At 46.1% G+C, this 72,089-nt stretch overlaps 3 protein-coding genes across 3 annotated transcripts; 2 read left to right on the forward strand and 1 right to left on the reverse strand.

Annotated features, from left to right (window-relative positions):
• Positions 1-35,635: 35,635 nt before the first annotated feature.
• LOC127303180 (uncharacterized) lies at positions 35,636-36,971 on the forward strand. The gene is made up of 5 exons (XM_071820696.1): positions 35,636-35,743; positions 35,835-36,047; positions 36,127-36,303; positions 36,388-36,750; positions 36,837-36,971. Exons 1-5 carry the CDS (start codon positions 35,636-35,638, stop codon positions 36,969-36,971), a joined length of 996 nt encoding a protein of 331 aa, XP_071676797.1.
• An 11,842-nt stretch (positions 36,972-48,813) lies between these two features.
• On the reverse strand, positions 48,814-50,738 carry LOC127303179 (uncharacterized). The gene is made up of 2 exons (XM_051333942.1): positions 50,671-50,738; positions 48,814-49,300 (listed from the first exon to the last, which is right to left on the reverse strand). Exons 1-2 carry the CDS (start codon positions 50,736-50,738, stop codon positions 48,814-48,816), a joined length of 555 nt encoding a protein of 184 aa, XP_051189902.1.
• Positions 50,739-65,465: 14,727 nt separating this feature from the next.
• On the forward strand, positions 65,466-66,845 carry LOC127298802 (auxin-responsive protein IAA31). The gene is made up of 2 exons (XM_051328657.2): positions 65,466-66,151; positions 66,277-66,845. The coding sequence occupies exons 1-2, from the start codon at positions 65,601-65,603 to the stop codon at positions 66,353-66,355; spliced, it is 630 nt and encodes a 209-aa protein (XP_051184617.1). The 5' UTR covers positions 65,466-65,600; the 3' UTR covers positions 66,356-66,845.
• Positions 66,846-72,089: the final 5,244 nt, after the last annotated feature.

A 72,089-nucleotide genomic window follows, 5' to 3' on the forward strand; every position in this document is an offset into this window, starting at 1 on the left:
CTTTTCGTCCGAAAACCCCTCGTTCGACACATGTCCACCATGGGGACACCAAGCCACCAACTCCCAAATATCAAAACCCATAGCAACCAAGGTGTCATATCACAATGTGCACAAGGGTGCCAAATCATGCCCCAGATCCATGGTGGTTTGGTGAGTTTTTGGCGATTTCCCCTCTTTTCGTCCGAAAACCCCTCGTTCGACACATGTCCACCATGGGGACACCAAGCCACCAACTCCCAAATATCAAAACCCATAGCAACCAAGGTGTCATATCACAATGTGCACAAGGGTGCCAAATCATGCCCCAGATCCATGGTGGTTTGGTCGGTTTTTGGCGATTCCCCCTCTTTTCGTCCGAAAACTCCTCGTTCGACACATGTCCACCATGGGGACACCAAGCCACCAACTCCCAAATATCAAAACCCATAGCAACCAAGGTTTCATATCACAATGTGCACAAGGGTGCCAAATCATGCCCCAGATCCATGGTGGTTTGGTGAGTTTTTGGCGATTTCCCCTCTTTTCGTCCGAAAACCCCTCGTTCGACACATGTCCACCATGGGGACACCAAGCCACCAACTCCCAAATATCAAAACCCATAGCAACCAAGGTGTCATATCACAATGTGCACAAGGGTGCCAAATCATGCCCCAGATCCATGGTGGTTTGGTCTGTTTTTGGCGATTTCCCCCTCTTTTCGTCCGAAAACCCCTCGTTCGACACATGTCCACCATGGGGACACCAAGCCACCAACTCCCAAATATCAAAACCCATAGCAACCAAGGTTTCATATCACAATGTGCACAAGGGTGCCAAATCATGCCCCAGATCCATGGTGGTTTGGTGAGTTTTTGGCGATTTCCCCTCTTTTCGTCCGAAAACCCCTCGTTCGACACATGTCCACCATGGGGACACCAAGCCACCAACTCCCAAATATCAAAACCCATAGCAACCAAGGTGTCATATCACAATGTGCACAAGGGTGCCAAATCATGCCCCAGATCCATGGTGGTTTGGTGTGTTTTTGGCGATTTCCCCCTCTTTTCGTCCGAAAACCCCTCGTTCGACACATGTCCACCATGGGGACACCAAGCCACCAACTCCCAAATATCAAAACCCATAGCAACCAAGGTTTCATATCACAATGTGCACAAGGGTGCCAAATCATGCCCCAGATCCATGGTGGTTTGGTGAGTTTTTGGCGATTTCCCCTAGTTTGGTCCCGAAACCCCTCGTTCGACACATTTACAACATGGGGACACCAAGCCACCAACTCCCAAATATCAAAACCCATAGCAACCAAGGTGTCATATCACAATGTGCACAAGGGTGCCAAATCATGCCCCAGATCCATGGTGGTTTGGCCGCTTTTGGCGATTTCCCCTCTTTTCGTCCAAAAACCCCTCGTTCGACACATGTCCACCATGGGGACACCAAGCCACCAACTCCCAAATATCAAAACCCATAGCAACCAAGGTGTCATATCACAATGTGCACAAGGGTGCCAAATCATGCCCCAGATCCATGGTGGTTTGGTCGCTTTTTGGCGATTTCCCTCTTTCGTCCTAAAACCCCTCGTTCGACACATGTCCACCATGGGGACACCAAGCCACCAACTCCCAAATATCAAAACCCATAGCAACCAAGGTGTCATATCACAATGTGCACAAGGGTGCCAAATCATGCCCCAGATCCATGGTGGTTTGGTCAGTTTTTGGCGATTTCCCCCTCTTTTCGTCCGAAAACCCCTCGTTCGACACATGTCCACCATGGGGACACCATATTATGTTATTGTTCACCACTTTGAGATTTTTTCGATGAAAAATTTCAGATAAATGAGTAAAAGTCATAAAGAAAATTTGAATCACAATTTTTGGTGAAATTTACGTCTGGTATGTTTTGATTTTTGGTGATTTTTACGTCTGAACATTTAGTTTACTAGCACTTTCAAGTACTAGGATGTACACAACATAAAATTGAAACCTCCCAAGACAATTGTTAACATATCATGGCAAAATATTTACAGTTTCAAAAGAACGGACTACTAGCCAAAAGCACCTCACGCAGGAGGGAGACCAAACCAAAAGATCAGGGGGTCATGCAGCAGAAGAGATGATCAATCCACCATCAGCAGGACTTTGTCCACCACGATCTTGCGGTAGAGCTCGTACGAGACCCAAGCATCAATGGCTGCATAATCGATGTTCATATTTGGAAGTGGGAAGTCCCCCACAACCAGTGCCGATGGTGGTGGAACTTCTTCTTCATATCACCGAACCATGAATCTATGAGTCTTGCTGCCATGGTAGCCATGCCAGCCCTCGCATGACCAGTGTACTTGAAGTACTCGTCCTGGAGATCGACGTAGTACTCAGAAGGAATCTCCATGTGCCATGTCCTCCACAGAACTCTCTTGTCACCACGGATGTCAACACTCGCAAACGTAGCGCCTTCTCGAAAGAAATCGCAGATTGCCGGAGACTCCCACCAGTTAGCACTGCAGTAAACAAAATAATGTACTAGTCACAGATCAGTTACAAATATGCAAGAACCTACAGAGGAGACGAAGATGAAACAAATTAATAAATCGGGAACAATGTGTAGCAGATTTAGATCGGGAATGTACCGCTTTCGGAACAATGTGTAGCAGATTTAGATCGGGAATGTACTGATTTTCGGGAACAATGTCTAACGAAAATCAAAGAGAGACAGAACGGCGGCAAGTAAAAAACCCCAATCGAAAGATTAAAAAAGGGGATTAGTTCTTACGCTGCGTAGTGGAACACCAGCACATGTCGACGCATGCAGAGTTGAACCACGGCGATCTTCTTCTCGTCCTCGGCTCGATGGTTGGTGTACTCAAGTCGAGGCCGACGAACTTGTGCTCGTCCTCCATGAGCCACTCCGTGTACATGTCGAGGACGCGGCGCACTTCCCAGGGGTCGTTGGTGTAGACCACCTCCAGGTCCTCCTCGTCGTGGATGTGGACTGCGCGCGTGCTAGTCCGCTTGTACACTTGCTGCTCATCCATGTCCATGGCGGCGCAACGGCGGGAGACGAAGATAATGAGGGAGAGGAGACGACGAGAAGTGTGCAAAGTGGAAACCAGGATGCGGTGCGAATATTGAGACGGTACGGGAGGGGAAGGGGATAAATATAATCCCCATTAATTACTCCGTCCCATTATTGAGACGGCAGACGAAGAGAAATCGACGCGGGTCTAGTCCAATCGACGCGCAGCCGACCGTGTTGTCACGTCCAAACCCAGCACCGCCCATTTGCACTCCTATTGACCTACCGAAATTTACTCCACGATATAACTTGCCATCATATCACGACCTCCTTCACCGCCGCCAGATCTCGCCACGTCTCTCGCCGCCGCATCTCGCCACGTCTCTCGCCGCCACAGCTCGCCACGTCTCGCCGGCGAGACTTGTAAGACTCGCGCTCCGCGTCGAGACCAACGATGGCGCCTACTAGTGGAGTACGTAAATAACATGTACGTCTCGCGATCGATCGTTGTTTCCGATTTGTAATCTTTCTTCATATTTTTTGCAAGGTCCAGCTTTGCTTTGACAAGAAGGGGATGTGCGGCGAGGGGGAGTCGCGTTAGGTTTTTTCGTCCAAACACTACAAGAGGGTTTTGAGGAGAAGACGGTACATGCACTTACAAGTTTAAAATTCATTCAGATGTTTTATTAATTCGCCGCCACATCAAAGTTTAACACGTGATCCTAGTAGTTATTGCTAGTTTAGTACTATTATTCAGATGTGTGTAATAATTGTTGGTCACCATATGTATTAACCGCTTATTTATGGTTGAGTTTTACGATAGTTGTGATAACTTTTACGTTCATACCAGTTTTACGATAGTTGTAGCTGTTAGAGATAGAGGTATCGGTAGTTCAGTCCTATACCGATAGAAGTTCAGATATGTGCTGATAGAAGTTCAGATATGTGCTGATAGAAGTTCAGATATGTGCTGATAGAAGTCCAAGATCTGAGACTCGGTGATTATCCGAGTAGACGCATATTTAACTTACTTTTGTATTAACTCTACTGAATTTAGGTCATCCCTTGCTACTATAGACCGTATTTCCTTAAGAAGTATGGTGTCCAGACCTCCCACAGACAACTTTTGAAGCTGCACTCAAAACCAAAGATGGCCATGCATTTGTTGTTAATGTTACCAACAGAGTGGCAGAACCTATATCAACGGAAGATTTTGGAACGAATTTGCTAGAGTGTACAATTTTAAGGTTGGCATGGAGTTAATTTTCAGAGTTAACTCATCTGCTCAGATACTCTTGTAATAACTGGAACTGAACCACTAATCCATCCAGGTAATTTTCCACCTTTGCACACAATGATTGATCATATTAATTATTCCATCTTATGTCAGTTATTTTAATTATGCAGCTTACTACCAGTTGTCCCGTACGAAGCGTGACATTGTTGACTCGCTCAGTAGTACTGATGGAACAATGATAAATTGGAGGATGATGCATACCGTCATTCTTGAGGTGGACAACTTGGACTACCTTGTTGACTACCACAATGCTGGAGATTATGATCAAGGAGCACTAGTTGTCCCAATGCTTGCATACTCTGAATTGGACAAACAACGAAAATTACAACAAACACGTGGTAAGCAGTAGATCATATCATTTCATTAAGTTTGCGACCTACATTACGTACAAGTGTTAACTAAACTATGTCCCTACTGTTGGAACAGAAAATCCCTAGCCGTTTGGTTCCTAAAGATATGGAACAATATGGTGCAATCAGTATTGTGTGCCATCCCGATTTCTTGGTGCATGCGTCCTACGCAATTTCTTGAACGATGGTCGTCTGCGTCGGTGGGTGGAAGGAGTTCATGGACAAGGAAAAGCACCTTCGGATGGGTGACAAGATGCTGTTCTTGCTTTACCTCGGGAAATGCAGGGTTTACTTGTTTGCTACCCATGGGCCCGAAATCGATCAGGAGTAGCTAGTCCGTGATTCATGGTGCCCGTGTGTCCAACTATGCAGCCCCTTTAGGTTTAAATTAAGTTGTAAGACTCTTTATGCGATTGTCGATTTTGCTTGTGTTAAAACAATAGTTAGTCATATCGTGCTGCTGGTTGTAATCGTGTCAAGTGTCGATTAATTAAAACCATTGTCAAAGTTATGTTACCGAATTGTTGGCTTTCTTATATTTGTCCATATTTTTGCTTATATTAATTTGCTCTTAAACCCTTCGGATAATTCAATGACAAGTTCGAGATCGTAAACATCTAAATAAGAACATTTAAAATGTTTGGAACAAAACATATAGTTGTATGCATTAAATGTTTCTATCAATCTAAATCACTATCTTCTTCTGAATTTTTTCCCTCGTCATCATGTATGTTCTCTTCCAAAATGACACTATCTTCCTGATTCTCTAGTTCATCTTCGCTCATATCCATGTCAACATTGGGACTATCTTCCTCATTCTCTAGTTCGCGGATTGTACGAGCATCATGAATACGTACAACTTCAAGAAGACGATGATCATCCTCCTCTGCTTCCACCTCTGCTTCCTCGTCTAGGTCGACAACATCATGAAATGTATGGTCGATCGAACCTTCATCCTCCTGGTATGCGTCTTCATTCCGTACAAATGCATCATCGTTACCATCTTCTAATTCTGGAACGTCGTACACATGTCTATGGCTGAACTTCTGCACCACTTTCCACGGATCACCAAACTTTGTATCCTCCAAATAGAAGCATGTTTCAGCTTGATCGGCCAATATGAATGGTGAATTCTTGAACCATAGGATAGAAGTGTTAACGCTTTTAAAAAAACCATCATCTTTAATCTTGGAACCCTTGCTCGCAAGGTCGAACCGCCGCAACGAAACAAGTACACGGACTGTCACCGTGTTTGTTAGTCCCGTATCGCGGTTCAAGAACTTCTTGCGAGAACACCATAGTAGTCGGTCTCATCTCGCATCACCAAAAGATCCCTTAGTCGCTACGCCCGAATTTTGAGTCTTCGTGTCTTTATCCCGACTAAGCGTGCGAAACCTCGCACCCTTTACGTTGCAACCAGCGTATACTACTACACGCCGGTCCGGCCCAAGAGCCGAGACTTCAAATCTTCTGATGCATTGTCCAACTGTCTCACATGGTTTGCAAACCAACCTGCAAACTCTCTCTGAACCGTCTCCTCGATGTCACGCACACCCCTACCTCCCAATTCTTGTCGGAATTCACTGAAACATAGAAAAAACACATATGAAATACAGGACAATTATGTCTGCAACATTGAGAAGTAGTTATTAAAGTGAAGCTAACTACTTACTTGATATAACGTTCTACATCGTCACAGCTTGTTCAGCACATACCAAACCATGTTGTCAAATTCCTTGTCAAAATGTTTCAAAATGGATTTCCCAAGACCTTTAGCTCCAACTGAAAATACTTCCATCTCGTCAGATCAGGTTTTCTCCGAATGTCTTGGTTCCTATCATCTTTGTTAAATCTTGTTTCTGCCATCCTTGAAAAATCTAGAGCAAAAAATCAAACACTCATCAACAATGTAGCTCTCTGCGATAGAACCTTCTAGCCTTGCTTTGTTACGGACCGTAGACTTTAGATAACCTAATCTTCTCTCAACTGGATACATCCAACCATAATGAACAGGACCCCTCGAAAGAGCCTCCTCAGGAAGATGAATAGCTAAGTGCACCATTACATCAAAAAAAGCTGGGGGGAAGAGCTTCTCAAGTTTGCATAGGATCACAACAATTTCAACCTTCAATCGATTCAGCACATCAACTTTCGTGGTTTTGGCACACAGCTCCCTAAAAATCTTCCTAGCTCGCAATAGCCACATACATTTCCTTAGATGCAATTCCCTTGAGCCCAGCCGGCAACACTCAGCTGCAGAAGTATGTGGCAATCATGCGTCTTCATACCGGTAACCTTACAACCATCAATATTCACACATCTTCCCCGGTTGCGCAATAACCATCCTGGAACCTAGTGTTTGCCAAATACCTACACAAATGTCTCTTCTGTTCCTTCGAAAGCGTCCATGGTGCAGGGGCTTCGCATAAGTTACCGCCGCATCATCATCATCCTTCACAATTTTCTTCAACCAATACTTCTTCCACATTTTGAATTTCTTCAAATCAATTCTAGCACTAACAGTGTCCTTATTCCTGCCCTCAAGTTCAAGTAGTGTACCAACAATATTGTCACATATGTTCTTCTCAATATGCATCACATCTAAGTTGTGAGCTATCTTAAGTTCGCCAAGACGGTAGATGATGTAAGCTGACTTTCGTGTGCCATGTTGGTTCACCGGTACATGCTTGCACGCTTCCGCTTTCTACATATTGGATTTTTCCCATGTTCAAAATCCTTAACCATTTCTACCTTCGCAGCTACCTCTTTGGGTGTGTACTTCCTTGGTGGATCTCTAGTCTCGGTTGTACCATTGAAAAGTCTGCATTGCTCCTGTATGGGTGATTTTTATCAAGAAATCGCCGATGCCCAATATATCCAATTTTGTTTTTCAAAGGTTCAGCGCAAGGATTCTCATCGCAATGCACACACGCATGAAATCCTCTTGTGCTTCGGCTGACATAGTGGCATATCCAGGATAATCATGAATAGACCAAAGAAACGCAGCATGCAATGGGAAATATTCCTCTCGTGCATGCATCAAATGTCTCCACACCACTCCATAGCTGCATCATATCTTTTATCGGTGGCTGCATAAATACATGAAAATCTTTCCCCGGGGAATACTTTCCTGGGATTAGCAATGCCATCATGTAATTCGATTGATCCATGCACATCCATGGTGGGAAGTTGTAAGGAATCACAAAAACAGGCCACATACCGTAAGGATTACTCATACTTCCAAAAGGACTGAAGCCGTCTGTGGCAAAACCTAGTCTTATGTTACGAGGATCTTTAGCAAACCAATCAAACTTGCCATCAAAGTGCTTCCATGCCTCACCATCAGCAGGTGCCTCGGTACATTGGGCTCAACAACCCTCTTCTCTTTGTGCCATCTAGTATGTGTCGACATTTCCTTTTTAACAAATAGTCTCTCGCAACCTTTTAATTATAGGAAAGTACCTTAACACCTTGTGAGGGATTTTCTTTTTCCAAAGAGGGTCTCTATATCTTGATAATCCACAAACATGGCAGTTCGTATCGTCCTTGTGATCTCCCCAAAATAAAGAACAATCAAACTTGCATGCATGAATTGTCTCATAACCAAGCCCAACATCGTAAAGAACACTCTTAGCATCGGCCATATGATTTGGGAAAGTCCACATCTGCAAAGCTGTACGTAAAAGCTGAAGTAAGAGATCAAATCCTCTCGTTTGTTATCCGGCTGTATGATTTGACATGAAGGAGCTTAATGATGAACGACAACCTAGTGAAAGAGGTGCATCCCTCATAAAGTTCTTTTTTCGCTGACTCAATTAGATTAGCATACAGATTTGGCAGGTCAGGACCTTTATTTCCAGACTTCGCAGTTCATAGATCATACTAGACGAATCATCAACATAACAATCACCATTGTCTTCCTCTTCATCGTTGTCACTATCATACGCACCATCATCGTTTCTATCCCGCCCTTCGTCATCACTAAAATCTTCCCCATGTCTAGTCCATCTTGTATACGTCATGGACATACCTGAACAATTGCGTTGATCCTCGATCGTTTTTATATCCCGACGTATCAGATTTAGGCAGTCCTTGCAAGGGCACAAGATTGGTTCATCTCGTATTGTCCAAGTGTTCTCGCGCAAACTTGATGAAATCCCTAACACCTGCCATGTACTTTGCTGTGAACTTCTTGGTGCCATCAGTTATCCAACTTCGATCCATTGCCTACAATTCAGTTAAGAACATGCCAACGTTCTTCAGAACAGATCTTGACAACTGATTAAAAAATCTAGACCTAACGAACAATCAGGAGAACTCACCGATGATGCGTCTCGCCGCCACCACAATGGAGCCTTCACGGAATTCTTCTCACCTCGACGAGAACCCTAGTCGATTCGACTGTTAGCAAGAGCACCTATATAGGCCGTGTCTGCTAGCGGCGCGACTTAAACGAGGCACCCTCGGCCGACATAAATATTAATAAGGGAATTATTATGTCGTAACATCTAGATCACACCATTGAAATAAATATGTAGAATAGACTACTTACGGATCCAGATCAAAATTCCATATCTACCTTAGCGGTAAGACTCCGCGTCGGTCACGCCGAAGCCCTTGTTCGATTCTTCCAAACCACAATTTTTACTTAATTAAATATGTTCCTGACAAGTGGGTCACGCATGATATATAAAACTAATAACATTTAATAAAGTAACTTAGTATTATTTCGTCACCTCGATCTTTGATTTCGTCACCTATTAACAGACACGATGGAAGCCCTTCCCGCTTGGGTAATGGGTGACGATTTTTTCTTGACGAGAAATCATACCGTCAAGCATTACCTTAAATGCTTGACGAAAGATGAATTCGTCACCTATAAGGACACATCCATGACGGTATGCATTTTTGTCACCAGGGTTTTCGTCAACAAATCCCCCATCTCTTGTAGTGCATGCACACATGCTGTGTGTGTGCAGCCTGTGTGTGTGAGTGTACAAGCTTGGGACTTGGGCTGGTGAGATGGATCAGCTCGGCAGATCCTTGATCATATCCTCTCATCACAATTTATTTGCTAACCTGCCAAGTGGCAATGCCACTTAGCATAATGCTCTGATTGTTGTGTGTGTGTGCAGGGACAATGGAATGATCAAGATGAAGATCAAGATCTTCTTGAGCAAGAATTACATGATGATCAACAATGTAGTTTAGGACATTTAATTGACTTGTAATTTTCCTTTTTCTTTTTCTATTTCTTCAATTCTTGTAATGTGTTGTAAGTTCATATATCTATTCTGGATATTGTAATGACATTGTATTATGTGTGTGATTATCAATAAAGCTCAAGTTTTCCTTAATGAGCTTTATGTAATTGTTGTATTACCTATAATCTTGATTAATGATAATTGTTTATTAAATTATCTCAAGTTTTGAATTATGTGATAACCATTTGATGTTTGAATTTGAAATTCAAATTCAAATTTGGTTTGAATTCAATCATACAACTTAACTTGTAATTCAATCATGTAACTTAGCATTGTGATGCAATATCTCTCCCCTCTTCTCAAAACCCTAATCTAGTTAAGTAAGAACAAGTTCATCGCACTCTCGAAACCCTAACCCTGTAGGATGTCGAGAGAGAAACCTGTCCCCCTTCGATGCAGTTTTGTTTTAAAAGCGCGAAATTTCCCCGTAATTTACCATGCAATGCACATCCCTTCCTAAAATCTACCCCTCGATCGCCTCTAAACCTGGGACATTACAAGCAGCAGGAGCAACAGCAACAAGAGCCACGGCAGCGGACGAAGAGGATGGCCGTCCGGAAGCAGCCCGCGAGGACGGCATGTCGAGGACGACACTAGGATGTGCGTCGTGTTGTTGTGAACTCTTCATAAGTATCGAATTGTGAACCCTACGTTATTTCGAACAATGTCTGTAATGGTACTTGTTGTTTGAATCTACGTGCTACAATGTGACCTATGAAGTGTTATATGTGTACGTTATGAAATTGCTACCATATTGTGTCTAATGTTGTACTCAAAACTGTTGGAGTATGGTAGGATTTTTCATGGTTTTAACACAAGTCAATGTGTGGCGCCAGTGTGGAGGGCGCCACACTGCACTGTGTGGCGCCCATGGCATCGGCGCCACACATGCCAAGTTATATCAAGTTCTGGCTCGAAAACATCCAGGGGCTCCGGACGATAAGTCCTTAGCCGTTTTCGCGAGCCTCTTTGTGTGGCGCCCGTGGCATCGGCGCCACACGTGCTAGTGTGGCGCCCGTGGCGTCGGCGCCACACATAGAGCCTCGCAAAACGGCTAAGTTCCAGATGAATTGTCTCACAGTATGTTTTGGGCAATTACAAGTGCATGTGTGGCGCCGTTGGGAGGGGCGCCACACATGCTGCCACGTCGGATGGGCGCACCAGCTCAGCGTCGAGGGCGCCACGTCGGCTGGGAGGGTGGCGCCGACAGGAGGGGCGCCACACTGGCATGTGTGGCGCCGGTTAGAGGGGCGCCACACAAAAGGGTTAGATTGGTGAAATAGTTTCGCCAGAAGGTCAGTCTGTGCTTTTCTTTCACTTTTGGGTTATTTTTGTGCAAATCGCCCCCTTTTCCCCTTACAAAACCGATCAAACTTACACCCGTGACCTTTTGGCTCCTGTTTGGTTCGCCTCTAAATTTTCAGCTAGCCCGTCCAGTACATCCATTTTGTATGTCACATGCAATTAGGATTACATAATCTTTAGGGAAGGAATCCACCACTACGATATTGCCCACGGACTGCACTTCATCTCACATACCAAAGATTATGTAACCTAAAGATTATGCCCAAAGTCGCACCATGTTGCCGTCGCCGTGATCAAAGTCGAGGGTTTTCACCCGGTGCCCTAACGCAAAGAAGGTACCCAAGTGACCAGAGAACTCGACGATCACCATGGTCGCGCTGCCCACCGAAAATACACCGAAACGAGCCACCTTCGGAGGCCGCCGCCCCAACATCCCTGAACTCGAGCCCATCACACAACCAACAACACACAACAATGCCAATGGATCAGGCGAGTTAGAATAGCACTAGAACCTGCAACCATCGGGGCACACAACAACCAAAGGTGGGGGAACTTCCCTCCACCGCCCAAGACGGTCATTGTTTGGACAAAGTAACAGCCTAACAGGGCCGGTCAAGCCGTAAACTAGGCCCAATTAGCCCCGTTGTCGCGATGTTGCGCCCAGGTTGCCGGCGCATTCCACCTACAGCCTGGTATCCCACCATGCCGTCACCTCAAGTACCCCGCCGCCATGCATTGTCGTCCTCCACAATGTGCCATATCGTTGCCGCCACAGCGCCGCCACCGGTCGATCTAAGACACAACCCTAAGAAACAGTGCATTGTGGTGGTTGTTTCATAGGCTGGTCATAGTGTGGAGTAACTTAGACTAGTAATATATGTCATGTTACTAGTCTAAGTTATTACCTTCATAGTGGGTAGTAACTTATAACATGTGGTTTCATGCATTATGTCATTTATTATGTTGTAACTCATCTTTCTTTGGGGTGTGTGATGTTATGATAACATAGCTAGTTACCACCTCACTCTCTTTCTTAATTTATTAGCATGCCATGTCGCAAAAACATCTTGAAGTATGTGATATTACTTCCACTATAAGTAGTCTTAGATATCTCTATGGCATAGGATAACGCACTAAGAGACAATGCATTGTGAAAGACCTTAGACTTGTCACAATAGGAAGTATCATAAACTAGTATCATGCACATGATACTAGTTTATGATACCACCCCAACAATTCATAGTATCATATGTTAGTATCATAATATCATCATATTTAATGTTTTGTACAATCTCAATACAAATGTGTGTACATGATGTATTTCCCATTAACTTTTTTAGTTTTACGTACTATGATACATTATTATCATATTATGATATCACTCTCATCTCTCAGCTCATTAATTAGTATGCCACCTTTTTTTTTTGCTAACATAGCATTCATGATACTACTTATGATACTTCCATTGTGGCTAGTCTTAGGCTAATTAAACTTGTTGCGTGTGATGTCACTTTCTTTATGGGGACATGCAATGTTCAAATTAATGAGCACCATCCAAAGAGGTAAAAATCTATTCAATTTTTCTCCATTGGTGCTAATGGCCTTATATAGATGCAAAATATAGTTTTCATACACTACAAGAAAACACCATCTACAGAAACGCACCAATATGTATCTAAATGTCCATATAGGCGTTGCTAGCGACTTTACCAACGGATAAAAATGCGTTGCGTTTTTGGGTGTTGCAAGGTACAATGCAACACATATACATGCGTTGGTAACCAATGGGATAGGCGTTGCAAAATTGCTACAGAATCAAGGCAACAATTGCAAGCGTTGTTAGATGCATTTCTATATTGCATGAATATTTGCTTTCACGTAAATCCAATATTTAGGACTCGTTGGTTTGATCCCTGTGGAGGATGGCAGGATTTTTCTCTCACTGTGAGAAGATAGTTCATATGAGACATACCACAACAGATACATTTCATATAATATGAACTCATTCCATCACAAATAATTAAATATTTATTCATGGAACACCATTCGATACATGAGAATTATCTCAAGAGTAGACAATTTACAATCTTTCATCAAAATATGATATTCTACCTATTCCTATTACATTTCTTTTTGGAACACCATTCTGTGTATGAAAATTGCATAGAGAGTAGACAATTTACAATTTTGCAACAAAAATATGATATTCTGCTAAGTATATATGTCCTTTCTAATATTTGGCCGCCTAACATATGAGAGCTGACATCCAAATAGCAAGTCTCGCTGATGTATGGGACCTGCAAATAAAAATTTCGTTTTTCAGTATCAAAGTGGGAAAAGGAGTGTGAACAGTATGATAAATTCTACCAGGTACTTGCTTAAAAAATTGTACGTATACTCACCTAGGTGGCATGCCAAATCTAAGTAACCATGCAATACATGTTTTCTAATATATGTACATTTGATATAGCTCATCGGACCCAAATGGAAGTAGAGACGGAAATCTACATAAGAAATAATTACGATAGGATCTGAACTAACTAATAAAACAAGAATTCAAAATCCTTTAATTAACTACATTGTCCATCTGACAACAGATCAAAAATCTTAACTAACTAATCTGTAGAGTGGTCAATCACAGTATCACAAAGTAGAACTGATTGTGCTATAAATCGCTAAAAGTGGATGAATTAATACCTGCTAGCTGTCCGCCTAGTGGTTGTTGCTGCTGGTGCATGCCCGCTTGCACTTTCTTGCTGCAGTATCTCATGCGGCTAGCACTGGCAGCGCTGCTGCCACTGTATCTCCAGTGGCATCACAAATGTCTAGCGTGACATAACAAGAGTAGCCGAAGGTCAAAATCATTGAATAAATCGAAGTTCATTGACAAAATGCAGTTTGCATCAAGAGAAACAGTCATAACATTTGGAGGAAAAGAGTACTTATGGTATTGGTGGTCCGGTCGGTGCACTAAGAATATTTTGAGACAAAGACATATTCCCTAAAGTGCTTAGGTATTACTTATGCTAAAGAGATCCCCGAGGAAACAAACTCTTAATATTAGGGGAAATACACTATTTCTACTATTCCATATGAGCGACTTAAGGAGGAGCGAAGCGACTGTACTTTTATAAAAGAGAAAGAGGTAGTACCTTAAATCCAAAATGCAATGGATTACGTTCTTTGATCTCCTTTGCTAGAGTGATGTGGCATTCTCTATTTCTTGCCAAGTGACGTGAGGCATCAAGATAACCATATTTTGAAGATTTAGATCAAAAGGGTCTCTGACCAAAGTCAAGACTCCTGCCCCTAGTACGACCTATTAATAATTGTTTAATTTCCCAGCTGACATAAGAGGACGGAATCATGGTAAGATGTGAATAAAATAATACCATGCTTATATGTTTCAGATACTATTGCAGAAACTAGAACAGCTAGATGAAATCATCTCGCTGGTACTGTTCGATGTTCCACTGAAACATGTTCCATCCTTGAGATCATCGGCATCTAACCAATCTAAATAGGAAATAATGACTGCCGATGATGCAGGAATGGGCTGGGATGCACAAAACTCCTAGAAAAGGGAACACGGGTAAGGGAATGGAAAATGACAGGAAAATCGCACCTCTAGTACAAACATCTGACGTGACATCGCTCGGGCGCCCCCCAGTACTATACTGGCCACCACCGCTCTTCAAGATACATCCGCACCATGGAGGAGCCCAAATCCAACTTGGATGTGGAATCAACCATTGGGGAAGTCCTCGCTCCTAGTCATAACAATAGGAGGCGATTAGTGGCCTAGTGGAGTGCGTGAGCCGCGCCACCGGCCACCACCGGTCGCCCGAGAGGGAGGCACCGCATGTAGGTACCCTTTGGCGGTGGAGGGAGGCGGCTAGGTTTTCGGGAGGGGAGGGAAGTGGGACTGCAGGGTTGTGCGTGTGTTGGTTCCTGGCTAGAGGGTTAAAAGCAAATCGTTCTTAGTGGGCTGGGCTCTCTGCAATCTCTATTGGAACAACGGATCTGGCCTGCAACGAATACATGTGTATCTATGTAAAAAAATTGCAACGAATATTGAAGTCGTTGCTAGGTATGTATTGCTTTAAGGGGGTTCTTCTTGTAGTGATAATTGCCTTATATGTAAGTGATACGTCTCCAACGTATCTATAATTTCTGATGTTCCATGCTTGTTTTATGACAATACCGACATGTTTTGTTCACACTTTATGTCATTATTATGCGTTTTCCGGAACTAACCTATTGACGAGATGCCGAAAGGCCAGTTGCTGTTTTCTGCTGTTTTTGGTTCCAGAAAGGCTGTTCGGGCAATATTCTCGGAATTGGACGAAATCAACGCCAAACCTCCTATTTTTCCCGGAAGGCTCCAGAACACCGAAGAAGAGTCGGAGAGGGGCCAGAGGGCCACCACACCATAAGGCGGCGCGGCCTGGCCTGGGCCCGCGCCAGCCTATGGTGAGGAGCCCCCAGGCGCCCCCTTGCGCCGCCTCTTCGCCTATAAAACCCCTTTCGACCTAAAAACGCAGTACCAATTGACGAAACTCCAGAAAGACCTGTGGGCGCCGCCACCGTCGCGAAACTCCAATTCGGGATAGAACTCTCTGCTCCGGCACCCTGCCGGGCGGGAATTGCCCCCGAGCCATCTCCACCGCCGTCTTCACCGCCATCTTCACCGCCATCGCTGCCTCCATGATGAGGAGGGAGTAATCCACCCCCGAGGCTGAGGGCTCCGCTGTAGCTATGTGGTTCATCTCTCTCCCATGTACCTCAATACAATAATCTCATGAGCTGCTTTACATGATTGAGATTCATATGAGTTTTGTATCACTATTCATCTATGTGCTACTCTAGTGATGTTATTAAAGTAGTTTTATTCCTCCTGCACGGTGTAATGGTGACAGTGTGTGCATCCGTGTTAGTACTTGGCGTATGCTATGATTATGATCTCTTGTAGATTATGAAGTTAACTATTGCTATGATGGTATTGATGTGATCTATTCCTCCTACATAGTGTGAAGGTGACAGTGTGCATGCTATGTTAGTACTTGGTTTAGTCGTGTTGATCTTTCATGCACTCTAAGGTTATTTAAATATGAACATTGAATTGTGGAGCTTGTTAACTCCGGCATTGAGGGTTCGTGTAATCCTACGCAATGGTGTTCATCATCCAACAAGAGTGTAGAGTATGCATTTATCTATTCTGTTATGTGATCAATGTTGAGAGTGTCCACTAGTGAAAGTATGATCCCTAGGCCTTGTTCCTAAATACTGCTATCGCTGCTTGTTTACTGTTTCACTGCGTTACTACTGCTGCGTTACTATTGCTTGTTTACTGTCCTGGGCAAAGCACTTTTCTGGTGCCGTTGCTACTACTTATTTATACCACCTGTATTTCACTATCTCTTCGCCGAACTAGTGCACCTATTAGGTGTGTTGGGGACACAAGAGACTTCTTGCTTTGTGGTTGCAGGGTTGCATGAGAGGGATATCTTTGACCTCTTCCTCCCTGAGTTCGATAAACCTTGGGTGATCCACTTAAGGGAAACTTGCTGCTGTCCTACAAACCTCTGCTCTTGGAGGCCCAACACTGTCTACAGGAAAAGGAGGGGGCGTAGACATCAAGCTATTTTCTGGCGCCGTTGCCAGGGAGGAAAGGTAAAACGTACTCACACTCCGGATCTCGGCTACTAAGCTATTTTCCAGCGCCTTTGTAAGTACTCGAAGCTATTTCCTTTAGATCCTGCAATTGCATCTTTTTGTTTCTTGTTTACACTAGTTTGGCATAGTGGACAACAATGAGCTTCTTATTCTATTTCCTGATTTAAGACATGGATGGTTTGATCCGAAAATTAAAAAACCCATGGAACATATTAATATGAATGCTTTGAACACTATTGTTGCTAATGCTATGGAAAATTCTAAGCTTGGGGAAGCTGGTTTTGATGAGCATGATCTTTTTAGTCCCCCGGGCATGGAGGAGAAAATTTACTTTGATGATACTTTGCCTCCTATTTATGATGATTATAATGATAGTAGCCTTTTGGTGCCGCCTACTATGGAGAGTAAATTTGATTATGATTACAATATGCCTCCTATATTTGATAGCTACTTTGTTAAATTTGCTCCCACTACAACTAATAAAATTGATTATGCTTATGTGGAGAGTAATAATTTTATGCATGAGACTCATGATAAGAATGCTTTATGTGATAGTTATATTGTTGAGTTTGCTCATGATGCTACTGAAAGTTACTATGAGAGAGGAAAATATGGTTGTAGAAATTGTCATGTTACTAAAACACCTCTCTATGTGCTGAAATTTTTGAAGCTGCACTTGTTCTATCTTCCTATGCTTGTTACTTTGCTCTTCATGAACTTGTTTATTTACAAGATTCCTATGCATAGGAAACATGTTAGACTTAAATGTGTTTTGAATTTGCCTCTTGATGCTCTCTTTTTGCTTCAAATACTATTTCTTGCGAGTGCATCATCAAAACTGCTGAGCCCATCTTAATGGCTATAAAGAAAGAACTTCTTGGGAGATAACCCATGTGTTATTTTGCTACAGTACTTTGTTTTATATTTGTGTCTTGGAAGTTGTTTACTACTGTAGCAACCTCTCCTTATCTTAGTTTTGTGTTTTGTTGTGCCAAGTAAAGTCGTTGATAGTAAGGTTCATACTAGATTTGGATTACTGCGCAGAAACAGATTTCTTTGCTGTCACGAATCTGGGCAAAATTCTCTGTAGGTAACTCAGAAAATTATGCCAATTTACGTGAGTGATCCTAAGATATGTACGCAACTTTCATTCAATTTGAGCATTTTCATTTGAGCAAGTCTGGTGCCTCAATAAAATTCGTCTTTACGGACTGTTCTGTTTTGACAGATTCTGCCTTTTATTTCGCATTGCCTCTTTTGCTATGTGGGATGGATTTCTTTGTTCCATTAACTTCCAGTAGCTTTGGGCAATGTCCAGAAGTGTTAAGAATGATTGTGTCACCTCTGAACATGTGAGTTTTTGATTACGCACTAACCCTCTAATGAGTTTGTTTTGAGTTTGGTGTGGAGGAAGTTTTCAAGGGTCAAGAGAGGAGGATGATATACTATGATCAAGGAGAGTGAAAGCTCTAAGCTTGGGGATGCCCCGGTGGTTCATCCCTGCATATATCAAGAAGACTCAAGCGTCTAAGCTTGGGGATGCCCAAGGCATCCCCTTCTTCATCGACAACATTATCAGGTTCCTCCCCTGAAACTATATTTTTATTCCGTCACATCTTATGTATTTTACTTGGAGCATCTGTTTGCTTTTGTTTTTTGTTTTTGTTTGAATAAATGATTGTGTGGGAGAGAGACACGCTCCGCTGGTTCATATGAACACATGTGTTCTTAGCTTTTAATTTTCATGGCGAAGGTTGAAACTGCTTCGTTTAATTGTTATATGGTTGGAAACGGAAAATGCTACATGTAGTAATTGGTAAAATGTCTTGGATAATGTGATACTTGGCAATTGTTGTGCTCATGTTTAAGCTCTTGCATCATATACTTTGCACCTACTAGTGAAGAATACATAGAGCTTGCTAAAATTTGGTTTGCATAATTGGTCTCTCTAAGGTCTAGATAATTTCTAGTATTGAGTTTGAACAACAAGGAAGACGGTGTAGAGTCTTATAATGTTTACAATATGTCTTTTATGTGAGTTTTGCTGCACCAGTTCATCCTTGTGTTTGTTTCAAATAAACCTTGCTAGCCTAAACCTTGTATCGAGAGGGAATACTTCTCATGCATCCAAATACTTGAGCCAACCACTATGCCATTTGTGTCCATCATACCTACCTACTACATGGTATTTCTCCGCCATTCCAAAGTAAATTGCTTGAGTGCTACCTTTAAATAATTCAAAATTTATTACCTCTGATTTGTGTCAATGTTTTATAGCTCATGAGGAAGTATATGGTGTTTATCTTTCAATCTTGTTGGGCAACTTTCACCAATGGACTAGTGGCTTCATCCGCTTATCCAATAATTTTGCAAAAAGAGCTGGCAATGGGATTCCCAGTCCCAAATTAATTAACAAAAATAGACACTTCTCCATGGTATGTGATTGATTGGACGGCACCCGAAGGATTCGGTTAGCCATGGCTTGAGAAAACAAAGGTGGGGAGGAGTGTCATCATAATAAAACTAAAATAAAAAGGCACTCCTTCATGGTATGAGATTGTTGGCAGGCACCCGAAGGATTCGGTTAGCCATGGTTTGTGAAAGAAAGGTTGGAAGGAGTGCCACACAAAAATAAATAAAATGGGAGCCGCTCTTTGAAGGTTTGTCTGGCAAGGGGGTTAGAGTGCCCACTACCATTCGTTGACAACAACAATACACCTCTCAAAATTTTACTTTTATGCTCTCTTATTGTTTTCAAAACCAAAGCTCTAGAACAAATATAGCAATCGATGCTTTCCTCTTTGAAGGGCCATTCTTTTACTTTTAATGTTGAGTCAGTTCACCTATCTCTCTCCATCTCAAGAAGCAAACACTTGTGTGAACTGTGCATTGATTCTTACATACTTGCATATTGCACTTGTTATATTGCTTTGCGTTGACAACTATCCATGAGATATACATGTTACAAGTTGAAAGCAACCGCTGAAACTTAATCTTCCTTTATGTTGCTTCAATGCCTTTACTTTGAATTATTGCTTTATGAGTTAACTCTTATGCAAGACTTATTGATGCTTGTCTTGAAGTACTATTCATGAAAAGTCTTTGCTTTATGATTCACTTGTTTACTCATGTCATTACCATTGTTTTGATCGCTGCATTCATTACATATGTTTACAATCTGATCAAGTTTATGGTAGCATGTCACCTCAGAAATTATCTTTTATCGTTTACCTACTCGAGGACGAGTAGGAACTAAGCTTGGGGATGCTGATACGTCTCCAACGTATCTATAATTTCTGATGTTCCATGCTTGTTTTATGACAATACCGACATGTTTTGTTCACACTTTATGTCATTATTATGCGTTTTCCGGAACTAACCTATTGACGAGATGCCGAAAGGCCAGTTGCTGTTTTCTGCTGTTTTTGGTTTCAGAAAGGCTGTTCGGGCAATATTCTCGGAATTGGACGAAATCAACGCCAAACCTCCTATTTTTCCCGGAAGGCTCCAGAACACCGAAGAAGAGTCGGAGAGGGGCCAGAGGGCCACCACACCATAAGGCGGCGCGGCCTGGCCTGGGCCCACGCCAGCCTATGGTGAGGAGCCCCCAGGCGCCCCCTTGCGCCGCCTCTTCGCCTATAAAACCCCTTTCGACCTAAAAACGCAGTACCAATTGACGAAACTCCAGAAAGACTCCAGGGGCGCCGCCACCGTCGCGAAACTCCAATTCGGGGGACAGAACTCTCTGTTCTGGCACCCTGCCGGGGCGGGGAATTGCCCCCGGAGCCATCTCCACCGCCGTCTTCACCGCCATCTTCACCGCCATCGCTGCCTCCATGATGAGGAGGGAGTAATCCACCCCCGAGGCTGAGGGCTCCGCTGTAGCTATGTGGTTCATCTCTCTCCCATGTACCTCAATACAATAATCTCATGAGCTGCTTTACATGATTGAGATTCATATGAGTTTTGTATCACTATTCATCTATGTGCTACTCTAGTGATGTTATTAAAGTAGTTTTATTCCTCCTGCACGGTGTAATGGTGACAGTGTGTGCATCCGTGTTAGTACTTGGCGTATGCTATGATTATGATCTCTTGTAGATTATGAAGTTAACTATTGCTATGATGGTATTGATGTGATCTATTCCTCCTACATAGTGTGAAGGTGACAGTGTGCATGCTATGTTAGTACTTGGTTTAGTCGTGTTGATCTTTCATGCACTCTAAGGTTATTTAAATCTGAACATTGAATTGTGGAGCTTGTTAACTCCGGCATTGAGGGTTCGTGTAATCCTACGCAATGGTGTTCATCATCCAACAAGAGTGTAGAGTATGCATTTATCTATTCTGTTATGTGATCAATGTTGAGAGTGTCCACTAGTGAAAGTATGATCCCTAGGCCTTGTTCCTAAATACTGCTATCGCTGCTTGTTTCATCGTTTCACTGCGTTACTACTGCTGCGTTACTACTGCTTGTTTACTGTCCTGGGCAAAGCACTTTTCTGGTGCCGTTGCTACTACTTATTTATACCACCTGTATTTCACTATCTCTTCGCCGAACTAGTGCACCTATTAGGTGTGTTGGGGACACAAGTGACTTCTTGCTTTGTGGTTGCAGGGTTGCATGAGAGGGATATCTTTGACCTCTTCCTCCCTGAGTTCGATAAACCTTGGGTGATCCACTTAAGGGAAACTTGCTGCTGTCCTACAAACCTCTGCTCTTGGAGGCCCAACACTGTCTACAGGAAAAGGAGGGGGGCGTAGACATCAGTAAGATATAATAACATAAAAATAGATATAACATCATAGGGAGTAGGGTAAATGGAAGATATCTATAAACCAAAAGAGAAAGGGGGTTTGGAAATTTAAAACCTATGAAAAATCAATACAAGTATTTTAAGCAAATGTTGGTGGAAACTAGAGAGTAGTGGAGGCTTGTGGCAAGATTTGATTCAACAAAAATATGTTCATAACAAACCAACAACTTTAGTGGATCATAGGCAATTAGATTCCACTGGTTTAACATCTTAAAAGTAATGCAAATATATATGGATAACATAAGGATTGGAAATGAAATGCATCCAGACAAGCTTTTGGGATGATGCTTGCTGCACATCTGCTTCCCCAGCTTCTTTGAAATATGTAGTGAACAAGGAACTTTTGTGGATAATGCTTTTACTTTGAACTGCGAGTTTACTTAGAGAAGTTGGTTGGATGAAGAGCACCACGATCAGTTGAGAAGAATGACAGATAAAGTTATGACTTCCCTCTTGGTGAGGGGAGTAATAAAGCTATTTTAAAATTGAAATAATATAGGACCTTTTCTATAAACTCTTTAATTATATAAAAATTTGCTTGTGAATTTGGTGAAGAGAAATTTCAAGCATCGAGTTCCACCTTAAATAAAAATCTGGTTGCGATCGATTTGATATAATACCACCATTACTAAAGATAATATGAAAAAATGTTCAGTGGGGGATTTTTAAGTATAGAATTTGTAATGAGTTGAAAACAATTTATAATCTCCTTCTTTTTACATGTTTCGCTGCAAAATATATGTGAAGTGTAGTGAGCAAGTCTATTGTGGCCTTTTATAGACTGACAAATTTAATTAATATTTTAGTTGGATTGCAAGAATATTTTATGGAAAAATAAACCTTGCATGTTATTGGAGTTTCAGCTTTTGAACTAAGAAACATTACGTGTGATTTCAAATTTAGTAAATTTACCCGCTGAGATTATTTTTTATGCAATGCTTGTTTTTTGAGATATTGGAGACTTTAGCTACATGGTGACAAGAATGATATTTTTAACAGGTGTCAAAGCTATTCAGGCGACGCCGCCTTCCCTTCATGCTTCAACTTCCCATAACAGGACTCTCCGAATTGCTGATCATTAGAGTTCGTAAGAGGAAGAAGACCCGACAGATTAGTACTTATCACAGCAGTCTTCCGTTCGTTGTACTCCCTCTGGCCCATCAAAGATATCTTAACTTTCTTTACATTTGCATGTATTTAGCTATAGGTGCATCCAAATTTAGACAAAGTTATGACATGTTTTATGGGACGGAGGATGTCTTCTGCATTGGTTTTATGGAGATGTTTGTCTTGGAGTCTTCGTTTAGTAGATTCTTTTTTGGTTAATGCCTGGGTTGAGCAGGTGTGTCCCAGAGACGATGGTTGCCTCGATTTAGGTTTGTTGGGTGCGTGAGACAAGCATCGTGGAATACCTTGTTACATTGTCTGAATTCTATCCATTTGACGCAAGGATCCAGTGTTTTTCGTTTGAATCTTGGTGGGAATGGAATTTTCTCAGTAGCTTTTTGTAATGCTTTAATTCAACCTGATATTCTACTTGATAATAATGAGAAAATTTAAAATATGAAGATCCCGCTTAAAACTAAGATGTTTGTAACTCTCACCAAAGACAACCTTGCAAAACACAATTGGTAGGAAAGGCAAACTCGTGTGTCTTTTGTCATCATGACGAGACTATAAAACACCTATGCTTTCAGTGTAAATTTGCTAGATCTAAATGGTCACCTATCTAGATAGGTTTACCTTATACCCAGCTTATATCGTTACAAATATATTCGGCAACTGACTTAAAGGTGTGGCCCTAGGTTTAAGCTACTTATTAGGGTGGGAGAGATTGTCGTTATTTGTTTGCTTTGGCTACGTAGAAATAACAAGATTTTCAATAATAATTAAAAATACTTCTCTTATATAGGTTATCTATATAATATAGGTTATCTATCGGTGTACAACTACGCTCTATTTGTGACCGCCTCTATAATATGTGGAATATCGCAACCTGTTTAGGAAGATGTCTACACGGTTGAAGAATATAACGAGGGATATTTTACCAACGTGGATTGCAGCGCGATCTTTGGATTGGACCTCCTTGGTCTTAGACATTCTCTTTTTTCCCTCTTATGTGTTCGTCAAGAACAATCATGTGGAGCCGGAATGTTATGCTTAATTTCTAAGTAATAAAATGCCAATTATCGAAAAGGAAAGAAGGAAGGTTACAATAGTGCTCATTTTACCGAGAATATAGTTAACACGATACGGAATTCTAATTGAAGCGGAGGCGGCCGAGCTGATGGATCTAGGCCACCCGCTGACCATAAATGCACGGTCGAACGATGTACATGCAGAATAGCTTCGCCTACAGGCTACAGTGTGCAATGTATCTAATCAAGGCCTCAAGCATACTTGCATATAGACATAGTTAAGTAGAGTTTATGCGAAAGAAAATAAAGAAAGCGTGTGGCTGACTTGGAGCATTCACGAATAATGTCTTCATGTCCGTCTCATTGGCGACCGATGCAAAGTTAGCTCTCACCATCAGAAACCTCAATCCATTGAGATCTCCGTCTTAACTTGTTCATCTAGCCACTACAGGAATGGGAGAAGACGCCGACGGCCAAACTGTACGCCGACGGCTTTTTATCGGGGCCGTCGGCGTACGACCTCGCCGGGGCAGCTCAGGAAGCCGACCGTCGGCGTACAAATACCGTCGGCGTAGAGGAGGCTACGCCGAGGGCAGCCGTCGGCGTCACCTTGGCCCTCGGCGTAGCACCGGCATCGTCTCTGGTCCAGCCCGCGCCGTCGTCGCCCGCTCACGGCGTCAGTCAGACGCCGACGGCCACCCTCGGCATAGGGCATGGGCACCCTATGCCGACGGCCACCCTCGGCATATAGGTTTTTTTTTATTTTTTTTCCCTCTCTCATATTACTTTATAATATGTTTCTATTATTTATTTACTAGTATGAATTATGTAAAAAATGGTTCTATTTTTTAAGAATTCGTAGATGCCATATCTAGGTCCCATGGGTGACGCTCTTCGCAGACGGGTCAACCGGAGCCACTAGGCCCAACATTTGCTATCGATGTACATATGGGTAGATCCGCGGGGTCCCCGCCCTACGGTTTCCCGAACCCTAACCCTAACTGTAACCCTAACTCTAACCCTAACTCTAACCCTAACCGTAACCCTAACTCTAGCCCTAACCCTAACCCTAGGGTTTCCACATACATTGCTAACTCTAACCCTAACCCTAACCCTAACTCTAACCCTAACCCTAGGGTTTCCACATACATTGCTAACTCTAACCCTAACCCTAACCCTAACTCTAACCCTAACCCTAGGGTTTCCACATACATTGCTAACCCTAACTATAACCCTAACAGATCACTTGGTAAAACCCTAACCCTAGGGGTCCCGCCCTAGGGTTTCCCAAGAAACAGATCACCGGAGCGTCAGAATTGTTGGAAAACTTGCTTCTGCCCCTAACATACATGTACAAGTGTGATGTAAGGTTTGGCTAACCTTGGATGTACCCGGCGTTGACGATTTCCGCATAATGGGCTACCAGTTGGTAAAATCCAGGATCTGTATGTGGAAACCCCCGCCATGGCTCGAACGGAGCCTATTTTATGGTAAAGTATGCCCAACCTATGGTTTCCATGTACATATGTCCTAAACAAAGCAAAATAAATAAAAAAGTCCACTGGTAAACCCTCGCACGGAGAAAGCTATAGGGGTAGATGTGTGGGGTCCCCGCCCTAGGGTTTTCCAAGTTACAGACCACCGGAGCGTCGGAATCGCTGGAAAACTTGTGTGTGCCCACATGGCATGCACAAAAGTGATTTGAGATGGTTTTATATCCAAGGATACCCCCCAAGGTGTGTCCGGCTTCTCGGACAGGGGGTTCCTACACTTAGGCAGATTCTGGATGTATAGGGGGGAACTCCCTCGGAGGTGAACTGGAGAGAAAAGTGATACATTTAAGAACTTAAGACCCAGACACGATACAAAACACTTAAATAACTAGACCCACACACATACCAAAGCGCTTAAAGTACTAGACCCACACACGAACTGAAACACTTAAAGAACTACACCCACACACAGGAACCAACACACTTAAAGAACTACACCCACACAGGAACCAAAACACTTAAAGAACTAGACGCACACACAAACCAAAACATTTAAAGAACTACACCCACACACGAATAAAGCACTTAACGCTAGACACACGGACTCAACACACACACATATTAATCAGAGAAGTTGAAATCTTCGTCCTCGCCGGGGGTGTCCTCTGAAGCGGTGGTTGTGAAGATCCACGACCACCGTTCATCATCCTCCCCCCATGTCGACGCCTCTCCTTTGGCGTACTCTGCTTCAACCGCAGCCTTCCTCTGCCGCTTTCCCGCCCTCCTCTCTCTCCTGTACGTCTGCTTGTCCTTCCAGAATGCGCGCTCTGCCTCGACGGCTCCGGGATGGTCTCTGCGCCACTGTGCCATGAACTGCTCGTCCGCCTCGGTGGTATCAATCCGCCGCTGGCCAGACCTGTACCGCCGCGCTTCACCCTGTGAGCGAAGTAGCGGCTCAGTAGAGAGACTCTGAGCTTCCGTCAGAGACCTGACCTCCGGGAAGTTCATTTCGTGGCGCGGCCGGCCAAACCTCCAAGCCGCAACGTCGTATGCGCGGGCAGCAGCCTCCTTCGTGTAGAAGGTGCCGAGCCACACACGCGTACCACCGGCGGTGATTTCAGCCGCGAAATGTCCCGCAGGCCGCAGGCGAATGCCGATGAAGCCCGTGTTGCTACGGCAACGAGGAGCCATCTCAGCGGCAGCTCAGCTCAGAGGATTTTGTGGTGCTGTTGGATGAGAGAAGTGATGAGGGGAGAAATGTTGCTGGTGCTGTTAGTGGAGAAGACATGGCTATATATAGGCCGACGAGGGGCTGAAACGGCGGGAAAACTTGGCGGGAGAGAATGGGCGGGAAAACTTGGCGGGAGAGAATGAGCGGGAAAGGGTGGGCGGGAAAACTTGGCGGGAAATTATGGCGGGAAAAAAGGGCGGGGGAGAAGCAGCGGGAAAGGGTGAGCGGGAAAAAAGGGCGGGAGAGAAGTAGCAGGGCGGAGGGAATGGCCCCAAAACTTGTGTGTGTCCACATGGAATGCACAAAAGTGATTTGAGATGGTTTTATATCCAAGGCTACCCCCCCAGGTGTGTCCGGCTTCTCGGACAGGGGGTTACTACACTTAGGCAGATTCTGCATGTATAGGGGGGAACTCCCTCGGAGGTGAACCGGAGAGAAACTTGAGATCATATGTGATGATCCTTGTTTCCACATGTACCTATGACCTAACCAAGCTCAAATGGAGGCATATGCCCACCGGGGGACCCCCGATGGGATGCAGTCAAAGGGGTAGACCGCGCGGTCAACAGAACTAGGGTTTCGTCGGAAATCGAGCATCGGATGTAGGGAATGGCCCCAAAACTTGTGTGTGTCCACATGGAATGCACAAAAGTGATTTGAGATGGTTTTATATCCAAGGCTACCCCCCAGTGTGTCCGGCTTCTCGGACAGGGGGTTCCTACACTTAGGCAGATTCTGCATGTATAGGGGGGAACTCCCTCGGAGTTGAACCGGAGAGAAACTTGAGATCATATGGGATGATCCTTGTTTCCACATGTACCTATGACCTAACCAAGCTCAAATGGAGGCATATGCCCACCGGGGGAGCCCCGATGGGATGCAGTCAAAGGGGTAGACCGCGCGGTCAACAGAACTAGGGTTTCGTCGGAAATCGAGCATCAGATGTAGGGAATGGCCCCAAAACTTGTGTGTGTCCACATGGAATGCACAAAAGTGATTTGAGATGGTTCTATATCCAAGGCTACCCCCCAGGTGTGTCCGGCTTCTCGGACAGGGGGTTCCTACACTTAGGCAGATTCTGCATGTATAGGGGGGAACTCCCTCGGAGGTGAACCGGAGAGAAACTTGAGATCATATGTGATGATCCTTGTTTCCAAATGTACCTATGACCTAACCAAGCTCAAATGGAGGCATATTCCCACCGGGGGACCCCCGATGGGATGCAGTCAAAGGGGTAGACCGCGCGGTCAACAGAACTAGGGTTTCGTCGGAAATCGAGCATCGGATGTAGGGAATGGCCCCAAAACTTGTGTGTGTCCACATGGAATGCACAAAAGTGATTTGAGATGGTTTTATATCCAAGGCTACCCCCCAGGTGTTTCCGGCTTCTCGGACAGGGGGTTCCTACACTTAGGCAGATTCTGCATGTATAGGGGGGAACTCCCTCGGAGTTGAACCGGAGAGAAACTTGAGATCATATGGGATGATCCTTGTTTCCACATGTACCTATGACCTAACCAAGCTCAAATGGAGGCATATGCCCACCGGGGGAGCCCCGATGGGATGCAGTCAAAGGGGTAGACCGCGCGGTCAACAGAACTAGGGTTTCATCGGAAATCGAGCATCGGATCTAGGGAATGGCCCCAAAACTTGTGTGTGTCCACATGGAATGCACAAAAGTGATTTGAGATGGTTCTATATCCAAGGCTACCCCCCCAGGTGTGTCCGGCTTCTCGGACAGGGGGTTCCTACACTTAGGCAGATTCTGCATGTATAGGGGGGAACTCCCTCGGAGGTGAACCGGAGAGAAACTTGAGATCATATGTGATGATCCTTATTTCCAAATGTACCTATGACCTAACCAAGCTCAAATGGAGGCATATGCCCACCGGGGGAGCCCCGATGGGATGCAGTCAAAGGGGTAGATCGCGCGGTCAACAGAACTAGGGTTTCGTCGGAAATCGAGCATCAGATGTAGGGAATGGCCCCAAAACTTGTGTGTGTCCACATGGAATGCACAAAAGTGATTTGAGATGGTTTTATATCCAAGGCTACCCCCCAGGTGTGTCCGGCTTCTCGGACAGGGGGTTACTACACTTAGGCAGATTCTGCATGTATAGGGGGGAACTCCCTCGGAGGTGAACCGGAGAGAAACTTGAGATCATATGTGATGATCCTTGTTTCCACATGTACCTATGACCTAACCAAGCTCAAATGGAGGCATATGCCCACCGGGGGACCCCCGATGGGATGCAGTCAAAGGGGTAGACCGCGCGGTCAACAGAACTAGGGTTTCATCGGAAATCGAGCATCAGATCTAGGGAATGGCCCCAAAACTTGTGTGTGTCCACATGGAATGCACAAAAGTGATTTGAGATGGTTCTATATCCAAGGCTACCCCCCAGGTGTGTCCGGCTTCTCGGACAGGGGGTTCCTACACTTAGGTAGATTCTGCATGTATAGGGGGGAACTCCCTCGGAGTTGAACCGGAGAGAAACTTGGGATCATATGGGATGATCCTTGTTTCCACATGTACCTATGACCTAACACAACACAAAGGAAGAGAAAAGTCCATTGGTCAGCTGTCATCGGAGGTCGGTCAAAGGGGTAGATCTACGGGGCTACCGAATTAGGGTTTTGTCTACCGGAGGGAATAGTGATGTAAGATAGGGTAATTATTGGTACTACATGTTCCGATGAACTAACACAACACAAAGTAAGAGAAAAGTCCATAGTTCAACTGTTATCGGAGGCCGGTCAAAGGGGTAGATCTGCGGGGCTCCCGGATTAGGGTTTCGTCTACCGGGGGGAATATTAAGTTAAGATATGGTAAAAATATTTATGCGCATAGCTTGGGAATGTAGAAGATTAAAACAAATAGGAAGTAAAAGGAAAAAACAAAAGGAAAAAAATTTAGAAAATAATTTTATACCTATAATTGAGATTAAATAGGAAGTAAAAGGAAAAAAAAAGGTCTATGCCGAGGGCCACCCTCGGCGTATAGCCGGCCCTCGGCATAGGGGGGGCGCGCCGGACCGGTTAGGGCACGGCCTGGTCGAGCCGGACCATCTCTGCCTCATCTCCAACCCGCCCGCGCCCATCTCCTCCCCCTGCCCGCCGCCACGATCCCCGCCCGCCGCCACCAGCCTCTGCGCCGCCGCGCCGCCAGCCTCTACGCCGCCCGCCTCCCCGTCGCCGGCCGCCCCGCCGCCGGCGCCTCGCCGGCCGCCCGCTGCCCCTCCCTCCCCGGCCGCCCTCCTCCCCACGGTCTCTGCCTCCCCACCGCCGACCTCTGCCTCCCCGCCGCCGCCCTGCTCGCGCCGCCGCCCCTGCCTCCCCGCCGCCGCCGTGCTCGCGCCGCCGCCACCCTGCACGCGCCGCCCCTTCCTCCGCCGCCGCCTCGCGCCGCCTCCGGCCTCCCCGCCGCCCCGGCCGCCCCCGCCCCGCCCCCGCCTCTCCGAAGGTTAGTTTTTTTTTCCTTTTTTTAACTTTTATTTGTAGTATTGTATGCTATTTAGAAATACAAATAGAATGGAAATAGTTTGTGAAATGTGAAATGTGAAATGTTTGTGAAAGGTGAAAATAGAAAATGTGAAAATGTGAAATAGAAAATGTGAAATAGAAATACAAATAGGAAATGTGATATGTGAAATGTTTGTGAAAGGTGAAAATAGAAAATGTGAAAATGTGAAATAGAAAATGTGAAATAGAAATACAAATAGGAAATGTGAAATGTGAAATAATTTGTTTTTTAATGAATGGAATTAGGTGCCGTCGTGACCGCCGACCTCGTGACCGCTCCGTCGTGACCGCTCCGTCGTGACCGCCGTGTCCGTGATTCTCTCCGGTCGCCGAGGGTGAGCTAAAACATCGCCTCCCCTTCTCCGCATTTTCTTATGTCACTAGATTCATTTTCCAAGTCCAGTTGCGTAACCTAGGTGCCACTTCCCGTCCGCGAGCGTTACGCGGATAAATATGCATTAGTGGTCCGCATATTTTGAACCGTAACGCTTGCGGCATTTACGGGACAGTCGGCGGATGCGTAGTTGTCTACGTTTTCCATGTTCTACTCCGGTCCGAGTCAGGATTTCAGCGGCGCCTCCCCGTTGTTCTCCGGATGCACATCCTCTCGGCTTTTTGCCGAGACGTGTATCGGGAGAGCAGCGGGGAGGTGCTGCCGAAATTCTGACTTGGACCGGGGTAGAGCATGGAGAACGTAGCCAACTACGGATCCGGCGGCTGCTAGGAGCCCACCTAGTAGAGATGTAGGTTGATGCATGCGTTTCGCCCGGTAAAATAAATAAAAATATGATGCATTTAATTTCCTATTTGATATAAATGCTATGTCTGTGGTTTGGCTCCCAATAAAGCAGAGGATGGCTGATAATGGATGGATGTACAATGAGCGTGTTAGTGCGACTGAGAAAACAGATGAGTGGACAAGGAAGACCCATTTTCTAGTGAATGAGTTAGCGCGTGGTACAAAGGGGCTGGTTCGGGCACTTTGCCCCTGTGTTCGCTGCGTGAAGCGTCAACGTCGTGGGATGGATGAAATGTATAGACACCTTCTGCAATATGGGTATATGCATGGGTACGTCACGGAAATCGACTTTGATGAGCGCGAACGTGACAGAGGTGAGGTGATGCGGCAGCGGCTCAATGGCAATGCGTACGATGGAATTAGAGACTTTCTAGATGATCTCGTCCATGCCGATGTCCCGGATTCGCCGCTGAACCGGAGGCGCCGCCGTAACCGGAGGCGCCGCCAGAACCGGAGGAACCAGAGCCAACCGCGAAGGCCTTCTATGATATGATTGCCGCGGCTAAGAGGCCTCTGTACGAGGGCGCCGCGATTTCTCAGCTCGATGCCATCTCCCAATGTCTAGCCGACAAGACCCGGTACAACACCACCCGTGAGGGCTTTGAAGCAAGTCTGAAAACAACTGGTAACATGTTGCCCAAAGATCATTGTCTGCCTCAAAGCCTGCACGCGACGAGGAGAATTATGAAGGACCTCAACATGGATTATCAAAGGATAGATCGTTGTCCGAAAGGCTGCGTTCTATTTTGGAGACAGTATGCGGAGGACAAGTACGGTCCCATCTGTAAGCAGTCTAGGTATGAAGAGGTAACGGGAAAGGATGGTCAGGTGAGGCAGTCAAGCACCGCAAAGTCGATTCTTCGATATCTCCCATTCATAAAAAGAATCCAGCGGCTTTACATGCACGAGGAGACAGCCAAACAGATGACGTGGCACAAGTATGGGAAGAGATTCGTGGACGAAAACAAGAAGTTGAAGATGGGACATCCATCCGATGGTACGGCATGGAAGAACTTCGATACAAAACACCGCCTTAAGGCAGCCGAGGCTCAGAATGTCAGAATTGCGATAGCAACAGATGGCTTCAATCCATATGGTATGTCCAATGCCAATTACAGTTGCTGGCCCGTGTTTGTTATTCCGCTCAATCTCCCTCCCGGAGTCCTAATGACGAGGAAGACCATGTTTCTGTCGCTGATCATTCCAGGCCCTCATTACCCGGGGAAGAATTTGATTGTCTACATGCAGCCGATTGTGGAAGATTTGAACCACTCTTGGCACCACGGGACATTGACGTACGACCGAGCATCGAAGACAAACTTCTGCATGAGAGTTTGGTTGCAGTATACCATGCATGACATGCCCGGGTACGCCCTAACATGTGGATGGTGTACAGCTGGTAAGTGGCCATGCCCAGTGTGCAGGCATCGGCTTGAGTTCCTTTGGCTACAGAAGGGTCGCAAGTATGTTGCGTTTGACACGAATCGACAGTTCCTCAAAAGGAGGCATCCGTTTAGAGAAGACAAAAAGAACTTCAAGAAGGGCAAAGTTGTGCATGAAAAAAAAGATGTGCCGAAGTTTGATGGTACACTTGTTGAAGCCGAGCTACGTGCTCTCGTGCCGGCAGCGACGCCAACTGGCCATCAATTTGAGGGATATGGTGTAACGCACAACTGGACTCACGAGGCGGCTTTAACGAAGCTCGAGTATTACAAGGACCTCGAACTTCCCCATAACATCGATGTGATGCACACTGTAAAGAATGTCGCGGAGTCCGTCTTTCACACATGCCTGAACATTCCCGGGAAGTCAAAGGATAATGTCAAGGCTAGAGTCGATATTGAGATCCTCTGTGATAGGGAAAAATTACACATGAAGCGTCCTATTGGCCGTCAAAAGAATTGGTTCAAGCCGCATGCCAACTTCTGCCTTGATTCCATCCAAAAGAAGGAGGCATTCAGGTGGCTCAAATACGTCGTGATGTTCCCGGATGGTTATTGCTCGAATATGAGTAAGGGAGTTAATCTTTCGACGGGAAAAGTCACCGGGCTCAAGAGTCACGACTATCATATATGGATTCAGCGGCTCATGCCGGTGATGCTTCGAGGGTATATCCCCGAGAAAGTCTGGCGAGTGCTTGCTAGCTTGAGCCATTTCTTCCGCACGCTCTGTGCTAAGCAGATATGTCCCGAGGTTATTGCAAAGCTACAACATACAGTGCCGGAGTTGCTATGCAATTTGGAGATGATATTTCCGCCAGGCTTCTTTACTCCGATGGCACATCTCATTGTGCACCTCGCCAACGAGGCACTCTTGGGTGGTCCGGTGCAGTTTCGTTGGCGCTCTGTATTGAGAGAGAGTTTAAGTATATTCGAAAGATAACTGGAAACAAGGCCAAGATTGAAGCATGCATAGCTGAGGCAATATGCCTTCGGGAGATGGCAGATGCCGCGACAACGTACTATCCCGATGATGTTCCCACTCAGCATAACCCGGTCACTCGTTACAATGTCGACGTGCCCGAGAATGACCCCAAGCTAAAACTATTCCAATTCCCCGGTGGCAAGGCTGGTAAAGGAACAAAATATAAATTGGAGAACGAAGAGAAGGATTGTATAATGCTATATGTGCTTATGAACATGGAGGAAGTGATCCCATTCGTAAGGTAAAATGGTGAACAAATTACTTTGCAGCTAGTAACCTCGTCTCGGTCTAATGCTTATTTTCTCCTTTCAGCGAATTCACGGATGAAATGTGGCCGTATGATGAATTGCCCGAAACCTCGGAGATGGACACTCTACTGAAAGACGGTGCTCCCGGAATTAATAAAAACTTTGTGACATGGTTCATGGAAAAAGTAATTTCTAACCTTTCCTCTTACATTGCAACATGTGACTTGTCCCTCTTATTACACGTAACTAATGCACACAACAAATTTGAAATGTTCTTGTAGGGCCGTGAGAGAAACGTTGATATGATAGATGAGTTGAAATGTGTTTCCCAAGGTTGTAGCCGTGAGGTGACCAAGTATGAGAAGTATGATGTGAATGGGTTTCGCTTCCACACGAGACGCACTGTAAGGGCCGGGCGAATCCCAAAACGATAAATACTGGGGTCTTCACCAAAGGAGCCAACAACTTTGATTACTACGGAAGGTTACAAAGTGTATACGAGTTGACATTCAATCGTACGAACGTGCAACTCAATATCGTCGTGTTCAAGTGTCATTGGTTCGACCCAATAGGTGGACAGAGAAGTGATAAGTCCATTGGGTTAGTTGAAGTTAAGCCTTCAACCACCTATAGCGGAGCCGATGTCTTTATTGTGGCTCACCAAGCCAAGCAAGTTTATTATTTGCCCTACCCATGCCAGAAAGCGGAACGCATGGGTTGGGAAGTCGTCTTCCAGGTATCGCCACATGGTAACCTACCGATTCCCTCTGAGGATGATTACAACAACATTGACCCCGTGACATACGAGGGGATTTTCTATCAAGAGGAACAGGACTTCGGGGAATATATTTTAGAACCGTTTGTTCAAGAGGACCTCGGGAACGATGCAGAAACTCGTGGTGAGTCAGTGGTGGATCTAAAGGACATATCTATGCTCGAGAAGTTACTTGAGGCGAATGACAATTATGATGAGCCTCCACCCGTCGACCCTTCAACTTTGTACTCACAAGATAGTGATAGTGATAGTGGGCCAGAGAAAGAGAAAGAGATGGAGTATGAGAGTGAGCGTGAGAGCGATGATGGCTGGTGAGGGTCTTTTATTCTTAGTATTTATTTGTCAACATGCTTCTTAATTGCATTGTGCCTTTTATTCTTAGTATCTTCATTTTATTATGTCAACATGCTTCTTAATTGCATTGTGCCTTTTATTCTTAGTATCTTCATTTTATTATGTCAACATGCTTCTTAATTGCATTGTGCCTTTTATTCTTAGTATCTTCATTTTATTATGTCAACATGCTTCTTAATTGCATTGTGCCTTTTATTCTTAGTATCTTCATATAATATGTCTTTGTGCTTAACTGTTTTATTCTTCTCAATGCAGGTGACTGAACAATATGAGTAGCAGCAAGGCAGACTCCGAGAGCTTGCTTAAGACGCTGGCGCAGGTGAAGAGGAATATTCCTAGAGTGCCTAGACGGAGTGATCGAGCCCCGGTGCAAAATCCGCGTTACGCCGATGGTACCGATGGAGGACGAGGACGAGGAGGACGAGGTGGAGGTCGAGGACGAGGACGAGGAGGACGAGGTGGAGGACGAGGTGGCGGCGGGGTACACATGGACTTTGACGAGCCACCCTCCGCTCGGCGACGTGGCTCCTGAGTTGTACCTTGAGGGTCCGTCTAGTGGGGAGGTGGAGATGGAGACGGAGTCTACACACGAGTCGGACTCTAGGGCTGAGTTGGAGGTCATGGAGGGTGAAGGTGCGCCGAAGCCCTTGAAGTTTCGTGGAGAAGCTAGAGTCCCCGATGCGAGGAAGGAGCCGAAGACCCATGATGACAAGGCCCTTATCATTCCTTCGAGCGATGAGTAAGTGTACTACTTCAGAAATTTCGAACATGTATTTTCATCTTGGGCATAATAAACAATTTGGCATGTGTACTAATGTGTGATTTATTTGCAGCAACTGGACATGGGATGCCAAGCCCCCCCGCATGCCTAACAGCTTGCTTGGGGCTCTGATTAAGAAGTTCTGGCCCGGCAGATACACTCCCCTTAGCATGGTCCCCGGTGGCCCGACGAAGCTAGCCACTACTTGGGCGGACTATGAGGATGCCCCTGCCGTAGGCTTCGCGACAGCTGCTGAGGCTGTGACCACCAAGTTCTGGGTAAGGCATATATTTCTCGAGCACCGTTCATAGTTGATGACCCTAATGTGCTAACTCATGACTTTCACAACTGATTTATGCATGATTGAAGTGCTTCTATCGTGTGGACCCGGAGCATGACACGCAGGCGCGTCTCACTTTGCGTGGCGCTTGCGAGAGGTTGACACCGCAGCAGTGGTACAACCAAAAGTTCACCAGCGCTAGTGCCTTCTGGGCTAACAAGGGTAAGAGGGTCAAGAAGGAGTACTATGTTGGTAACGAGCCTACGGAGGAATGGGCAATGACCATTGAGGAGTACATGTCGGTGAGTAAAATGTCAATGAGATTCTACATTGCTGCTAAGTTTTCATTGAATTATCTTGAGCTGAGTATTGCGTTTTCAGGTTTGTCCCGAGTGGGCCGAGCAGCATAGGGAGGCATGGGAGGAGCTGATTAGGGCGAGGTGGCTCAGGCAGGACGAGGAGTTTGCAGCCGTGTCGAGGCGTAACATGGAGAACCGAGGCACCGGTGGCACACACTGCGCGGGAAACCGCGACTACACCCGCTTCAAGGGGAAAAAGGTATGTATATACATGGAACGACCTTCATTCATTTCCCGCCATGTCTCATTTGTGGTACGCTTAACTTTTCTTTTCGCGATGCAGGTGGCCGAGGCACCACCTGGGGTGGTGCTTCATGATGCCCAGATATATGACATGATGCGGACGAAGCAGAAGCCCAATCCCGCATTGCCTCAGCCACAATACTACGGCAATGCCAAGGCCGCCAAGGAGGACTACTGCGACATGGTCAAGTCTCGTCACCCCGAGGTGGATGACCCCTTGAGCATTCCGGTCGACGAGGAGTCGTTGGTCCTGTCGGGGCACGGGCGTCCGCATGGCCGTTTCCCTTGGCTGAATAAGGCGGTCAAGCCTACCCACTCCACGAGCTACACGCGCCTCAAGCATACCCTCACCGCCGACAGCCCCCAGCCTCGTCCACGGCCTGCTCGTCCACCCGCCTACGATGTAAGTTTCCTCATTTTCATCCTCTTTCCGGTTTTCCTTCCTACATGGCTAAGTGTTTACGAGATTCATTGTTTCTGAAATTGTAGCCTGACTTCGAGGCGGCCTTCGAAGCCTGCAATGAAGCGTATCAGCAGGCCGCTGCCCAGTGGAATAGGTCGAATACGGCCTATATGACGTATATATCAGTAAGTCTGAATCTTTCTTCTCGCGCAAGTAGATGACAAGTCTCAGTTTGATGCTTTATTTCTGCAAAGCCTAACTTGTAACCTATCTTGCAGGAAATGATGATCTCTATGTCTACTGGTACACCGCCACCGGCTCGAGTTACCGTGGCGGGGGACATGCCTATCATGCCATCGAAGGCAGCTTTCGTTGCGACTTACTACGGATCCACACCGGAGGTAAGTTCTTTGCCAAACCGGTAGTTACCACTTTCCTTTGCCTCGCAAGTTGCTAACATGTAGGGAACACGTAGGGAACGGGATGGTCCGGGAACCAGGCATCGCCGGGTGGGCGCGAGGTCACACCGGTTCATGAAGGTGGTCGGTCTCCTGGGCGTTCTGCTGGTGCCTCTCCGTCGACTACTCCTGGGACTACTCCCGGTGCCTCTCCGTCGACTTCTCCTGGGCGTGCTACCGGTCCTTCTCCAGGTGGTTCTTCTGCAGCTTCTACCGGAGCGCAACCCCGGGCTGCTCGTTTCGCCAACGATGTGGGCGGACACACCCCGCCCGGGTCCTTCCTCCGCTAGTCGGCACCGGGCTTCTTGCTTGCCATCATGTGCTACCTACTACTATGTATTGGATGACATGGCACTCTCCTCTTGTATGCTATTACATGCACCATGTATGCTACTATGTGGATTTCATGCTATTTATGTGAATTATGGTGATTTTGGATGTATTTGGATGCTACTATGTGGATTTCATGCTATTTATGTGAATTATGGTGAATTTGGATGAATTTGGATGTATTTGGATGTATTGGACCTGCTGAACTGAATTTAGATGAATTGGAACCCAATTTAAATCGAAAAAACCAAATGGTAGGGCATACGCCGAGGGCAATGCCGTCGGCATAGGGCCCTGGCATGACCATATGGTCGAGCCTATGCCGAGGGCATTGCCGTCGGCATAGGCCACCTCACCTGGCCGCACCTCGTCGCTCCACGTGGCCTGCATGGGCCATGCATATGCCGAGGGGGTTGCCCTCGGCGTAGCTCCTGGCTACGGCCCGCCACGCTGCGCCACGTCGCCTCTGGTGGCTCTCTATGCCGAGGGGGATGCCCTCGGCGTATGGCATCGCGCCGTTAACGGCGACGGCACGCCGGCGAGCGTACGCCGACGGTGCGTACGCCGACGGTGAGCATGGTCCTCGGCGTAGGTGGTGTACGCCGACGGCCATGCCTACGCCGACGGTGGACACGTCTGTGCCGAGGGACCCAGACGCCGATGACGTACGCCGAGGGCTGCCGTCGGCGTAGCCTACGCCGAGGGCAAGGCATGGCTACGCCGAGGGCAGCCGGCCGTCGGCGTACCCGCCGATTCCTGTAGTGAGCTGACGGTAACGATCGACCCCCTGCGTCCTCTCATAGGGTAGACCCCGAAGAAAATTTGAGCTCTGTCCCCAAAGCATATTTCTTACTCATCCGTTAAGTGCAGTAGCTGTTGGTTCACTGGAGGGACGGCTGTTAAGAGTAAAATGAAAGAAAAAATGTTAGAAGATTCATTATATAGAGAGACAAGATGTTTCAAGTTTAAGATACCGCTCACGCAGTATTGAAAGAAAAATATTCCGTGGTCTACATCAAACTGACGTCCATAGATTAAAATAGGCTAGATGTGAGGGTAAGTGTTTTTTTTTTCGGTTGAGATTATGTGAGGGTAAGTGTTGAAATATAAATGTAATGTGTTCCTTTTTTCCACTGGTTCAGATTGATAGGTGAATCTGTTAGGTGCATACAACTTACAACCAGAGATTCAACCTTCAATACCTAACTAACGACCTTACCCCATTTCCGCCACGCACAACAAAACTCAAAAAAGGAGCATATATGTGAGGATAAGTGTTAGAGTAAAATGACCGAGCCCCCTCTCTTGTTTCCGACTTTTTGAAATAGTTGGTTAGTGCATCTGTTCTACAATGGCAAAACATAGCATCACCCAACTTGGATAGACTATGTGTGATGAAAAACAAGACCACTCACGCGGATCGTTTTCTAGAAACCTAATTTTCTCTCTCCTGTGCACGATCACATAAGCGAGTTGTTCCAGAAGTTCAGCATAGTGCACATAATTTTCTGGGAAAGTATTCAAACTTCAAAACTAGTTATTCATATTGTTGATCTTTACTCCATCCGTCCAAATAGGTAAGATATATTTCGAATTTTTTACTTTAAATATTCTTGCTTCATCATGAAAGATGCTCGGTTCTCCCTTAGCTCGACCCATCGGGCTACATTCCAGTGATTGCGTGACTGTCGTCTAAATAGTTAAAGCTACACCGTTTTTCTGTTAGAGTTTCCTCTTGCAAGGGTTATGATCAAATTAATGGCCGTCCAAATACAGACACTATAGTCTATATATGGATCGACCGTGATCGTCGACGAACTCCGTGCTCACGTGGGGCCAGTCCTAAGAAATGCTGTCCCTGGCTAGACGAAACGTGTACTTACATTAGCAAAATATATATCGAGGTCTCTTTCGACTCTGCCAAGTGTAGATAAGGTCTTAATCGAAGCCTGTCCCCTGTGCTGGAGCGTGTCAAGATCAAGTTTCTGATCCGTGACAGTGAACGATTGAGTGGGTGCAAGCACACGAACGCACGCGCGCGTGTCTTATTGCTGGTAGGTCTTAACAGGACGCACACGTACGTGCGACATTGACATGGGCACCAACCTTAACTTAATTAGTTAGCTTGCAGAGACTTGTTAAATTCGCGGCAACGGACATCTCACTTGTCACCGCACCGATCGATCACGGTCATATCGCCCATCCATATGCATGCATCTACAGTACTAGATCAGCTTTTGCATGGTCCATCTTGACAGGGCCGGTCCTGGGGTTTTTGGGACCTAGGGCGAGGCTAAAACTTGGGACCCTTAATATAGCTATCACAATAATATTTATAGATATACGCAAAAAAAATCTCAATATCATTTAAATGTATCCAGAAGCACTAGCATATCAAACATTTTATACATATTACCTTAAAATTTTCTTCTAGCATTCCTTGATGCAAATTCACTTATGATGGGGTCGATGTCGATGTCATCTAATAATTTCTTCTCGATGCATAATGTTACCAAATCGTTATCCTCTGCTGAGTCATTGTTGATCTTAAATAGTTTTTCAATAATTTCAACTTTGAAAAGCTTCTTTCAGCTGATGCGCCAGTCACGGGCACAGTAAACATGATGCGGTAAGCAATAAAGATATTAGAATAACAATGAAAAAGAAACCAAATCAAATTCTGAATGGGAAAAACTGTAATCATGTATAGGAAGGTAGAGTATAATATACCTCAGATGGGTTAAATCGGCGATGTATGTATGCGACGGCCCCGGAAATTAGAACTGACGAGACGACAAGCCGCGAACTGATAATTAGAAATTCAGAATTAGGGATAGTTTAGGAGAAAACAAGAACCATCTCTAAGTTCCGAACTCGCGAATTGTTACCGTGTCTCTCGCTGATCTTTGTGGTCTTGTGCACTGATGAACTCGCAAACTGTTATCACCAGAATTTGACCGAGTCAGAGGTGGGCCGCGATCAAGATGGATTTGAAGAATATACATGGAAGAAATACGTGAATCGGCCTGTTATGCAAAGTTTGTGCTAGTTGGCCCGTGTATCTGTAAATATAGTAGGATGCGTGTCGGTTAGTTAGAGTTTGCCTCGTGCACGGTTGGGATTATTCCCACGTTAGAAAGTCTACGGACTATAAATATGTATCTAGGGTTTATGAAATAAACAACAACCAACGTTCAACCACAAATCAATCTCGGCGCATCGCCAACTCCTTCGTCTCGAGGGTTTCTTCCGGTAAGCATCATGCTGCCTAGATCGCATCAGCACAAGCTTATTTTCGTTGTTCATGCGTTGCTCGTACTGAAGCCTTTTTGATGGCGAGCAACGTAGTTATCTTAGATGTGTTAGGGTTAGCATTGTTCTTCGTATCATATGCTGTCGTAGTGCAACCCTTACACATCTAGCCGCCCTTACACCTATCTTAGGTGTAGGGGCGGCACCCCGCTTGATCATTATTTAGTAGATCCGATCCGTTACGGTTGCTCCTTGTTCTTCAAGGATTAGTTTAATATCTGCAATAGTTAGGCCTTACAAAGGGTTGGAGGATCCAGCGACGCGTAGGGTGTCGTTTGCTAGCCCTAGACAGGATGTTCCGAGGATCAACCTCGTGTTGGTTTTTAGGCCGTGTCTAGGACCGGCTTACGATCACCGTACGTGACCGCGAGGCCCAATCGTGAGTAGGATGATCCGATTATGCGGTGAAAACCCTAAATCGTCGTAGATCGCTTTAGCTTTATCTTGATCAAGCAGGACCACCATATATTCGTGCACCTCGTACGAATCATGGGTGGATCGGCTCTTTGAGCCGATTCACAGGATAACCTGAGAGCCGATCGAGGCTCGTATTTAATGTTTACGTGTATGCCATGCAGGAAACTAAGCGAGGCATCTCCATCACCTTCCTGACCAGGTATAGGTCAGGTGGCACGCCCTTGCACCAGCATCGGACGTGCGTACCAGAGGCTTTGCGGGCCGTCGCTCGGAGGGACCAGGGCCAGCCGCAGCCCTAAGTTGTTCCCGGCTCTACTGTGTTGCCCGTCGTTGCTCGCCGGTGGGTTTCTGACCGCAACACATTCTGGCACGCCCGGTGGGACCATCTTCTACATCAACCACATCGCCATCTACATCTGAGATGGCGGACGGCACTCCAGTCACGTACGAGGATCTGACCGACGAGCTCAAGAAGAAGTATGACGAGGTCAAAACGATCCTCGAAGCCGACCTCATCGGCTCTTTTCGCGGAACCCGCTCACACGGTATCCACTGGACGGCTTGGGCCTCTCCCATCCGAGAACAAGCAAGTTGACCCCTTTCGGGAAGAAGACCTCGAGGGGATAAAAGATAACTATGAAAGAGAAGAGGACAGATGCCACCGGCCAAGGTGGTGCCCGGATGGACTCAGCCGTTCCCAAAGACGTAGGGTTCAGCGACGGCGTGGCTTAGAGGAAGCTGAAAGTTAATACCTGCACGCGCTAGGGAAGACTCGGCCTGATCTGGCCGCAAAAGCTCGACGAACCCTGGATGAAGAGGGTCGACCACAAAGGGGAGTATGGCGCCCCAGACGAAGGAAAGCCGGTGATGAGACATCGGCTGGCTCAACGAGATGTAAGCCTCTTTTGAGCAATACAATCAAAATAAGGGCCAATTCCAGCAATCGCCCCGTATTATCCTTGCCATACACTTCGCCTGCGTTCAGCGTCGATCTAACAGGTGACGGAAGGCTGGGGTATGGGTTTACATCGGCTTGCGAGTTCAGGGAAATCGGCATTAGTCCTGACTACAGAGCCGATGTTCAGGTATGATCCTACCGATAACCGCAGAGCCGATATCTGCAGTAACCTGACAGATTCGGCTCGGGGGGGCACATGATCAGGTAGACAGACGCATGGGCAATAAAATATTAGGAGCCGATGGAAAATCGGCCAGTAAAAAAAAATGCAGCAAGTACAGCCGAAGCAGATTCATCGACTTCTCAAGTTCAGCGAAACATTTGTCTCTGGAGGCCCTACTGAAGAAACGCGCCGAGGGCGTGAAGGGCGTCAACACGGATGCGATCTACCTCAGCGATCTCAGCCTCGTCGTCCTCGTCTTTACCCGTCACCGGTGGCCCCACTCGAGTGCAATTTCAGCCAGATCGGTCTTCAGATCGGCTGTGAGGCCTTTTGCTTCATCTTGAGAACGGGCAATAAGGGCTTCCTTGTCTTGGATAAGCTGCTTGGTCACCCTGACCCTCTCTTCAAGGCTCTCCAGCTCCTTGCGCAGGGTCTCGAGTTCGGCGCGATTGGCAGAAGTGTCCGTCTTGGCGTCCAGAGCAGTCTTCTTCTCGTTGAGCCGTTGACACTTTTCCGCAATATCGGCTCTCAATGGAAGCTGGGTGTGGCGAAGAATAATCCTTTGTCGAGCCGATTGCACCCTTGACTTGAAGACCGACAGAGTAACAGCTGGCCAGAGCTTCACTTGCAGTGTCATAGGGAGATGGGGCTGGATATCTTCGAGGATGCCTTTGACTTCCTCGGAATTTTCAATCAGGGTCTCAATTGAGGAAGAGAGCAAATCCTTGAGACGCTGGAGTGGACCATGGACCGTGCTAGGACTCGGCTCTCCACTTGCCTTGGAAGTAGTTGGTTCAATGGATTCTGGATCGAACGTCAGCAAGCTCGAGAGATCACAACCCTGATAGGGCAAACAAAGCGAGTTTAGCATACAACGAAGAAAGTGATAGAGCCAAGGAGAGGGGGTATACCTCTCCCAAGGTAGGAGGAACAGCCGATGTAGTGATGATCGGCTTTTCTGTGGACCTGGCTAGGTCCGCCACTTGGTCAGCCGCGATCGTCGAGGTGGCTAGGTCTAGGGTGGCGGACGGCATCAGTACCTCCTCGACGTCTCCGCTAGAAGTTTCTTCGGTCTGCAGGAGGAAGTGGTTAGCCGATCCAAATGACAATGGGTTAGCATGAAGTGTGACCGGGGAGATAATTACATTTGAGACCTCCTGGCTTGATGGAGAAGCTCGTGGGTTTTTACGAGCCCTTTTGACGCATCGACGCTTTGTGCGTGACCTCGATCTGGTCGGGGCTTGGGGAGCTGGAGGCTCGGGGATCGACCTTTTCTTAGAAGCCGGCGCTGGTGAAGCCGTCTGGCTCTGGGTGGTGGACCTCTCGGAATTGCCCGAGCTCGAGTCCCCCTGGCTGGATTCTACGGCCCCGCTGGAGGTTTCTTCGGTGGAAGTCTGTAGAAAGGAATACGAGCGTGTTGTAAAAGACTGGGAAAGCGGATAAATGTGGACAGGGCACGAACCAACTTACATGCAAGCTTTCTTGGGCAGGAGCTTTACGCTTCAGGGTCTTCCTGGCAGCCACCTTCCTCACTGCCGTCCTCGCCTGAGTCGAGGCTCGGGGGGCAACTGGCCCCGAAGATGCTTTACTCTTGGGAGCCGATTTCGGTGAAATCGGCTGACTCTGCATTATGACTTTCTTCAGGGGTGGCGAGCTCTGGCAGAAGAGAACCACTGGTGCCGGAGGGAGGAATACGAAGGGGGAACCATCGGCTTGCGTGGGAGCCGGGCCATCTTGTTGCTGCCAGGAGATGGAGTCAGGTCACAGACAATCACCATAATGCTGTTACAAGAAATGTTTAAGTGATGGTACCTGGTTTGCAGGGATGTCATACTCGGCATCAAGTTGTCTCAGCAGCGGTCCTAGAGCCCTTCTGAAGACATGGGTCTTCCACATGGACCACCAAGTCTCGAAACCATCGGTAGTGGAGGAGAAACGGAGGTCGTGGGGAATTGGAATGGCCAAAGCATCAAAGAAGGTATAACACCTTTGGCCAGTGAGGATGTCAGGCAGTTCAGCTCTACTTGCTGTCAGGTGGTGTAAGAAGAAGTGTGGAGGCACCTGCCCGAGACCAAGCTGTCGGGCTACCACTACCGGTTGATAACACTCATAACCGGGCTTGATGATCCGGTTCGAGGTACTCATGCCAACAGGGAGGAAGCAAGGACGAATCATGATAGAGTACAGATGCTGGGTGCTGGCGTCATTGGCAAAGTCATCCAATCGAAAGGAGACTGGGTTTTCAAAGTTCGCCGATTCAGTATAAGGAAAGAACAGGGGGTTGTCCAAACCTTGGAAGAAAATCTTGAACCACCCTGCTGCTTCCTTAGGGATCAGCCTGCTGCCTGGGAGACCATACAAAGCTTGGCCATAGCTGGTGCATCGGATATCCTTTCCATTAACATCCGGAAAGGTGCAGGTGGTCAACGGTGGGAAGTCTGGGATCTGGTTCTGAAAGTATAGCTGGGCCCACAACTGAATAAACCACCAGGGGCCGCCAGTTTTAACTGTCTTTTGAGAGAACAGTTTGACAGACATCAGTTGAAGGGATCGATAGACCTCTCCAAGAAATAGTTTGCCTAGGCCAAGTTGGGTGCCTTTAGCAAGTTCATAGGCCAGGGAAAGGTAATTCTTGGTAGGGGCGAGCGATGGGCCACAGAATATGAAGTGCTCCAACCAGAAGTTCAGGAAGGCTGTGTGTTCCCTCTCTGTCACGGGGCCTTTGTTTTTCATGTAACGATTGAGATAGGCACCCCAGCTGGTACACTCTTTTTTAGAAGAAAGAGTGAAAGGGACTTTCGGCAGTTTGAATGCAGAAGGGCTGGGGGATGCAATGTCTAGGCCTGTGATCATGGCCACATCCAGCAGGGTCGGTGTCATAGGGCCATGGCCAAACATGAAGCAATTCAGTGCATCAGACCAGAAGTAGCCGATGGTTTTCAGAATATTTTCATTCTTCTCAAGAGGAGACAATGATAATGACAAGGCATCGGCTATCCCTATGGTTTCCCAAGTGGCATAATGGGTTTTGGATACTCTATTGTACCATGCCACCCAACCCTCAGGAGGATTAGGCCAGGCTCGCAGGCAGTCGGCCCAGGAAGTCAGATCTAAGTTCTGATTCACGAAGGGGATTCTGTTAGCTTCGCACGAAATTAAGAGGGTGGGACTCTCGGAAGAACGAGGACCGAGGCACATCGAATTTGCGAGAGAAGGATGTGGCAGAAGGATGTCTGAAACCTAAATTAATAGCGGAACAAAACATTAATTCAGGTGTTTGCCATTAATCCTATGTCGATTCGAATGGCGAGAGGAGGTTGAGGATTACCTTCAGACCAGAGGCCATGGCGTTGGTGTTGGATGATTCCGCCATTGGATGCGCTGAAGAAGTTGGGGGCGGCGCGGTCGAGATCTGGGATGCAGATGGTCGTGAGTTGAAACTGCTCAGGCGGCGATTTGGGGATCTGAGTTTGCTTTCTCAGATGGAGGTCGCAGGTTACCGTTTGGAGGGGCGGCTAGGTCGACCTTACTCGTGTTTTTATGGTAGAGACCGGTGCGATGCCATCGGCTCTTTTGGGAGATTATTTGACTTTGACTATCGGCAAAAAAGTTGACTAGAAATACTTCTTCATTAATAAAGGAGGGTTTTTTACAATGAAGAGCCGATTGCTCAAGGAAAGAGGAACAAAAGAAGAGCCGGTTGCTCGCGTACTACTGATCCTATGTCACTAATCCTCGCTGCCCTCGTCGTCGGCGTCGTAGCTGCCGCCGGCGCTACTTCCGGAGAACTCCTCGTCACTGCTGCCCCAGCCTTCGACCGGAGCTTCTTCCTCTTCGTCATCATCGTCATCTTCGCTATCCGCCCAAGCACGGAGGTGCTTCGCCGGCGGGTACCCAGCGGAGGAGGAGGAATCGTCTTCCTCCTCTTCTTCCTCTACCTCCTCGTCTTCCTCTTCCTCTTCCTTATCGGAGGAAGTGGGGTTCCTCCATGAGGGAAGGTCATCCTCGCTTTCGCTCTTCAGTTCTCCTTCAATGAGGAAGTGGAGGTCGCCCTCCTCATCAGTCAGGGGCATGTCGCCATCTGACATGAAGTCGAAGTCCCACTCGGGCTCCGACATCGGCTCGCTTGGGGAAGAAGATTGGAAAGAGAGGCCGGAGGAGACGGAGGAAGAAGAAGACATTGCTACAGGGAAAGAGGGTTTTTTGGTGCCGATAGCTAGAACAGAGGAAGAGGATGAAGGGGGCTAATCAATCGGCACGGTTAAATAATGGGGAACCTAGTAGAGATTTAGCGACATTGCAGTTTCCGAGGAGGTGATGCTAAATCTATCAAATTTTGCAGAGAAGCTGAGAAGACAAGGCATCGTGATGAAGGATACTGCAACGGTTCTGCTCTGCCACGACATGACCCGACGAAGAAAAAGCAGAGTGATTTTGGAATTACCAATTCCAAAACCAGGGGGGCATGTGTTATCACCAGAATTTGACCGAGTCAGAGGTGGGCCGCGATCAAGATGGATTTGAAGAATATACATGGAAGAAATACGTGAATCGGCCTGTTATGCAAAGTTTGGGCTAGTTGGCCCGTGTATCTGTAAATATAGTAGGATGCGTGTCAGTTAGTTGGAGTTTGCCTCGTGCACGGTTGGGATTATTCCCACGTTAGAAAGTCTACGGACTATAAATATGTATCTAGGGTTTATGAAATAAACAACAACCAACGTTCAACCACAAATCAATCTCGGCGCATCGCCAACTCCTTCGTCTCGAGGGTTTCTTCCGGTAAGCATCATGCTGCCTAGATCGCATCTTGCGATCTAGGCAGCACAAGCTTATTTTCGTTGTTCATGCGTTGCTCGTACTGAAGCCTTTTTGATGGCGAGCAACGTAGTTATCTTAGATGTGTTAGGGTTAGCATTGTTCTTCGTATCATATGCTGTCGTAGTGCAACCCTTACACATCTAGCCGCCCTTACACCTATCTTAGGTGTAGGGGCGGCACCCCGCTTGATCATTATTTAGTAGATCCGATCCGTTACGGTTGCTCCTTGTTCTTCAAGGATTAGTTTAATATCTGCAATAGTTAGGCCTTACAAAGGGTTGGAGGATCCAGCGACGCGTAGGGTGTCGTTTGCTAGCCCTAGACAGGATGTTCCGAGGATCAACCTCGTGTTGGTTTTTAGGCCTTGTCTAGGACCGGCTTACGATCACCGTACGTGACCGCGAGGCCCAATCGTGAGTAGGATGATCCGATTATGCGGTGAAAACCCTAAATCGTCGTAGATCGCTTTAGCTTTATCTTGATCAAGCAGGACAACCATATATTCGTGCACCTCATACGAATCATGGGTGGATCGGCTCTTTGAGCCGATTCACAGGATAACCTGAGAGCCGATCGAGGCTCGTATTTAATGTTTACGTGTATGCCATGCAGGAAACTAAGCGAGGCATCTCCATCACCTTCCTGACCAGGTATAGGTCAGGTGGCACGCCCTTGCACCAGCATCGGACGTGCGTACCAGAGGCTTTGCGGGCCGTCGCTCGGAGGGACCAGGGCCAGCCGCAGCCCTAAGTTGTTCCCGGCTCTACTGTGTTGCCCGTCGTTGCTCGCCGGTGGGTTTCTGACCGCAACACAAACGAAGACTGAAAGAGGCCCTGCGCTGCTAGCATGTTACGTTGTCTCGCTGCAGTCAAGGCCTGACTGCTATCTGCGATCCAATCGCAGCGATCGGAGGATCGGCGGTCTGGGCAGTTGAAGCCGAGGCGACGAGGTATAGCCGTCTAGGTCGAAGATGAACTGACGCGTCCGGGGATCAGGGATCGATCACTTCGTTTTTGTTTCTGTGCGGCGCGATCGATGGCTTCATTTTATGGAATTGTGAGTCCCGATCGATCTCTCCTTTTCTATGGCCCATAGGCCTTTCTTTGCTGCACGTACAGGGCCTGCACATACACATAGTAGTATACTATGTACTAGTAATATACAGTACACAGTAATATACCTGGGTTGGCCCCCTCAATTTTTGGGGCCTGGGGCGACGGCACTGCCTGCCCCCCCCCCCTAGGGCACACTAATATACAGACACACATGCTTAATTAAGAACCAAACCCATCTGATATACCGTTCTTAGGCTGGTGCCAATGCACCACACCACTATAGCCTGCCACGTCAGCTTTTTTTCCTCACTCTCACCCCACTCTCACCCCACGGTGCCAATGCACAGACTATAGTGCCAGCTCTCACTTCTCTCTCCTCCACATCAGCTTTTATCTCTCCTCGACATCAGCATTTCTTTTTCAGATTACAACATTAAAAATAATGCAAGGAAATTATTTTATTGAACTAAAATTGTTACAGATTACATCATAAAAAAAATTACATAAAATTTGAAAAGATTACATAAAAATTTGAAAAAATTACATAATCTAGGCATTAGCCCACCCATGCTCAATCAAATCATGCTGGAGCTGTGTATACATCGGTGAGTCCCTCATTTCGTTGTCCATCTGAATCCTGGCTGCTAGGCTTGGTGGTGCATGGTTGTGTATTGCAGGGCCGACATTGGAATCAACTATCTCATAGATGTTCTCCAAATTTGTACCATGCTCATCGTCGATGATCATATTGTGCAGAATGACACATGCACGCATGATCAACCCAAGAGTACACCTCGAGTAGGAGCGTCCCGGAACTGCTAGAATGTTGAACCTAGCCTTCAGCACTCCAAAGGCACACTCGACATCTTTGCGCCAAGATGATTGAGCAGCAGTGAATAGTCGATGTGTTTCACTTTGTGGAAGAGTAACACCTTTCATGAACACCGGCCAGGAGGGGTAGATGCCATCGGCAAGGTAGTAACCATAGTTGTACTCGTGTCCATTCACCGTGAAGTTCACTATGGGTGCTTCTCCCCTAAGCACATCAGTGAACAACGGCGACTGGTTGTGTACATTGATGTCGTTGTTGGACCCGGCCACTCCAAAAAAGGCATGCCATATGGGGGGTATTTATAGGGGGCGGGGATGAAATTTTGGGGTTTTTGAAACCCAACGGCTAGCTGACGTGGATGAATCAGATCGCGCCACGTCAGCTAGCCGTTAAACTCTCTCGCCCGCCTCTCGCCTCCCTCTCGCCCCCAGCGCTACCGCCCCGACGTGCCAACGCTGCCGCCTCCCTCTCGCCTCCCTGTCGCCTCGCTATCGCCCCCAGCGCGGGCGGTAGCGGGCGATAGCTCCGGGCGCCCGCGCCACCGCCCCGCGCTATCGTCTTGCCCCTCTCTCGCCTGCCTATCGCCCTGACGCCGGCGCTAGCGCCCCTGCTACCGCCCGCGTTGGCACCAGCCTTAGTACTAGCAAAAGTGCCCATGCGTTGCAATATATTAAAATATAACTCAAACGCTTTAGCGATTCACTTCTCCTCTATGCCATCACGAACAAAGGTCATCATATTTTTTCATGCTTGTCACGAGCATGATTAATCCTAAGAAGATAGTTTGCGAGTCCCTCACTTTACCGACTTATAATATCGTAAACTTTTAATGATTTTTTACGCCACTTTGATGTAATTTAAATTGTTTTATGCTCCATCTGTACATTGTATTTCCACAGACTTATCATGACGGTGAGCAACACTCGTGCCTGATCAACATTTTGTGCTCCTAAGCAAAGGTCAATTTTTTTCAAAATGATGGACTGGGATTTTAGAAATTATCTTTAAAAAACCTGGTCACTACTCAAATTTTTGGTTAAACTTTATTCAGCCCTCTAACCCTATTTTTAATCTGAATATTTATTTTTTTGATGTTTTTAATCAACTATTTTAACATATGCTTTAAAATATACTATTTTGAATCAGTATATAATGGATCTATTTCTGTCTTCCCTCTTATCGTTATTTCTTCTTTTCAATCGCAACACGACCATGCTGTTCAGTTCCTCTCACACACATGAGCAGTGCCATTATCCAGAAGAAATAACGAAAAAAAATTAATCGTAAGTTACACGAGGTAGTGCGGCGGCGGTCTCGACTTCACTATTTCCATCGCGATCTATGTGCATCTACTTCCTAGCTCTTTCCCATAACTTCTCCCAATCTGGAAATCTGGAATACATGTACTGATGCACCGAAGTGTTGAGTGTCTACTTGATTAGCTCTATAGCCTCAGCACAATCCAAGTCATGTTTAAAGCCGTTCAGTTGAGAGCTAGTTCTAGGCCCTTCTCGACGGGTATTGCTTGGTTAGTAACTACGAATCCATAGAGCTCAGCAGGAAACGATTTGTACTTGACTACTTGTCGCTTAATCGCCTTGATATTGGCCCTGTCCAGCTGCTTCATCTCCCGCGTGACCATCGCGAACACCTTCCACAAGGAGTATATACTATACAGCAGGAACTCGGTCCCGACCCGGTGCCCACAACCAGGCCGGAAAAGAAGAAATTGTTTTCATGGAAATTGATACGTCTCCAACGTATCTATAATTTCTGATGTTCCATGCTTGTTTTATGACAATACCTATATGTTTTGTTCACACTTTATGATAATTTTATGCGTTTTCCGGAACTAACCTATTAACAAGATGCCGAAGTGTCAGTTCCTGTTTTCTGCTATTTTTGGTTTCAGAAATCCTAGTAAGGAAATATTCTCGGAATTGGACGAAATCAACGCCCAGCATCTTATAATTCCACGAAGCTTCCAGAACACCCGAGAGCCACCAGAGGAGGGCCCTGTGGGCCCCACACATGTGCCTGGCGCGGCCAGAAGGGGGGGCGCCCCCCTGTGGTGTCACCGCCTCGTCAGCCCTCCGACTCCGCCTCTTCGCCTATTTAAAGGTCCCTGACCTAAATCTTCGAGACGGAAAAGCCACGGTACGAGAAACCTTCTAGAGCCGCCGCCATCGCGAAGCCAAGATCTGGGGGACAGGAGTCTCTGTTCCGGCACGCCGCCGGGACGGGGAAGTGCCCCCGGAAGGCTCCTCCATCGACATCACCGCCATCTTCATCACCGCTGCTATCTCCCATGAGGAGGGAGTAGTTCTCCATCGAGGCTAAGGGCTGTACCGGTAGCTATGTGGTTCATCTCTCTCCTATGTACTTCAATACAATAATCTCATGAGCTGCCTTACATGATCGAGATTCATATGATGATGCTTGTAATCTAGATGTCATTATGCTAGTCAAGTGGACTTTACTTATGTGATCTCCGGAGACTCCTTGTCCCACTTGTGTAAAGGTGACAGTGTGTGCACCGTGTGGGTCTCTTAGGCTATATTTCACAGAATACTTATTCACTGAGTTATGATTTGAGTTGGATGTCTCTATGAAATTCTGGTGTGTTAGTACCTCCTATGAATGCTCAAAGTGATAGCGTGGGGTGTTCATTAGTACTTGGGAATACATCTTTAAGGTTTGCCTACATGATGAATTAGAGTTCGTTATCTTGCCAGAGAGTAATTCAGAATAGCATAGTGAAGTGCTTATATTTATATTCCTTTATGATTGCAATGTTGAGAGTGTCCACTAGTGAAAGTATGATCCCTAGGCCTTGTTCCCAAATACTGCTATCACTGCTTGTTTACTGTTTTATTGCATCTCTACTGCCTGCAATATTACCACCATCAACCACACGCGAGTTGTAGCATCAAGCTATTTTCTGGTGCCGTTACTACTGCTCATATTTATTCATACCACCTGTATTTCACTATCTCTTCGCCGAACTAGTGCACCTATTAGGTGTGTTGGGGACACAAGAGACTTCTTACTTTGTGGTTGCAGGGTTGCATGAGAGCGATATCTTTGACCTCTTCCTCCCTGAGTTCGATAAACCTTGGGTGATCCACTTAAGGGAAACCTGCTGCTGTTCTACAAACCTCTGCTCTTGGAGGCCCAACACTGTCTACAAGAATAGAAGCACCCGTAGACATCAAGCATTTTTCTGGCGCCGTTGTCGGGGAGGAAATGTAAAAGGTACTCACACTCCGGATCTCGGCTACTAAGCTATTTTCCGCCGTTGTAAGTACTCGAAGCTATTTCCTTTAGATCCTGCAATTGCATCTTTTTGTTTCTTGTTTATCACTAGTTTGGCATAATGGAAAGCAACAGTGAGCTTTTAAAATTATTTCCTGAGTTAAGACATGTATGGTTTGATGCAAAAATTAAAAAACCCATGGAACATATTAGTATGAATACTTTGAACACCATTGTTGCTAATGATATGGAAAATTCTAAGCTTGGGGAAGCTAGTTTTGATGAGCATGATCTTTTTAGTCCCCCAAGCATTGAGGAGAAAATTTTCTTTGATGATACTTTGCCTCCTATTTATGATGATTATAATGATAGTGGTCTTTTGGTGCCGCCTACTATGGAGAGTACATTTTATGATGATTATACTATGCCTCCTTCACTTGATGAGAATAATAATGATAGCTACTTTGTTGAATTTTCTCCCACTACAACTAATAAAATTGATTATGCTTATGTGGAGAGTAATAATTTTATGCATGAGACTCATTATAAGAATGCTTTATGTGATAGTTATATTGTTGAATTTGCTCATGATGCTACTGGATATTATTATGAGAGAGGAAAATATGGTTGTAGAAATTTTCATGTTACTAAAACACCTCTCTATACGCTGAAAATCTTGAAGTTGCGCTTGTCTAGTTTTCCTATGCTTATTGCATTATGCCTACATAACTTGTTTATTTACAAGATTCCTTTTCATAGGAAGTGGGTTAGACTTAAATGTGTTTTGAATTTGCTTCTTGATGCTCTCTTTTGCTTCAACTACTATTTCTTGCGAGTGCATCATTAAAACTGCTGAGCCTATCTTAATGGCTATAAAGAAAGAACTTCTTGGGAGATAACCCATGTGTTTATTTTGCTACAGTAATTTTGTTTTATATTTGTGTCTTGGAAGTTGTTACTACTGTAGCAAACTCTCCTTATCTTATTTTATTGCATTGTTGTGCCAAGTAAAGTCTTTGATAGAAAGGTTGATACTAGATTTGGATTACTGCGCAGAAACAGATTTCTTGCTGTCACGAATCTGGGACTAATTCTCTGTAGGTAACTCAGAAAATTATGCCAATTTACGTGAGTGATCCTCAGATACGTACGCAACTTTCATTCAATTTGAGTATTTTCATTTGAGCAAGTCTGGTGCCTCTTTAAAATTCGTCTTTACGGACTGTTCTGTTTTGACAGATTCTGCCTTTTATTTCGCATTGCCTCTTTTGCTATGTGGGATGGATTTCTTTGTTCCATTGACTTCCAGTAGCTTTGGGCAATGTCCAGAAGTGTTAAGAATGATTGTGTCACCTCTGAACATGTGAATTTTTGATTATGCACTAACCCACTAATGAGTTGTTTCGAGTTTGGTGTGGAGGAAGTTTTCAAGGGTCAAGAGAGGAGGATGATACAATATGATCAAGAAAAGTGAAAGCTCTAAGCTTGGGGATGCCCCCGTGGTTCATCCCTGCATATTTCAAGAAGACTCAAGCATCTAAGCTTGGGTATGCCCAAGGCATCCCCTTCTTCATCGACAAATTATCAGGTTCCTTCTCTTGAAACTATATTTTTATTCGGTCACATCTTATGTACTTTACTTGGAGCGTCTGTGTGCTTTTCTTTTCATTTTGTTATTTTCATTCTCTGAATAAATGCTTGTGTGGGAGAGAGACACGCTCCGCTGGTTCATATGAACACATGTATTCTTAGCTTTACTTTTAGTATTCATGGCGAAGGTTGAAACTGCTTCGTTAATTGTTATATGGTTGGAAACGGAAAATGCTACATGTGGTAATTGGTATCATGTCTTGAATAACTTGATACTTGGCAATTGTTGTGCTCATATAGATTATGTTTAAGCTCTTGCATCATATACCTTGCACCTATTAGTGAAGAAATACATAGAGCTTGCTAAAATTTGGTTTGCATGATTGGTCTCTCTAAGGTCTAGATATTTTCTGGTAAGGGTTTGAGCAACAAGGAAAACAGCGTAGAGTCTTATAATGCTTGCAATATGTTTTTATGTGGGTTTTGCTGTACCAGTTCATACTCGTGTTTGTTTCAAATAACCTTGCTAGCCTAAGCCTTGTATCGAGAGGGAATACTTCTCATGCATCCAAAATCCTTGAGCCAAACACTATGCCACTTGTGTCCACCATACCTACCTACTACATGGTATTTCTCCGCCATTCCAAAGTAAATTTCTTGAGTGCTACCTTTAAAATTTCCATTCTTCACCTTTGCAATATATAGCTCATGGGACAAATAGCCTAAAAACTATTGTGGTATTGAATATGTACTTATGCATCTTATCTCTTATAAGTTGCTTGTTGAGCGATAACCATGTTCCTGGGGATGCCATCAACTACCCTTTGTTGAATATCATGTGAGTTTCTATGCATGTTCGTCTTGTCTGAAGTAAGGGCGATTTACCATGAGTTGAATGGTTTGAGTATGCATATTGTTAGAGAAGAGCATTGGGCCGCTAACTAAAGCCATGATCCATGGTGGAAGTTTCAGTTTTGGACAACTATCCTCAATCTCATATGAGAATATTAATTGTTGCTAAATGCTTATGCATTAAAGAGGAGTCCATTATCTGTTGTCTATGTTGTCTCGGTATGGATGTCTAAGTTGAGAATAATCAAAAGCGAGAAATCCAATGCGAGCTTTCTCCTTAGACCTTTGTACAGGCGGCATAGAGGTACCCCTTTGTGACACTTGGTTAAAACATATGTATTGCAATGATAATCCAGGTAATCCGAGCTAATTAGGACAAGGTGCGGGCACTATTGGTACTATGCATGAGGTTTGCAACTTGTAGGATATAATTTACATAATACATATGCTTTATTACTACCGTTGACAAAATTGTTTCTTGTTTTCAAAATAAAAGCTCTAGCACAAATATAGCAATCCCTACTTCCCTCTGCGAAGGGCCATTCTTTTACTTTTATGTTGAGTCAGTTTACCTACTTCTCTCTATCTTAGAAGCAAACACTTGTGTTAACTGTGCATTGATTCTTGCATGCTTGCTTATTGCACTTGTTATATTACTTTATGTTGACAATATCCATGAGATATACATGTTACAAGTTGAAAGCAACCGCTGAAACTTAATCTTCCTTTGTGTTGCTACAATGCCTTTACTATGAATCTATTGCTTTATGAGTTAACTCTTATACAAGACTTATTGATGCTTGTCTTGAAAGTACTATTCATGAAAAGTCTTTGCTATATGGTTCATTTGTTTACTCATTATCTTTATCATTGTCTTGAATCGCTGCATTCATCTCATATGCTTTACAATAGTATGATCAAGATTATGTTGGTAGCATGTCACTTCAGAAAGTATCTTTTTTATCGTTTACCTACTCGAGGACGAGTAGGAACTAAGCTTGCGGATGCTGATACGTCTCCAACGTATCTATAACTTCTGATGTTCCATGCTTGTTTTATGACAATACCTACATGTTTTGTTCACACTTTATGATGATTTTATGCGTTTTCCGGAACTAACCTATTAACAAGATGCCGAAGTGTCAGTTCCTGTTTTCTGCTGTTTTTGGTTTCAGAAATCCTAGTAAGGAAATATTCTCGGAATTGGACGAAATCAACGCCCAACATCTTATAATTCCACGAAGCTTCCAGAACACCCGAGACCACCAGAGGAGGGCCCTGTGGGCCCCACACATGTGCCTGGCGTGGCCAGAGGGGGGGGGGGCCACGCCCCCCTGTGGTGTCACCGCCTCGTCAGCCCTCCGACTCCGCCTCTTCGCCTATTTAAAGGTCCCTGACCTAAATCTTCGAGACAGAAAAGCCACGGTACGAGAAACCTTCCAGAGCCGCCGCCATCGCGAAGCCAAGATCTGGGGGACATGAGTCTCTGTTCCGGCACGCCGCCGGGACGGGGAAGTGCCCCCGGAAGGCTCCTCCATCGACACCACCGCCATCTTCATCACCGCTGCTATCTCCCATGAGGAGGGAGTAGTTCTCCATCGAGGCTAAGGGCTGTACCGGTAGCTATGTGGTTCATCTCTCTCCTATGTACTTCAATACAATAATCTCTTGAGCTGCCTTACATGATCGAGATTCATATGATGATGCTTGTAATCTAGATGTCATTATGCTAGTCAAGTGGATTTTACTTATGTGATCTCCGGAGACTCCTTGTCCCACGTGTGTAAAGGTGACAGTGTGTGCACCGTGTGGGTCTCTTAGGCTATATTTCACAGAATACTTATTCACTGAGTTATGATTTGAGTTGGATGTCTCTATGAAATTGTGGTGTGTTAGTACCTCCTATGAATGCTCAAAGTGACAGCGTGGGGTGTTCATTAGTACTTGGGAATACATCTTTAAGGTTTGCCTACATGATGAATTAGAGTTCGTTATCTTGCTAGAGAGTAATTCGGAATAGCATAGTGAAGTGCTTATATTTATATCCCTTTATGATTGCAATGTTGAGAGTGTCCACTAGCGAAAGTATGATCCCTAGGCCTTGTTCCCAAATACTGCTATCACTGCTTGTTTACTGTTTTACTGCATCTCTACTGCCTGCAATATTATCACCATCAACCACACGCCAGTTGTAGCATCAAGCTAGTTTCTGGTGCCGTTACTACTGCTCATATTTATTTATACCACCTGTATTTCACTATCTCTTCGCCGAACTAGTGCACCTATTAGGTGTGTTGGGGACACAAGAGACTTCTTGCTTTGTGGTTGCAGGGTTGCATGAGAGGGATATCTTTGACCTCTTCCTCCCTGAGTTCGATAAACCTTGGGTGATCCACTTAAGGGAAACTTGCTGTTGTTCTACAAACCTCTGCTCTTGGAGGCCCAACACTGTCTACAAGAATAGAAGCACCCGTAGACATCAGAAATCCATGGCGCCGCTCCCTTGCAGAGGCCGAGACTGCAGCGAAAGCAGACGGCACCACCCGCTCTGCAGCTGCTCGATCTTCACCAGCTTCGCATCCGCTCTTGCGGGCGCCGGCAGACTGATGCAGAGGTCCGGGCACCTCGAATGGTTTCTCCCACTGACTGGTGCTCCTGTTCTTGCGTTTTTCGTGCGGTCGCTATTGAGTCGTCAGGAGAGCAGTCCCGCTCTTGCTTCGGGAGCGGTCTGCGCGAACCTGCTCGTGCACGCCTGGTCTGAGCTCGGTCTGGAGCTCGATGGGTGTTCCTCCGCCGCGCAACGCCTCCCCCTCGCCCACCACCGAGCCCAGAAGCACGCCTCCGCGCGCAGACACCGCCACGCCTAGTTCCCTTTCCCCCGGTGGCAGAATAACGCCTAATCAGCGCCCAATCCGCACTGGATTTTCGTCGGCAGTTGCGCCGTGGGGCTCCCATCGTCGCCCCGCCCCGAGCTGTTCCCCAGTTCCTGGTTACTCCTCCACCATCATACGTATCCACGCGAGATCCTCCGTCCCTCGATGTTCTTTTCCACTACTGCAATAGATCTAGATTCGATTGTGCAATGTCCTTGGGGAAGGAGAAACCATGATAGGATAGGAGGTGGAGGTAAGAGTGCCGGCAGGCGGGAGATCACCAAGCTCGTCGTCGAGGACGGGGAGGCTGTCTCCGTGGAGACGGAGCTGCGCCGGTTGGGCGGAGGAATCTGGAGGCTCTCGGTACGGGGAAGAGAGAAAATAAGACCCAATCGGTACAATGGTAATTTAGTTTATTATGTATTTTAGTGGGAGGGCAAAACGGTCTAAAAAAAGCGTTGACGAAACTTTTTGGCAGAAACCTTAGCTTCTTTATTATTAGGTATAGATATAAATTTACCACCAAAGAAATATGGGTTTGACTAGTTGTCAGTCGACTGAAAACTAATTTCGTCTGGCGTTACAGTTGCAATCCATATTGCAACTCTGACTAGCACGAATCACGAAGCAAATCTATTGAAAAAGGTTTCTCACGGGAGAAGCCGCGCGCCGCTCTGGTGCGGCTCGGGCAGAAACCCCAACCGTCGTCGCCGCCCCAGCCCCTCCTTGCTCGTCACGCCCAGTGCCCCAGAGGACGCCACCGGTCAAAGCCCTCCGGACGACGTTGGCGTCTTCTCCCCTGTGGGGAGCCCTTTGGTCGGGGCAATGCGTCACCCCAGACGGTGCGGGACATGAAGGCGGTGAAGATTGGAAGCCGCTGAGGCAGCCCCTGTAGATGATGGTGGTCCTCCCATGGAAGATGGCAATACGTTTGCCAGCCGGGACATGAAGCTAGGCGAGGGTGCGCAGTGACGTGGTCTTATGGCGTTGGGTTGGATGTGAGGCTCCGAATTGACGACATGGTGGTGGCATTGCCTTGAGCATGCATGAAGTCGTGAGGCCAACGGGTGCAGGCTTCGGGCAGCGATGGTCGCCTTCTTCGCTGTTGCCCAAGTCTACGAGATGCCGGTCAGGATTGGAGCGGACGGTGCGGAAGGGAGCTTGCTGGCGGTGTGAGAGTTGTTGTTTTGGACCTAATAATGGTGGTTTGGCCCTACTTCTCTTCTTGCTACGCCCTCTTCTATCTAGCGACTGACGAGTTCTGGTCTTTCCTATCGGCGATCTTCACTGATAGGCACCTGACACCCCTGGATATCTAGATAAAAAGTGATGTGCATGCTCATATTTTCAGCTACTACAACTTCATGGGGGCGCAACGTAAAGCTTTTCTCTCTTATCGATGCCACGTGACATGTCTAAAAATAGATTACCATGGTATTGGTAGAGGTGGACAAAGTCATGGTCACCACGATTGGAGGTCTTATACTTACAACGGAGAGGTATATTGGATGCAATGAAGACTATGGTACACATACTCCGTTCATGTGTGTTGGGAGTTTGTTGACATGCAGCAGTGTCCTTGACAAGCGGGAGTGGCAGCATAGGAGGACTACATTTTTTGTTAGTGCTCGTCAAGTACCGAGTCATGATTTCTATGGTGAAAACCCAATGTCTAGCCTTTGGTTGTATTTGGCAATGGCCTTGTCTATGTAGGGATTCGTAGCATAGAAAACAAAAAATTTCCTACCGCGAGAACGCAATCCAAGCCAAGATGCAATCTAGAAGATGGGAGCAACGAGGGGATGAACGAGACTAACCCTTGAAGATTTCCAAAGCCTACAAGAGGAGGCTCTCGTTGCTGCGGTAGACGATCACTTGCCGCTTTCAAAAGCGCGTAGAAGATCTTGACGGTGCCACAATCGGGCAACACCTCCATACTCGGTCACACGTTTGGTGTTGATGAAGATGATGTCCTTCTCCCTGTTCCAGCGGGCAGCGGAAGTAGTAGATCCTCCTCGGAATCCCGGCAGCACGACGGCATGGTGGCGGTGGTGGTGGAGATCTCCGACAGAGCTTCGCCTAAGCTATGTGGGAGAGAGAGGGAGGAGAGAACCGCTAGGGTTTCTGGGAGAGGGGGCTCTTGGGGGGTGCGGCCATGGTGGTCTTGGTGTGTCCGGCCAGCCCCTCCCCTCCCCTCTTTATATAGGTGGAAGCCCCAAGGATTAGGTCAAAAGTCTCCGAATAAGACCCCAACATAAAACCTTCCATATGACCAAACCTAGGGGGAGTGGGACTCCCCCTTTCCTTTGGTGGGGTGGCCGGCCACCATGGGGAGGAGTCCACTTGTCCCTTAGGCTGGCCGGCCAAGGTGGGTGGAGTCCCTTTGGGACTCCACCTTCCATGCTGATTTCTTCCGGACTCTTCTAGAACCTTCTAGAACCTTCCAGAAAAAAATACCGGATTATTTTCAAACCTAGAAAATGACTTCTTATATATGAATCTTATTCTCCGGACCATTCCGGAACTCCTCGTGATGTCCTGGATCTCATCCGAGACTTCGAACAAAAGTTCGAACTCCATTCCATATTCAATATCTACTAAAACGACATCAAACCTTAAGTGTGTCACCCTACGGTTCGCGAACTATGTGGACATGGTTGAGAACACTCTCCGACCAATAACCAATAGCGGGATCTGGAGATCCATAATGGCTCCCACATATTCAACGATGACTTAGTGATCGAATGAACCATTCACATACGATACCGATTCCCTTTGTCACGCGATATTTTACTTTGTCCGAGGTTTGATCATCGGTATCTCTATACCTTGTTCAACCTCGTCTCCTGACAAGTACTCTTTACTCGTATCGTGATATATCATCTCTTATGAACCATTCATATGCTTGCAAGCTAATTGGACGATATTCCACCGAGAGGGCCCAGAGTATATCTATCCGTCATCGGGATGGACAAATCCCACTGTTGATCCATATGCCTCAACTCATACTTTCCGGATACTTAATCCCATCTTTATAACCACCCATTTACGCAGTGGCGTTTGATGTAATCAAAGTACCCTTCCGGTATAAGTGATTTACATGATCTCATGGTCGAAAGGACTAGGTAACTATGTATCGAAAGCTTATAGCAAATAACTTAATGACGTGATCTTATGCTACGCTTAATTTGGTGTGTCCATTATATCATTCACATAATGACATAACCTTGTTATTAATAACATCCAATGTTCATGATCATCAAACGATGATCATCTATTAATCAACAAGCTAGTTATACAAGAGGCTTACTAGGGACTCCTTGTTGTTCACATAACACACATGTATCAATGTTTCGGTTAATACAATTATAGCATGATATGTAAACATTATCATAAAATCAAAGATATATTATAATAACCATTTTATTATTGCCTCTTGGGCATATCTCCAACAGTCTAAGACATTGTTTTGTGAATTATAACTTTTTTCAGAGTGAAAACATAAGATTTTCGATCTAGGGCGATAACAAAGCTTGTGCATCGTTTTCTTCTTGTTGACGTTGTTTTAGGAAAATCTCTTTTCTAGTTCGGGTTTTATCTTTCGTAGTGGTGTAGAGTGCTGATGTTGCGAGTGTTTGATCACTGCGATGGGATCTTTTTTTGTCTTCTTTTATTTTGCTTCTAGCTGTGTACATCCTAAAAGATTATAGGCATATTATTGGTGCAGAGGCTATATGTAGTTAGTATCTTCACGATATTAGTACACATATTTTATTGAAAAAAATGCATATAGTGGCCAACTTGTTGAGGAGAGAAAACAAGGGGTAGTACGTGAGTGGTGAACATGCATGCTGGATCGTATGGTGCAGACGATAATTATGCCAAGCAAAAGTTCATTTGGCGATGTTATATTTAAGTCCATGATCACGGGATAAATTCATTTTATGAGGAGACCTACAAATTGACCTGCTCACAGCCCACAGGTATGAGTGAACACTTGCAATTGATAATCCTCTGGATGTAGGGGGTTATCGCAACACAAGGCATCAAAATTAGCTAGGCAGAAAAGCTTTGTTCATTTGTTAATCCTAGAGGAATCTATCTACAAACTGATACGTATATATTATCGTGACATGAAAATTAAAAAAATTCAAGGAGGGTGCAATATTTAGTCGGTGCAGTAGTACTGGATCGATCATATCATCATAATCAAAATAAAATATTATTACATATGAAGTGGGTCAAGCATGCAAATGCAGGCAACATCCAGTCAAACGTGCAGGCACCGTCCTAATTCTCCGGCTCAAATCTTGATCATACTACAAAAGATTCTGTCTAGTACATAATTACACCCAATTTTAAAACCTCATGATTCGTTGTATACTTATGCTCCTAATTATTAACCAAATGTTTCTGCATCCGGAATCCAAGAAGCTTCACAAGACATGGACAGTACTTGAGCAAATATAAATGTTGCCAATGTTATAAACGCGACAAGCAAATAACGAAGAACGATAAAAGAGAATACAACGGAGACACAAGATTTAACGTGCAAAAACCCCTTTTTCAACACAGAAGGGGAAAAAATCACGGGCGTCAGCCAGCAAATACTTCACTATACCGGGAGTGTTTACAAACGCCGTGGGTTATCTTATAATCTGATAAACCCTAGCCGGCGACTTCAGGATCTATATATAGACGGTCGGCCCAAGCCTACCGGCGATGGGCCTCGCTCTAGCCTCCCTTTAGCATATGAATTTGGATAACAATATAACAGCCAAGACATGTATGGAGACTCAAAGTAAGTTCAGACCTCATGGTTAGCTTGTTGCATCTAGTTTTATTTTAGAATTAATTAATCAAGACATGCCCATTTATTTTCCCCCAGCTATTTCGAGAGATTCTTCTGGTGATTATTCTAGCTTGTGATTGTAGGAGGTTGCAGGGACATTGGGTACCTATTATTGGGGAGAGATGCATGGTGGTCAAAATAAAAGGACACGGTATTTGAAATTTCGGTGCAATGTTTGGCAGGGAATCAAGTTTGATGCTATTTCGTTAATTAACACGGTGTAGCAAATTGACGATGTTTACTTAGTTAGTTAAGTCGCAGTTGGGAAGACTGGTTTACTGAATATGAGAATTCAAATCACTTTCCATAGATTGATTGATGGTGGGAATGTATAAGGAAATGTCATGGTAGGAACAAAGTTTGACATGGTGGATTTATATTTAAATCTTGGGAACATCATCTGCTGATCTGCCCTTTGATGGGCTTTCTCCATAGATCCCTCCTGTAATCACTCTAGTAAACAATTTCAGCAACAGTTGCATAATAAATTGGAATAAACCCATCTAGTTAAAGGTTCTAGTTTTTACATGGATTCAAGTACCACATAACCGAAAAAGGGCTTGGTTCAATTTTGAGAAAGAATAAATTGCCTTAATAAACCAAAACAAAATAGATATATTAGAGCTTTTTCTGAGGTGGGCCCACCATCCACGATATTCCATAGGCCAAATTAAGCATAATTTATTTCGTCAGAGCAAAAAAAAGGAGATGGAAATATCTTAATCTAGCTCAAACTAGGGACCACCTTGCTCCCACCAGAGAAAGAATATGCAAGCATTAGTTAGTTGAAGGAGCGGCACCAGCTCTGCAGTTAACAATAGTTTGCAGTTTCCAGAGAGAAGAAAGCGAAGTGGTTAACAGTGCACTTTGCAAACAAACTTTTGGATTAATTAAACAAGGCTCCCACTATGCCTGCTTTTCATAGGCAAGAGAAGCAAGGGCGGGAAAAAGAAGAAACAAAAGGTAGTGGGGGGAGATGCAGGGCTGGATATATGATGATGATGAGGAGCATGTAGTAGACAGGTGCTCATATACTCCATGTTACATTCACTACGGCAAAACAGGACTTTGCCGTGCAGCCTAAACACACGGCAAAGGGGCAAATCGGCTCGGCAAAGCCTTTGCCGTGCGGCCGTGCACGGCAAAGATTGCTCGGCAACGACCCGCCCGGCAAAGCCGTTTTTGCCGTGCGTCGCGCGAAAATCGCACGGCAAAGGCTTTGCCGAGCGACGCAGCGTTGCCGTGCGCTGTGGCCTCTTTGCCGTGCGATTTCCTTTGCCGTGCGCTGTGCCTCTTTGCCGTGCGCTTCCACACCAACCCGCACGGCAAAGAGGTTTAGCAAAATTAAAAAAAAAGACGCCCCACTGCCACGCCAGGTCGCCGCGCGCCCGCCCATGCCCGCTGGCCGCCGCATGCTTGCCCACGCCCGCCGCAGCAACACTCGAGGATGGCCGAGACAGGGAGGAGGCGGCGACGCTCGAGGATGGCCGCCACGTAGCTCCGGCGCCGCCGTCCTCAGCTCCTGCACCATCTCTGGGAGGAGTCGGGGATGAGAAGCTCCTGCACCATCTCTAGGAGGCGCCGACGCAGGCCGGGGACGAGCGCTGGACGCAGGCCGGGGACGGACGCCGACGCGGGCCGGGACGAAGCGCCGCCGCAGGCCGGGGACGGGCGCCGGACGCAGGCCGGGGACGGGCGCCGCCGCAGGCCGGGGACGAGCGCCGCCGCAGGCCGAGGGAACCGGGGACGGCGCCGCCGCAGGCCGGGGACGAGCGCCGCCGCAGGACGAGGACGAGCGCCGCCGCAGGCCGGGGACGAGCACCGCCGCAGGCCGGGAACGGGCGACGCCGCGTGCTGTGTGGCCATGGCGCTGCGCTCGGAGCCTCCCGCGACCCGCGTGCTGTGGAGTCTGGAGCCTCCAGCGTGCTCTCGATTCTGGACTGGAGTCTCCAGCGTGCACATATAAAAGAGGTTGGTGTGGGTGGTGGGGCCAACGTGAGACGTGAGGTAGGCCACGTCACCTATCCGTGTGTTTACGGCTGTTCAGCTATACGATCGTTCTTTGCTGTGCGCGAAATTGTAGCTTTGCCGTGTTAGCTTCTTTACCGTGCGCCGTTAGTTATTTTGCCGTGCAATGGTTCTTTGCCGTGCGTCGTTAGTCGTTTTGCCGTGCAATGGTTCTTTGCCGTGCGTCGTTAGTCGTTTTGCCGTGCAATAGTTCTTTGCCGTGCGCCCTCTCTGCTGATACACGGCAAAGAAATCTTTGCCGTGCAGAGCCGCACGGCAAAGGCGAGACGCACGGCAACGCCCTTTTTTCCCGTAGTGATTGTTCCATACACATATCTTACTATTGGGGAGAGGAGAGGAGACAATTTTGTATTATCCAAAGATGCTCCCCCAAGATCTCAAATGATAGCATCCTAATCATGGCATTGGCACCCTTGATTTTTTAACACAACTATATTGTTTAATCTAATTAAGCTAAATTTCGTCAGTGCTGATTCGACAGACCTTCGATGACGGGTTTACGTAAGGCGCAAAGAATCCGTGTCCGGTCTCAATCCGGTTGCAGCCACTACCTATTATTTGGAGGTGCTTATTAATTGATCACTAATGTACTTACATTATCGAAGATCATCAAATTTTGACTGATAACCCGATTCAGAGGAGTGCAAGACCCATTATCAATTACCCAAGATATCTCTCTAGTGCACCTGTGAGAGACACGGGTCCGCTTGATCGGCCCGCCGTGTGGTAGGTCGAGCATAGCGAACCCCTCCTACCAGCATCCTATTCCTACGACGCAAGCAGTTTACCTGTTGTAAATCTGGACGTGCGCGTGGATATGGATCGTGCCACATGTGGAGGTAGAGCTTCACACTGCCGCGCCGCATGCCCGGCCCCGGCTCGTTGGCCTACCGTGGGAGCTCTATAAAACATTTCCATATGGGAGAACCTCCACAGCTCACAACCCACCTACAGTCAGCTGAGAAGAACTCTGACCAAGTGACAGTCATCATCGTCCTAGCTTGCAAGTTGAGACCACCTCGTCGGAGAAGAAGGAAATTGCAGCCACCGCGCCATGGACTACGGGCATGTCGACGTGGAGAACCTCAAGGCTACTGAGCTGACTCTCGGCGTTCCGGGCGCCGAGGAGACCGACAAGATGCCGACGCCCAGGGCCGGCAGCAAGCGCGCTCACGCCGGAGACCACCACGAGGAGGAGCCCAAGGCCGCGCTGCCGGCCGCGAAGGCGCAGGTGGTTGGGTGGCCGCCGGTGAGGTCTTACAGGAAGAGCTGCTTCCAGCAGCAGTCGAGCAGCAAGAGCAAGGCGACCGCGCCAGGAGAGGTCCAGAAGCAGGAGGTGCCCGCCGTCTCCGTTGTGGCCGCGACGCCACCTGCCGCGGTAGGCAGCGGAGGTTCACTGTTCGTGAAGGTGAGCATGGACGGAGCCCCCTACCTGAGGAAGATCGACCTCAAGATGTACAAGGGCTACCGGGAGCTCAGGGAGGCCCTGGAGGCCATGTTCCTCGGCTTCTCCAACGACGCCGCCAGCGTGAACCCGTCAGACTTTGCCGTCACCTACGAGGACAAGGACGGCGACCTGATGCTTGTCGGCGATGTGCCATTCGAGTAAGTTCATTCCTCCAAGATACATATTAGCTGTATATATCTTCTCGATCACGAATGAGTCATGATTGATTCGAGTTTTAAAACATCGATCGGTGTCTTATGATGAATTTTTCGTTGATTTGCAGGATGTTCATGAGCACTTGCAAGAGGATGAGGATCATGAAGGGATCCGAAGCCAGAGGCCTAGGATCATCAAAAGAGTGAATTTTGGAATCTATCCTGTGGAGAACACGCAACCACCATGCAGGATGGGTGCCCACTAACCACCGTAGACCGGAGCAATTGAAAGAATCAACCCACCGATGTCTCACAAGATCGAATCTGGCTAAAGTGGCGCCAAGATCGGATGAACCACCGCACGCGTGTGCACCCACCGTTCACCCTGCCAAAGGACGTATGGCCATAGGCTAGCTAGAAGCCTAGGAGGATGCGGGATCATGTAACAGACTTGCCGCCGTTTGCCTCCCCTGGCCGGCCGGGGCGGGAGAGAAGGAGAGAACGAGTGAAAAGTGTTGTCCGGAGAAGCGTGTTAGCTCAATCCGATAAGCTTCCGAATGTTAGTTTGAATTGTAGCAACCCACGAGAAACAACCATTGGTTGGTTATACCCCTAGCAAACTTTGGGGACCATACCGCTAATTTTTTGTACCCTATGTCTTATTAAGTCATATTATTTTTGAATTGATGATGCATTATCTACATTGTTCTCGATGTTCAAAAAATATCAATCCAACGAGATATTGCTTAATTTACAAAAAAAAGTATTGTACAGTGTGAGGAAATTTCTTCCATATTCTTTGAGTAGCCTTGCGTCACAAATACCCCCGCAAACGTGTAGGATCCATCTTCGCACTTAGATCTGCTTCACATAGACCGTGGAAGGCACGCCAGCGATGGAGCACGACATTCCAAGGACAACAACTAGGACGGAGGGCACGAGAGAAACGAGACATCCGCTGTGCAATACAATGGGTTAAGGGAAGGCACGAAAAGGTTCACTGTAGTGGGCTACAAAAAGGTTGGGACATGAGATGAAAAAGAGTAGGGGAGCCACAAAATGGGAAATTGCAAAAAAAAAATGGGGTTCAAATCTAACCTTTCGAATGAGCCAAGTGACCACATTCGAAATTTCATCTATAGTAAGCACTACAAACAACTCTCTACCCATTCTTTCTTACGGACTGGCCTGATTGGTCGACAACCCACCTTCACTTGATGTGGTGGGGCCCACATGTTAGGATAACGGTTACAATGAGGAAACCAGGTGGGACCTATATGTAAATTAAAAAGATTCAAATCGGCATCAAGTGCATCTAGTGGTATAGAAGCAACGATGTCACTAGAGTCACTGACATGTTGCCTATTTATAGAAAATAGTGTCACAACTCTATTTCGGTGTGGAGTAGTGTCACGGTAGTAAAAGACCCAAACATATAAGTTTATTTGTACTTGTTACACACTCAATCTTTGCCAAAATGTCGTGCATATAAGATTTCTAAAATTTAAATGATATAAATTTGACTAAGTTTATAGAAAACTAAACACCACTTAAAATACCAAATTATTATAACTGGATTCATCATGATGTATATATTCATATGGTATATATTTGATAGTAAATATGGTGATACTTTCTTGTACATAATTAGTAAATATTTACTCATAGTGAGGAGTGCGACCAACCTTAAACTACTCATACTGGGAAGTAACATATGTAGTAACATCAACAATATGCAGTGCCAACTAAGCATTTTAATAAAATGGCATGTCATTAATTGTAATTAAGTAAAGAGAGGATAGTCTAGTAACTAGCTATATTATCATCACATCACACATTTCAAGAAAGAATCAGTCTACAAAATAATATATATGGTATTCTATGTTACTACATCTATGATACTACTACCCACTACGGAGGTACTAAGACTAGTCACAATGCATAGTATTATATAAAAGTATCATGTGTATGATACTACTACATGTTACTATGTCGACAATGCATGGTATCATGTACTAGTATCATAATCTTCTTATATTAATTGATTTGTAGAATCTCAATGCAGATCCATGTAGAAGATGTATTTGACATTAAATTTTTTAGTACTACGTGCTATGATACGGTATCTACATATGATACTACAATCCTCTCTCATCTTTAATTGCACCGCCACATCAGCTTTTTTACATGCATGAGATGCATGATACTACCTATGATACTCCCATTGTGGGTAGTCTAACATAGAGTAGTATTATGTACATGTAACTACCTTGTATTACTCTCCACTATGATTAGCCTTAGTTATCCCATCAATTCCCCTTCACTCATATTGAGTAGATGCGCACATTTTCCAAGATTTAGCTGTGACAAATAATCACCTCAATAGAATGTAAATTATGTGCCACAAAAGTCATACTATTTGATACTTCTTTTGGTTACATGGACCAAATATATCACTTTTATATGACATGAACAAGCATGGTGTTGTAAAAATTTCCAATAAAAAATTAATCGAGGAACTAGCATGATCATACATGCCTCATATGTTGCGTCCTCTTGACAGTCCGAAAAGATCTATATCCGCACTTACGTAGGCCATCTTCCAGGGTAGACCGCATTTCGGACATCCATTATGTCCGTTTGGATCTATATGCGGTGGCGGTGGATAGGGGAAAAGGCCCCGGTACATATACGGGAGGCAACTGCCCCAACACCGTCCAACATTTGGTCCACGGTCTTGCAATTTTGGGATTTTTTTATAGCTATTTTACACACACAAATAAATGTTTTGATTAAAATAAATAGTAACACAAATCGTAGCATCTAGTTCATACAACAAGTAGAAAATCATATTTTATAATTTATTACAATCATTGAAGTAAATAGAATGAGGACAGTTGGTTTCCAACATGATTCCACATACCTTGGATCAAATCATTCTAGAGTCGGCTATGAGTTGCCTTGTCTCATGGTCAAAATATTTCTTTCATTCTCACTGCATGCAATCTATGCTTCCAAGCGTAGCAGAAAATTCTCAAGACTCATATATTGACAATAGCTGGACAGTGTTAGCAGCATTTAGTTGCCTCAAGTATAACTCTGCAAACACTTGAATCACTACTTCGTAGAACATATATATTGACTCAAGGTAAGTGGACTTGCTAATACGAATGTACTCGTCCACTAGGTAATCGGATACTCCGTATGCGATCAACCTTCTTCAAAGTGAAGCAGTCATCGTAGCACCTCATTCTCTGCATAATCCTGAGAAAAAACTTCTTGATATATCGTAAACACCGATGGAAACATGTTGCATGAACAAGTGATAGGTCCGATGAAAGTAGTCCCACAGAATTGCTCATGGCCGGCCTCTCGATTTCTCCCCCGCCGGAACACGTCCCATCACTATCCCCTCTACTTTTGTAGATGGTTCTCCTGATCATGGACGAGAAGGGTCACGACCACCGGGATCTTAGTATCATCATCGAACTCGTCCAACAATGTGTCGATGACATTGACATAGTAAAACTTATCTGAACATATCCATGATCTACGGTAAGGTAGAAGGCACAATGAGCAATGGTTTTCATACGTATGCGCTGCAAAAAGGGGGGCTGTGAGGCCTACAAATTACCTAGTCAGCCGGCGAGGATATTGATTGAACAGTTTGCAGGCGTCATGAACCAAGGTGGGTTGGTGACGGGGGGCTTAGCCCTCTAGCACAGCACCATGCCACCAGACAACGACACCTAGACATGTACATGTGGCCGAAACTAGTGGTCGAATCGGCAATTGCAAAAGACAGTGGCTAGGCGGCGGCGGATGGGCAAGCGGGGTGGGAGCTGGAATGGTAGGTGCAAACATGTGTGTGGCTGGCTAGAGGCCCCATGGTGAACAAATACTCGCGTGATGCGAACGCGCGGCCTATCCTGTGGACCACAAAGCCACCTTAAATTTAAGATAGGTTTGCTCCAAAATAGATATGTCCACGGAACATCATTTGCGCCATTGGGTATCCTTCTTAGATCCGACGGATAGCAACATTCAAGATATGTCGGACGGCCATTAAAGATAGCCTTGTGATACCTGGTGGGGGGCGTTTTGTTTGTTAGGGTCACATAGATTGTAGAGGTGGGTCTCAAACTCATCTTTCTGGATTTGCAGGCAAAGGGAAAATAACTGGCTATCCTTTAGCAAACTTAATTTGTTAGTTTGCACGGCCGTTGATGGCGGCGGGTCTCGAGCCGCGATTCAAACCGGCGGATGCGGCACTGGAGGCCTCCTCTAGTGGGCCGCAAAGTCGATGGGCCTGGTTCGGTCGGGCCGTGATGGATGTGCAGAAGGCGCCTCGCTGCGTCCCTATCGACAACATGCAGCAGTCGGCCGCGGTGACCCCAGCGTCGCTGCAGCTGACCACGGGCCTGCTGGCATTGGGGCCGATGCACCGGCCGGCTATGCAGAAGCCGGCCATGTCGCCACCTTCGTCGCAGCAGCCGACTTCGGAGGTCGATACACAGCTGCACGGTGCGGTGGAGGACGCTACGCTACCGCGCCATCTGGATGCGGGGCAGCGGGCCTTGAGGGTCTCGTCGTGTCCCGCGGACGGACCCGTTGAGCCTGTGATACCGCCTCCATGGGCGGAGGGGCAGGCTGATGGGACGAAGGGCGCTTCTTCTTCGACACCCTCTTCCCCCGCGAAGGGGGACTCGCCTTGGGCTGCTGTGATACAGGGGGCTACATCACCTTCTACCCCTATATCGACGACCTCTTCTCCCTCACCGGCTTGGTCTCCACCGCCCTCGATTTCTCCATCGCCGGTATCCACCCTGCAGTAGCCGCCACCCACGGTCCCTCCTCCCGTTGTTCAATCGACGGTGAGGCGGAGTGGGAGGTACGCTCTTGCGGTGGATGGGGCGGGGCCGACAGATGAGGACGCCATGCAGAGAGCCATGCGGCGTAAGGCTGAGAAGAACCTCGACACGGCAGGTACTAACCAACCATCCAAGTCGTTTAATTCGTTTTCAGATACTCGTATTTCTTCAAATTTGAGTAGCATAGGAGTTAATATGGGTAGTAGGTCTGATGAGATTTCAGTTTCGGCCAATGTGTTGAGACAGACGGAGCTTGACCGTCTAACGGTTGTTCCGAATGTTTCCACTGGGCATGAAACAACAGTAGTAGACGATGAGGAAGAGGATGACATCCTAGATGGTCAGCTTCTCTCGGCTATTATTGGTAATATTTCAGAAGTCGATTTAGAACACGTGGAGCTTAGTTCTGATCTACAAGCTTCTGAACGTGGTTCTCGATCGTCGGCTGGAAAGAAATCTCGTAGATATAGCAAGAATACTAAATCTAAAATAGTTTCTCGATGATTTGCATGTTTCGGAATAGCAGAGGCCTTGGTGACTTGGCTAAACATTCCCACATTGCCGATGGTTGTAGAGATTATGATTTAGATTTCATTGCTATATCGGAGACGGGTACGCGAAATTTCACACAAAGTTTTCTCGACCGACTGTCAGGTGGGATTAACTTTCAGTGGTTTTCTCGCCCGCCTCGTGGTAGGTCCGGTGGCATTTTACTTGGCGTCCGTATAGACACCATGACTGTCTTAGCTAGTTCTGATGGAGAGTATCACATTAAGCTCGACATTCAGAATAAAGCAGACGGTTTCACGTGGAGTCTGGTTGCTGTGTATGGTGCCGCCCAGGATGCTTTTAAGGCTGACTTTGTACGTGAGTTGGTAAATCTTACAAAAGATAATCCTTATCCGATTTTAATCGGAGGCGATTTTAATTTGTTGAGATTTCCTCACGAGAAAAGTAAAGGCCGTTTCGATGGACATTGGCCTTTCTTGTTCAATGCTGTCATTGATAGCCTTGATTTAAGAGAGGTGTTTATGTCCGGTCGACAGTTTACTTGGGCCAACAGCTTGCCT

The sequence above is a fragment of the Lolium perenne genome, chromosome 5 (assembly GCF_019359855.2).
Source record: "Lolium perenne isolate Kyuss_39 chromosome 5, Kyuss_2.0, whole genome shotgun sequence".
In the NCBI taxonomy this organism is placed as follows: domain Eukaryota; kingdom Viridiplantae; phylum Streptophyta; class Magnoliopsida; order Poales; family Poaceae; genus Lolium; species Lolium perenne.

Bases quoted from the DNA above. Each gene is read 5' to 3' on its own strand.
- LOC127303180 (XM_071820696.1), top strand. From the start codon at position 35,636: ATGGTCCCCGGTGGCCCGACGAAGCTAGCCACTACTTGGGCGGACTAT. The intron at 35,744-35,834 runs GTAAGGCATATA...GCATGATTGAAG, and splicing joins CTGTGACCACCAAGTTCTGG to TGCTTCTATCGTGTGGACCC. The intron at 36,751-36,836 runs GTAAGTTTCCTC...CTGAAATTGTAG, and splicing joins CTCGTCCACCCGCCTACGAT to CCTGACTTCGAGGCGGCCTT.
- LOC127303179 (XM_051333942.1), bottom strand. From the start codon at position 50,738: ATGGTCACGCGGGAGATGAAGCAGCTGGACAGGGCCAATATCAAGGCG. The intron at 49,301-50,670 runs GTACAAATCGTT...TGATGTGCTTAG, and splicing joins ATTAAGCGACAAGTAGTCAA to GGGAGAAGCACCCATAGTGA.
- LOC127298802 (XM_051328657.2), top strand. From the start codon at position 65,601: ATGGACTACGGGCATGTCGACGTGGAGAACCTCAAGGCTACTGAGCTG. The intron at 66,152-66,276 runs GTAAGTTCATTC...GTTGATTTGCAG, and splicing joins GTCGGCGATGTGCCATTCGA to GATGTTCATGAGCACTTGCA.